The sequence below is a fragment of the Benincasa hispida genome, chromosome 9, assembly GCF_027475165.1.
Source record: "Benincasa hispida cultivar pf3 chromosome 9, pf3_genome.v1.1, whole genome shotgun sequence".
Classification (NCBI taxonomy): domain Eukaryota; kingdom Viridiplantae; phylum Streptophyta; class Magnoliopsida; order Cucurbitales; family Cucurbitaceae; genus Benincasa; species Benincasa hispida.
The window spans coordinates 75,637,518-75,709,606 of record NC_143486.1 but is presented as its reverse complement, the minus strand read 5'-3'; the positions used below and the strand labels follow the sequence as shown (position 1 = coordinate 75,709,606).

The 72,089-nt window shown below is 34.2% G+C and overlaps 1 protein-coding gene across 1 annotated transcript; it reads right to left on the bottom strand.

The window, feature by feature from the left end:
• Positions 1-52,689: 52,689 nt before the first annotated feature.
• Positions 52,690-59,293, bottom strand: LOC120086956 (oligopeptide transporter 2-like). The gene is made up of 6 exons (XM_039043771.2): positions 58,629-59,293; positions 58,408-58,505; positions 56,786-57,349; positions 55,451-55,703; positions 54,625-54,807; positions 52,690-53,497 (listed from the first exon to the last, which is right to left on the bottom strand). Exons 1-6 carry the CDS (start codon positions 59,136-59,138, stop codon positions 52,883-52,885), a joined length of 2,223 nt encoding a protein of 740 aa, XP_038899699.2. The 5' UTR covers positions 59,139-59,293; the 3' UTR covers positions 52,690-52,882.
• Between the last annotated feature and the right edge of the window lie 12,796 nt (positions 59,294-72,089).

Here is a 72,089-nt window from a genome sequence, read left to right as displayed (position 1 = left end):
GGTAAAATATGGATATGGGATGCCCTAGTTTATTGTATTTCTCTATAAAACTCAAAAACTCAGTCTTATATATCAGATGTATAAGTTACCACTGGAGTTTTAGTCCAAGTGGGAGTTTGTTGGGTTTTATGTCCTAAAACTCGTGGTATGTAAACAATGAAGCTTATTATAAAAATTCTATAAAGGTGCTATTGAATAGATCTATTGCTTGAATAGAAATCCAATAAACCTAAAAGTCCCTTGACTATTGGATGAGTACTTGAACTTTATGTGGAAACATAAAGGTGGATCAGGATCGAGTAAATAGTCAAAATGATATATAGTACATGGATAATGTTGGGTACCTTATTATGGTAACACTATTGGATACGACCTACTCTATAGTTGTTACAAGGAGTTATAAAGTGCTGTAAACGAAGTGATCCTAATTCGTTCATGTTGCACATGAGGAGTAGGGGTGTTCTTGTGCAAAAGAGTTTGTACAAGATCGGACTACGAAATGAGTCACTCTTACTTTATAACGTTGTTTACTGTTTAAGACTGGCTATTTCAAAGCGATGACCTAGGGAACTTGACCTTAATCCTAAGCTAACTATGAACTCCTGTTTATTCGAGATTGTCCTTAGATTTGCATAGGTGAGGATTGACTCAACAACGCTGGCTTAATATGATTGCTATTTCAGGGGTAAGACCGAATAGATAGCCGAGGACATAGGGTGCAAGAGGGAATTCACTCCTACCCACTTTAGGGATCTTAGAGAGGTTGTTCCCTTAAGTGCTGATTCTGGGGCTTGAACAAGGGATCCCACCCTCTCATTTGGCATGAGAGGGACTCGGTTTTGTGATTGGATCACAAAATAATTGTTCATTAGGGGATCAGTGGGACTTAAAGAACAAGAGGTAATTTCGGGGGTAAAACAGAGATTTGACCCGGCCATTATTACGAACAACCTGTGAAGGGTTAACTTACTAATCATGGTTATATCGAGTGGACATAATATGTCTACAGTGAGGGGAGTTCAAGGCTTTAGTGAAGTGACTCATTAGTTTACGAATAGGGTTAGATCGATCTAATGAGTTTAGCCGATTAATCTCGGATCGTTGGAGCCCATGATCTGTAGGTCCATGAGGTCTCCCTTCTAGCTCAGAAATGGATTAGCTCTAGAGTAGTGTGATAAGTTAATTTGAAACGTTCAAATTAGAATAAAATGGAATTGGAGAAAATATATTTAAATATGATTTAAATATATCAAGATGAATTTGTGTAAAAATTGATTTAATATTGGATACAAATTAATCAGAACTATTTAAATTATTTAAATAATTATATTAGAAAATTAATTTGTAAAATTAAAAAATTTTGTTTTTAGAAATAAAATATGATTTTAAAATCAAAATAGATTTTGGAAATTGGAAAACTACACAAAATTAAATATGGGTTTTTCATATTCATTTTCAACTAGCTTACAAGGAACCCACCACCTCTTCTTTTGGTTTAATCCAAGCATGAGCTGCATCCCATGCAACACATCTCTTTGCATGATAGTCTGCAATATATTGAAGAGATTGGAGTGAAGAATAGAGGATGAACCGATTGAATTTTTACTGAAAAATTCGGATGAAGAAGGTGTTCTTCAATAGGTTGGTTTAGTGAGCTTTCTCCATATTCCCTTTGATTCCAGCTTATTTTGGGTCCCACAACTCAATCTAGAGCACTAAGAGAAGAGTAGGGAAGATCTTGTAGTGGTCTACACAAGGATTCAGAGGATTTAGCAGCTGAAAATAGAAATTTCGATGGTTCGACCAAGGTATATTTTTGAAACCCATTATACTCTGTTTTTAGCACGTTTCTTTTCAACCAAAATTAATGAATTAGAGTACTTATGGATCCTGTTCACTTCCGCTGCGTGTTGGTGTTGATTCAACAGTTTAAGTCCTCTTAATTATGTGTTTAATTATTCTAGCATGTGTTTTAAATCTAGTGTGTAAGTAGTTATAATGGTTGTAGTAGTTGAAATATTATGGAAGTTATAATGAGTATGTGTGTGAGGTAGAGATAAGGAAAAATATTTTTAGGTCTTGAAATGGAGTACTCTCGAGTAATAAAGGGTAGCTAACACTTAGACAAAATTTGGGAAAGCTATGGCAGGTGAAGGTAAGCGCAATGACAGGTTGAAAGGGAAGTGGGAATTTTCCTAAGTGTTAGAAGTTGTGCTACCGGAAAAGATAATAAAGCTAACAATTAGAAGAGAATCAGAAACATAAAAGTGAGGAACACATAAGCATCTGTAGGCTTAAGAGCCTAATGGTGGAAATTGGCCAAGTGTAATAGAAGGTATAAGTCAACGGCCTTTAGAGGCCACTGAAGGCCTAGGATGGACAGTATGTGGACAGTTATGTTTGCCTAGGTGAACTCATGGTAGATACTGAGGCGTATTAGAAGTTAAGGGAGGTGTTTATGAGCAACAAGCCTAAGCACAAGTGTCTAAGATTAAATCCAGCATATGCATTGGTTAGTGATGCATGAGCAAGGGAATGTGACGTTAACTGGGGTATGCATTGGCCGAGAAGAAAGAGAAGATGGGACGCAAACCTGGGCATTGATGAAGGACTTAAGCATTCATCTTAATCACCCAATTAATGGGCTAAGTGGCATGTTTAGAAGCCATGATAATGAGGTAAAGTACCGGGTTAGCTGAGATTCATCATACTGATCGACGCAAGCTCTTTTTCTTTAGAAGCTGATGACATGCAGAAATGCATATCATCTTAGGCCTTTTACTTAAAATTATGAAGGTTGTTAGGCAAAATATGCGGCAATCATGTTAATAATTCACGAGAAAAAGAGCTTCCATCGATCAGTATGATGAATCTCAGCTAACCCGTTACTTTGCGTTAATTATGCGTTCAATATTCTATTTTTATAGCCAATGTAGGAAATGAACGCAAACGCGGAAACCGAACCACCGTATAGACGACCGCATGTAAAGAAACACTCAATCGCAAAGGAAAATGCATCGATCAACGCATGGATTTTGCGGTAATCAGCTGTATGCGTCCATCGCATAGGAGTTACGCCCCTCAAGCGATTGCGGTCATCATGTAGAGTTGCGGTATTAAGCGAATGTGGCCATTGAATGATTGTGGCTATGCGACAACGTAAACTAATGGGATCAACGCAAGGTAGGTGGAATGAACGTATCAACGCATCTACCTCGAGAAAATCCAAAAGATGATGTTGACATTTCACCTACCACGCCGTTAGTAGCAGAGATTCAGAAAAGGATTAAAGCACCGAATGTCAGACTCAGAGCAGTCCAATTAATGTTGTCGGTGACTCAAGCTCTATAAATAGAAGCTGATGAGCAGAAATTCAAGACATCCAAGGTTTTCGCCTGAGCTTCGCCTAGGGCGAATCCTTGCAATCCAGACAAACGCGTGAGATGATAGCTGAGAGTTCTTCACCTCCTTCATCCATTCCAAGTGACGACCGGAGCCTTCAACCAGAGCTAGATCTCGAGAGAGTCAGTTCCTCTGCCCATGCATGGCACCACCACCAGCCTTGACGCACATCCGCTGGGAACAAATCTTTGCTTCCAGCTGGTCATTTCCTTTTCCTTTCTTTTCTCATATTGTATTGTGTGACATTTTGGAATTAAGGAATTAATACAATTTGTTTTCAATGCATTTCTCTATTCCTTCGACTCCATCTCTATCTTCTTTGCTTAGCATCTTTATTTTCATTGCAAAACTTAGTGAGACTGCTAGAGTATCGCATACTTAGTCGTGTGGATTAGAGATATGAAACATGTAGTAACCCACTGAGAGGTGTGCATTGCGTGAGTGCATGAGAAAACCTTATTTTCTTAGTGTGAAACTGCGACAATGCCTGTCTATAGGCTAACGCAATGCTTTTCTGTGAGTAAAGTCAACAACAACCAACTACCTGGGAGGGTAAGTGGTTGGTCACATTAAGCAAATAGGAATAATCTTGTGTCAACTAAGTTCATGCGGCTACCTTGTCTTATGTATACACCCATCACACCTTTAGAGCTACTCGAGAGAGAGTCTAAAGAAAGACCTTAATGACTCGAGAGAGCTAGGTTAGAATTGATGCTCGAGAGGGCTAGATTAGGTTTGCATAAGCAAGAATGAAGACTTAGGAATGAGCTCTGTTTGTTATTACACAGCGTATGCACCCTGCGGAGAGGACAATGGCTGTGTCCAGGAAGTAGGATATGGTGGCGATATGCGGTCATCTTGACACTTATGCATACACACCGCATACGTCCTACATTTAGGCTTTTAGTGCGTATAGCATCATCACATGGCTTGCGTTGACTAAGGTTGCCCTTGCGGTCACTCTTAAGTATTGCAATGAAATCTTCTCCGCATTTTGTCTATTTTCTCACACATTTATTTTATGTCAAGATTTGTCGTATCTCTACCTTTCATGCATATTCTCATTGCGTTGCCTGTTAGATAGGAATAGGAGTAGGATTAACTTAGCAACATCCCTTCCATTCTTTTATTTAAACTACCGCCTGCACATTACCATAATCATATAGCTACAAGTCCCTGTGTTCGACCTCGGATTACCCAAGAAACTTGCGTTGGAATTATGCTTAGTTCCAGCATAAGAAAACTTGTGGCAGGACCCATGGTCATCGCATACATTCATTAATGCATTATCATTCCAACGCATGACCATCGACACATGACTATCAACGCATATCTTAGGAACATGCATCGCATACCACGTCCACGGGATTTTGGTTGTCGAGTAAAATTGACTTCTAATTTCCCGCCACCAAGTTTTTGGCGCCGTTGCAGGGGACTTGGCAGCTAAATATTTGTCAAGTTTTGTGTCTCTGCGAGCAAACTTTTTTATCTTGGAAGTATTGCTGCTTGTGCGACCAGGTTGCAAACAATATTGAAGTGTAGGCAATGCGCTGAAAGCCAATGTTGACCCCAAGGTAGAAGGGCAATCAGTCGCAAAAGAGCTGAAGGTAATTCTAAGCACATGACGGCCGCATGCGCCCAACAATTGCCGGAAGTTCCAATGGTCAGGGCAACTTGACCCAAGCAGTTGAGAGCTATCTCCTACATGGAAGACTCCTTGCGGTGACAACACTCTTATTTTTCTAGGGACGTCTTCTGCTCTATCTTTACTTTGCTTTCTTAGTATAGGTTAATTCTATCTTATTTTTATTGTTATTTTGGATATATGGCTGATTCCTTGGTTGTGGTACATTCGCTCTTGTAGGTGCACCAATAAGTCTCCTCGGTTCATAGTTCAACAGAAGAATTCCTTTCACCTTTCAACGCATGGCTTCAATCACGTGGATTCCAATGCATGAGCGCATGCATTGTTTCGTCTAAGGTATTTTCTTGTTATCTTGTATGCCTTATCCTTTTCAAATTCTCTTTTTCCCGATTGCGTTGTTTTGCGATGTTTCTGTGATGGTACGTATAGTTCATTGCATTTTCTAACTGATCAACACAAGGCATTCTTTACTTTCATTAGCTTCTTCAAATTTTGAAAGTTTTAAGTTTTATTTTGTGCAAACCTTTGTTCAAACATTTATTATCGCATTCTTGTAATTTTGTTTTTAGCTTTGCGGTGAGAACGCTGCCAACCTCTAAGTTTGTGGGTGGCAGCGGTCTTGGAGATTTGCGTTCATTATATTGCGATCATTTTAAAAAAAAAGTTAAAGTGAGATTTTGAGAATAATAACTCCACTGCCAATGCAATGGGGAAACTCATGTTGATAAAAGTTAAGCTGTGAAAGACACTTGCTTGTAGTTGGATGTCCGCATGACACACATGGGGGCAAGCCAAAACGAAGGCAAGTCATCAGGATCAGAACATAAATGCAATTCCTCTGTCCGGCGCAAGCCAAAACAAATGAGACAAGAGTTAAGTTGAATATGGAACACGACCGAAGTTGGATGCCCGCATGACACATGTGGGAGTAAGCCAAAACGAAGGGCGTAACCAGGTTCAACGCCGCAGTTGAATAAGCCATCGCAAAGTTTTGAAGTATTTTTGAATGAATGCATTCTTAAAAGCTAAACACAAAATTGCGATGAATGAATAAAAATTTTTTGAGCAAAGGCTTGCCGGATTTAACTTAGAAAAGATCTTTTTGAAAAAGCAGCAAAAGTGGAGGAGAGCATTGCGGTGATGGTCAAAGGTGTGTGTAAATTATATTCTAAGAAGCTGGTCATCGCTAAGGAAAGTATGAAGGTGAGTTAGAATTTCTTAAATATAACGCATGCTTGAGGACAAGTATGATTTTAAGTTTAGAAGTCTGCCTAGGTGAATGCATGGTAGATGCTGAGGCGTATTAGAAGTTAAAGGAGCTGTTTATGAGCAACAAGCCTAAGCACAAGTGTCTAAGAGTAAATCCAGCATATGCATTGGTTAGTGATGCATGAGCAAGGGAATATGATGTTAGTCGGGGTACGTGTTGGCCGAGAAGAAAGAGAAGATGGGACGCAAACCTGGGCGTTGATGAAGGACTTAAGCATTCATCTTAATCACCCAATTAATGGGCTAAGTGGCATGTTTAGAAGCCATGATAATGAGTTAGTTCATCAGTTGTCACCTTAAGGAAGCTTAGTGACCATGCAGCCTGAGTATATAAGGAAGTTTGAAGTGTAAAGCTTAGTTTGGGCATTTTAATCATGCTAAGAAAGAAGAGTTGCCACTGATTTGAAGCCTGAACTGTGAGGAAGCTAATTCAAGGCTGTTGGAAGAAGATTTCCCATGGAATTGAGCTGAAGGTTGAGGAAATTCTTCAATTTTTCAAGAATCTTAGGCTACATGGATGAGTCGAAAGATTTATAAATTTCAAACTCATGGAGAAAAATCAAAGGTTGGGATTCTAAAGTAAGCTAGTTAGACGTTTAGGAATGAGTTCCAAGAAGGAAATTTCATGAGATTGTGTCTAAAGTTTAAGTTATTCAAGCTGAAAGTGAAATATAAAATTTTGGTTGGATGAACAAGCAGGCAGCTGCAACCCACGCATAAGCAAGTAGCTGACCAGCGGAGGCTAAGTGTGGACAAGCACCCGTCGCAGAGGTGAAGCCAGCATGTTCTGACGCTTAGGAATATCTTGTGCGAGCTGCCACACACTAGTTAGACACGAGGTAATGTTGGAGTTAATGCCATAAATCTCATAGGGTCCTAGTTTGTAAACATTGTATGAACAAACTCTTTATGTGATTAATAAGATATATGATATATTCACTATGTCTATAAGATATGTGATATTTTAGTTTATTAACCACAAACATATAAACTAACATCCAAAGTTATCATTGTAACTTAAACATGTATATGGAGACATACAGGTGGATCATGTTTAAGTGATAACCTTAATGGTCTGTAGTATATGGATAAGGCTAGGTACTTTATCCTGGTGACACTATGAGTATGGTCCACTTTGTAGGTGTTACAAATGTTGTAAAGTGCTATAAATGATCTGATTCTGATCATTCATATATTAGACATGCGAGCGGGAATATTCTATACAAAAAAGTTTGTATAAGACCAGACACGAATTGTTTAGCTCATTATATTTCACCGCTCATAATTGAGACTTACATTTCACTAGGATGACCATAGGTAACATGACCTAAATTCTGAGTGAGTTATGAACTCCTGCCTATGAGGGCAGTCCTTTGATTTGTATGGGTGAGAGTGGCCAGATCGCCGACTCAACAAACTTACCATTTTGAGGATTCATCTTATTGGGAACTGGGAATACAGCTACACAAGATGGAATTCACTCTTTCCTCAAAGTAGGGATAAGTAGATAAATTACTCCCTTAAGGGCTGATTCCGGGTCTTGAACAATGTGGCATCACACCTTCTCCTTGCCCGAGAGGGGTTTAATCATAGTAGGACTATGATCTATTGTTCATTAGAGGGATCAATGGTATTTAAGGAGTTAGATATAACTACAGAGGCAAAACGATAATTTGGCCAAGCTGTACTTATGAGCAATTTGTAAAGGGTCATCGTACTGTTGATTGGTTATATCCAATGGACACAAAAATATATCTGTAGTGCGAAGAGTGCAGCTGTCGGTCTTTAGTGGAGTGTCCGACAGTTAACGGATGGTGAATAATGTAATTAAAGCGTTTAATTAATTATTCATGTACCGTTGGAGCTTCAAGCTACAGGTGTACTTACGAGTGTGAAATGTAATTTAAATTTTTCCTTCCCCTTTTTGTCTAAGTATAGTTTGGAACGCAAGTTTGTATTAAAAGTTTAAATTAAAGGTTTGTATTTCAATTATGAATCATATAAGCTTAGTTGCCTATTTGATTATTTAACTTTTAAAAGTCCATAGTTGATTATTCTTGAAAATTGTAGAAAGTGTTTAATTCGTTTATGAACTTTCAATTTTACATCTAATAAGTATTGATCTTATTAGATATTATGTCTAATGAAACTTTAAACTTTCAATTTTGTGGTGGATACATATGTAAATTATTTAAAATTGGAAATCCAAAATTTAAATTTGTATCATAAAAAGTGCATATATCAAATAGACACAATCTTAAAGTTGAAAGACTAAATTTGTAATTTAACTTTATTTTAGGATCAAATTCTCATATTTTTTTTTAATCATAGCTTGTATATTGAAACCCTGATGGTAGGGTTTGACCACAAATTATTAGGTTATATAATAATAACAAAAATTAAATCATCTTGTAAAGCCTTTTCAAAGTAAGCTTGGCCAATGCGAACATAGCCAAATGACATATGAATGTATTAGTGACCAAGAGATTTATGGTTTAAATCTGCCTATCTCTATTGTACTTAAAAAAAGTTTTGTTAATAACTTTTTTCGTATCCCCTTATATTTTAGCCCAATCTTATCAAATAGAACAAATTAACAACATATTCTTAATTAAACAATATTAAGTACTATTGTTGTACTTTAGTTTATTTGTTTTAGCCAACTGTCAATTTGTTATGAAGGGTAGTATATGTTGGGATTGGTGTCCTAATTCTCCCAGAGTCTCATAATTTGTAAACTGTACACATTGTTATGAATAAAATTAGAGTTATTTTATTTGGCTTTACTCATATCCAATAAACAAAGCTCCATTGTTATTGTATGTAAACTTAAGCATGTATACGAGATATACAAGTGGATCATGCTCTAAGTGAAAACCTAAAAAGGTATATAGTATAAGGATTAAGGAAGGATACCCGACCCTGGTGATACTACGGATACGAACCGCTTTGTAGAGGTTTGCAAGTGTTGTGAACTACTACGAATGGTAGATCCTGACCATTCATGTGGAGACATGCGAGCGAAGGTGTCCTATACAAAGAGTTTATATAAGACCGAACCACAAGATGATTCGTCTCTGTATATAATGTCGTTGATACTTGAGACTTACATCTCACCTAAACGACCATAGGTGACATGACCTCAATCTTGAGTGTTTTGGGAACTCTTGCCTTTGAGGGCATTCCTTGATTAGTGTGGGTGAGAGTGGCTAGATTTCCAACTCAACATGCCTACCTTTTTGGGGATTTGTCTGATTTGAGAGTTGGCAACTCAATTACACAAGATGAAATTCACTTCTTCCCTGAAGCAGGGGTAAGTAGATAGATTGCTCCCTTAAAGGCTGATTCCGGGTCTTGAACATAGTGGCCACAACTTCTCTTTGAAAGAGAGGACTTAGTTATAGTAGAACTATGACTTATGTTCATTAGAGGGATCAGTGATACTTAAGGAGTTAAATGTAACTACAAAGGCATAATGGTTATTGGCCCAACTGTACTTATGAGTGATTTGTGAAGGGATATCGTGTTGTTGATTGGTTGATATGGACACATAATATATCTATAGTAAGAAGAGTTCAACTGTCGATCTTTAGTGGAGTGATTGACAGTTAACAGATGGTGGATCCCATAACTAAAGAGTTTAGTTAGTTATTCATATACCGTTGGAGCATTGAGCTATAGGTTCATAAGGTTCCCATGGTAGCTCAATGAATTCAAGTTGAGAATCAGTTCTTGTTGTTGATTTGAAATGTTCAAATTGACAAGAGGTAATTCGATTATATATGATATGATCGGTGTGATGTATGAGATACATCAAATGGAGGATTAATGTAAATGAGATTTACATTAAGTACCATGAAATAGAAAAAAGCTATGGTTTATATGTTTCATGAGATGAAATATTAAAACTATAGGTTACAAATATACTATGGTAAGCTGGTTATCATATATATTTATAATAATATTAATTATTGGATAATTATCTCTTTTTCTCTAATAACCAATTGAGTGGGAGGTTATTGATAGTTTCATGGTAACCGTGAGATAAAAGGAAAAATGTTTTCCTAAATTAAGTAGACTTTGAGATTTTCTATTCTCGGAAGTTTTCACTGGCTGTCAAGTGAATAGGATTCACTAAACGATAGCTGAAGAGAGACTAAACGATCATGGAGTGACACTACATGAAGTTTGCTCAGCTGGCCATTAGCTAAACGATCGCAGAGCTTTTGCTAAACGATTGGGCATTCGTCTATGCGATAGACTTTGATCATCTCCCACTTGCTCAATCATTTACACGATTGTTATTCCTCCGGTCTCGTCCTCTAACCAAGTCCACATAAAGCTCACACTTTTGGATTCTCACACCGAGAATACCAAGGTAGCCTTGGTGGTGGTGTCGTACTCAACTCGACTAAGTTGAGGTTTTTGAAGGCCGTTCGTTGAATTCGCGTGTTCGTGTGGTGGTCACTGTGATCGTGTTGTATTGCGGTCACTGTGTTCGAGCGTTCATGAGTTGCAGTCTTGGAGATTGAACGAGCGTTCGTGATCGAGGGATTTTGAAGACGAGTCTTAGGTATGTATAATTCTTCCCTTGATATTTGTAAAGCATGTTGTAATTTTGTATTGTGCATGACTTGTATGTTTGCGTTTCTTGATTGTAATTGTGTATGTTCAAATACGAATGGAACTTGGAACGATCATTCCGTTGCTCATGGAAATCCTCATGTCCAATTTCCTACAGTATATATATTTAATTCAGGGTTTTATTCCTTACGTGTAATTTCAATAATATCATCACTTTTTTCCTCATTACTCGATTTATGCGTAATATGGTATAATAGAGGTGGTTGCTCGTCTTCTTCTACATTTTTTTGTTGAGTTCCTCTGATTTTCTTTTCCTTTTGCGATTTCTTCTTGAAATCTTTGTTCCTCATTGATCGATCATCATGACTGAGGGCACAAATTCTTCAACGATCTCTGTGACGGTTCCTCCAACCTCTTCATATCCAATTTCGTCTATTTCTATAGGGGTGTGCACAATTCGATTCTGTCCAATTTTGAATGTCTTTGAACAGACCAAAATTGAATCTTCTCGGTTTTGGTTTTTGAACCGAACTATCTTGATTAGGTTTAGGTCGGTTCAGTTCGAAACTCGTTTTTTTTAAAATAAATTTATCAAATAACAAACACATCCTCAAAGAAGTTATAACCCCTTAAAATCGTAAAAAATCTATACTTTGAATGTATATATTTTTTAATTAAGGTGGAGCGACAAAAACTCAAAAAATTAGATACCGTGATGGGCGATGGGAAGAAAGTGCACATGTATGGTGTTGTCATGGAGCTATGTGTGGTGCTGCGTAGCCATCAACTGCTGGCGATGGGTTTGGATAATGTGCTGTCAACGTAATAGGTGAAGGGTAGGATGATGGTTTTGGCTGGTTATTGGTTGTGTGAGGGCTGAGGATGAAACCTGATGGTTTTGTGTAAACTCCTAAAGCTATTTTACTAGTTAATCATGTTTAAGTCCTTTTAATTACGTGTTTAATTATTCTAGCATGTGTTTTAAATCTAGTGTGCAAGTAGTTATAATGGTTGTAGTAGTTGAAATATTATGGAAGTTATAATGAGTATGCATATAAGGTAGAGATAAGGAAAAATTTTCTAGGTCTTGAAATGGGGACTCTCGAGTAGTAAAGGACACCCAACACTTAGACAAAATTTAGGAAAGCTATGGTAGGTGAAGGTAGGCGTGATGTCAAGTTGAAAAGGAAGTAGGAATTTGCCTAAGTTCTAGAAATTATGCTATCGGGAAAGATAATAAAGCTAACATTTAGAAGAAAATTAGAAACGTAGAAGTGCAGAATGCATGAGTGTCTGTAGGCTTAAAAGCCTAATGGTGGAAATTGGCGAAATGTAATAGAAGGTATGCGTCAAGGGCCTTTAGACGCCACTCAAGGCCTAGGATGGAAAGTATGCGGGCAGTTAATTCTACCTAGGTGAACACATGGTAGACACTAAGGTGTATTAAAAGTTAAGGGAGGCATTTATGAGCAGTAGGCCTAAGCACAAGTGTCTAAGAGTAAATCTACCATATGCGTTGGTTAGTGATGCATGAGCAAGGGAATGTGACGTTAGCCGGGGTATGCATTGGCCGAGAAGAAACAGAAGATGGGACGTAAACCTGGATGTTGATGAAGGACTTAAGCATTCAGCTTAATCACCCAATTAGTGGGCTAAGTGGAGTGTTTAGAAGCCATAATAATGAGTTTGTGCATCAACTGTCACCTTAAGGAAGCTTAGTGAGCATGTAGGCTCAGTATATAAGGAAGTTTGAAGTGTAAAGCTTAGTTTGGCCATTTTAATCATGCTAAGAAAAAAAGAGTTGCCACTTATTTGAAGCTTGAGCTGTGAAGAAGCTAATTCAAGGCTACTAGAAGAAGATTTCCTATGGAATTGAGCTGAAGGTTGAGGAAATTCTTCAAGTTTTCAAGAATCTTAGGCTACACTGACGAGTTGAAAGGTTGATAAATTTCAAACTCGTGGAGAGGAATTAAATGTTGGGGTTTTAAGGTAAGCTAGTTAGATGTTTAGGAATGAGTTCTTAGAAGGAAATTTCATAAGATTGTGTCTGAAATTTAAGTTATTAAAGCTGAAAGTGAAATATGAAATTTTGGTTGGATGAACAAGCAGGCAGCTACAACCCACGCATAAGTAAGCAGCTGACTAGTAGAGGTTAAGTGTAGACAAGTGCCTGTCGCATAGATCAAGCCAGCGTGTTCTGATGCCTAGGAGTATCTTGTGCGAGCTACCACACACTAGTTAAACACAAGGTAATGTTGGAGTTAATGCCCTAAATCTCGTAGGGTCCATAGTTTGTAAACATTGTATGAACAAACTCTTTATGTGATTAATAAAATTTATGATATTTTATTCATTTTGTCTATAAAATATGTGATATTTTAGTTATATTAATCACAAACCAATAAACTAACATCCAAGGTTATCCTTGTAACTTAAACACGTATGTGGAGATATACGGGTGAATCCTGTTTAAGTGATAACCTAAATGGTCTGTAGTATATGGATAAGGCTGGGCACCTTATCCTAGTGACACTACGAGTATGGCCTGCTTTGTAGGTGTTACAAATGTTGTAAAGTGCTACAAATGATCTGATCCTGATCATTCGTGTATTAGATGCGAGTGGAGATATTCTATACAAAGGAGTTTGTATAAGATCGGACACGAAATGTTTAGTCTCATTATATAACACCGTTCATAATAGAGATTTACATTTCACTAGGATGACAATAGGTAACATGACCTGAATCCTGAGTGAGTTGTGAACTCCTGCCTATGAGGGCGGTCCTTTAATTTGTATAGGTGAGAGTGGCCAGATCGCCGACTCAACAAGCTTACTATTTTGGGGATTCGTCTGATTGGGGAGTTGGGATCACAGCTACACAAGATGAAATTCACTCCTTCCCTGAAGCAGGGGTAAATAGATAAATTGCTCCCTTAAGGGTTGATTCCGAGACTTGAACAATGTGGCGTCACACCCTTTTCTGGCTCAATAGGGGTTTAGTCATAGTAGAACTATGATCTATTGTTCATTAGAGGGATCAATGGTACTTAAAAAGTTAGATGTAACTACATGCACAAAATGGTAATTTGGCTCAACTGTACTTACGAGCAATTTATGAAGGGTCATCGTACTATTGATTGGTTATATCCAATGGACACATAAATATATCTGTAGTGCGAAGAGTGCAACTATCGGTCTTTAGTGGAGTCCTCGACGTTAAAAGATGGTGAATAATGTAATTAAAGAGTTTAATTAATTATTCATGTACTGTTAGAGCTTTAAGCTATAGGTGCCCCAGGTCCCCTTGGTACCTCAAAAGGATTTAGTTGAGAATTAGTTTTTGGATTAATTCGAATTGTTCAAATTAATAGAGGGATTTAATTATATGTGATATAATTGTCATAATGTATTTGATACATTATAGCTTAAATGGGAGGAAATAAATATTTGAATGAGATTCAAATATATTTTCTATGAATGTGATTCATAGTTGTTAAATTTAATATTATTGTGATTTATATTAAATTCCATAAAATAGATAAAAGAAACTATAATTTATATTGTATTGTTGAATTTTATGTCATAAAACTCGTAGTTTGTAATATCTTATTCTTGTTCAATAAAGCAGTTATTGAAAATCTTTAGTAAATTTAAATTCTATATTTATGAATCCAATAAACTAAGGTTCCGAGGCTATTAAGTTTAAGTTTGAACTTTATGTAGTGACATAAATGTGGATCAGGTTCAAATATATATAGCCAAAATGGTCTATAGTTTATGAATAAGGTTGAGCGCCTTATTCTGGGGACACTATGCATGCGGCCCATTTTGTAGTTAGTACAAACGATGTGATCCTAAACAATTCATGTGGAGACATGAAAATGGGGGCATACTATGTAAAGAGACTGAACCATGAAATAGTCACTCTTACATTCTAAATACCGTTTAATGTATAAAACTAACTATTTCGTTAATTGATGACCTAGGTAACTTAATCTTAAACCTGAGCTAACTATAAACTCCTGTTCACTCGAAATTATCCTTAGATCTGCATAGATGAGGGTAGCTCATTATCGCTAGCCCAATAATCCTACCATTTCAAGGGTAAGATCAGGTGGATAGTTGGGAACATAGGGTGCAAGACGGAATTCACTCCTACCCGTTATAGAGATAGTAGATAGGTTGTTCCCTTTAGTACTGAATCCAAGTCTTGAACAAGGGACCCCACCCTCTCATTGGCCCGAGAGGGGTTCGGTTTATAGGTTGGACCTTAAACCAATTATTCATTAGAGGATCAGTGGAACTTAAGGAATAAGATGTAGTCTCGGGAGTTAAACGGTTTTTATGACCCAGCTGAGATTACGAACAACCTGTGAAGGATTAACTTACTAATCATGGTTATATCAAATGGACATAAATATTTCTATAGTGAGGGGAGTGCAACTACGGGACTATAATAGAATGACCTGTTAGTTAACGAATGTTGATTAGCTCCGTCTAAGGAGTTTAGCCAGCTAATCTCGGATCGTTGGAGCCCATGATCTATAGGTCCATTAGGTTCCCCTACTAGCTCATATGGAATAAACTTAGAACAGTATGATAGAATAATTCGAATTGTTTGAATTAGTTGAAGAGAGAGAAACCGATAAGTATATGTGATATAGTGATCGGCTTTTTAGTTTAGAGATACAGTTTTAATATTTAAATTTGATTTAAATATCAAGAATATGAATACGTTTATATTCGGAAGCTCAGAAATAATGGAAATGGTCAAAGATGTAAAAAGTCAAAGAGTTGACTTTTGACTTTGAAAGGTCAAAATTTGACCGACCTTATATTCAATTGTGATTTGAATTTTGAGAAAATGAATGCGGATTCATGCCCGGGAGGTCAAAATTAGTCAACACGGAAAAAATCATAAAAAGTCAAAATGTTGACTTTTTGGTCAAAGTTTGACTTTGACCAAAGGACTATTTTGCCCTTTGACTAAAGTTAGTGGGAAAATCCAAACTTTTGTTGGATAATTTCACTAATAAAATAGTGGGCTAGGTGTTGGCTTATAGTGGAGACATTAAGCCCACTAAGATAGTGGATTCTAGGTGTTGGGATTTTATGAAATTATTTCATGCAATTTTGCATGGCCCTATTCTATAAATATGGGCTTGTGTTTTTGGATTAAATACTTTTAAAAATTTGCAAAATTATTTTTTAAAATTGGGCTGAAAAAAACCAAACCCAACCTAATTTCACTATACTATTTCCATCTCTTTTCTTTCTCTCTCTCGGGTTCTTCATCTATGGGGTCCCACAACCTGGTTTTGAGTCCAGAGGATAGTAGGTCAGTTCTAGTGGTTTTTCGGTTCGTGTTCGAGCGGAGATAGACGAGTTTCGGGAGCTTCAAAGGTATTATTTCAAAATAACCCTAATTAATTCTTTTGGGTTACATGTTTAATTTGGGCAATTAGAGTAAAATTGATTCTCATTTCCGCTGCGCATGCCGACTTTTCTATCATTTATGTGATACATATTAAAACTATAGGTTATATGTTATATTTGACATGATATATAATTTAATATAAATATAATATGATAAGTTTGTTATCATATTTATTTCTATTATATTATTATTTGAATAATAAAGAAGGGATTTACAACTCTCTTCCCCATCTTTTGTCTCCACCCACATTAGTGGGTGGTGGTTATTTTTGGAAAAAGTAGAAAAAGAAAAATGTTTTCTTCTTCTTGTTGCATTGAATGATCGAGAAAACAAAAGTGTTATGTCTTTTGAGTTTAGTGTGAAACCCTTCCACCTTAAGCTTTTCCCCTCAAACCAAAATTGTCAAACCCCACCACTCCTGGGTTCTCACTTGAGAATACCAAGGACTCTATTGTGGTTGTGTTCGGGTTTTGGTTCGAGAAAATCTTGAAGAAGGTCTTCAAGAAGTTGCTGATTCAGTTTGAGAGAAATGCGAAGAAAAGGTTCTTCAAAGGTAATATTTCTTGAAACCTTTTTTCTTATATAGCATGCTGTAATTTATCTTGAATGCATATCTTTTGTATGTTTACTGTAAACTCAGTATTCGATAATTAGTGGAATTTAGTTGATCTGCTTCCGCTTAAAGTTCTCCTCACAAGAGTTTCTTCAATTGGTATCAGAGCTAGGTTGTTGGTTTCTGATTCTAAACTCCCTTCTTGTATTCAATCGTTTACAATACTAGTGGGTTTTATTATCTGCATTCTGTTTATGTAATAAATGTTTGTGGATGAATTTTTTATGGATGTTTACGGGATAGAAATCTCAGTTTTAAGACTTTCTTTAAATTTACAAAGTTGATTTGTAAGGGCCCCTGTGTTTTTTGGCATTATATTGCAATTGAGTGTATAAATTTTTTAGTTTTGAGTTGCTCGTGAAGCTTTAAAAAAGGTTTGTAGATCGGAGTTTCGATGGAGAAGATGAAACAGAGGTTACCGCATCGTGTAGCTAGAGTTAAACAGTTGGATAGCTTTTGTTATGCGATCATGTAGCATTTGCTAAACGATCGTATAGTTAATGCTACGCGATCGTGTAGAGTTTTCTACATGATTATGTTGCATTGGCTATATGTTCACTTAGGCACTCGGCTGCTGAATGATCGCGTGGTTACTTAGATGCTCAACGCATGCTTACGTGCTACACGATCGCGTAGATTATCATGCTCATCGCATAGTCAGTAGCTATGCGATCACATAGTATTTGATACTCGATGCATGGATGCTTACTAAACGATCACGTAGATTATCATGCTTACTCATCGCATAGTCATTAGCTACACGATCGCATTGACTCTATGCATAACCGCTTGATGCATAAGCGTTTGCTACACGATCAGCTGCAAGGGTTATTTGAGGACCGGTTCGGGTCGAGTGGTTCAAAAACCGATTCACTTGTTTCGAACCGATGGACTCAAATTTTGTAATAGTTAACATTTTATTTTCTTGTTTAGAGAGGTTTTATCCCAGTCCATCAACTTTTAGTATAAATATACATGTGATGTATGTTTTTATTATATGTCATAATGTATACCATATAGTTTTAAAACCCACAATAGGTTATGCATATATTTTCATGCATCATTTTATATTATAAGTGTTATAATATACTAGTATGCATGATTTAAATTACATAAAGCATGCTCATGCATCATATAATATAAGAGCTATAGTATATGTATGCATACATTATAGCATATCTATGCATCATTTATATTATAAGTGTTATAATATAAGGTTAAATGGTTGTATGGAATGTATGCTATAGCAAGGTTCATTGCTGAGTTATATAAAAGTTATATATTAGTAATGAATGAACATTGCATAAAGCATGACATTACCTTAGGTTAATTTATAAATGTTATAATTAACTTATGTATGTCTATCATGTAATGGTTGGTTTTAATTGTTTCATTTATTTATAATTGTTATAATTAAATGAAATTAGAATTAAAATCAATAATAAAGAGTTGTATGCAAACCTTAGGCTATAATCATTTTTTAAAATTGTTTTAAAATATGATTAAGATAGACCTAAGATCACGTTTCTAATGAGATAGAAATCTAAGTTTAATCTTTTAAATCGGTTTAATAGGATTAAATTGATTCCTAATAAAAGATTAAATATGTAATAAATGTATCTATAAAAGACCTTTTGTCTGAGGTGGGTTCTGGCTAGACTGGAGTACTTAAGTCGATGGAAACATCATACCCCTACTTAGGAATCTACCTAGAAAGGTGAATTAGATAGATTTGTTACATGCATGCAAATTTGATGAAAGTCTATTAAAGAGTTTAATGAGACTTTAATCAAAAAATTTTAATCATCAAAGACGAGTTGTTTTTAAGAAAAATAAACAAACACTTAGATAAAATCAGTAGTCAGATTTTCTTAAGTTAATTAACCCTAGGTAGAACACCCAGTGGGAGGAAAATGGGGTATATGATACTTTGTTTTACTTCTACATGTTTCTCCCTAAAAGTTCACATCGTGAGATCTACTCTTGGCCTCAAGGCACCATGGGTGTCCCCCTAGGGTGGCATTTGGGTATGTCAATACCAAGGTGATGGAGAGAGTGCTTATAGTCAGTGGGAACGGGACGTGTGACAATATATCCCTCGATCTTTCTCATTAGGTTAGATAAAGTTTCATGCATCACCTCGAGGCATCGTGGGTTTCCCCCTAAAGGATGGCAGTATTACATGACGCTTTATTTGATCTCCAGAAATTGATAGGATTGCTTTAGTCTCTTATTCCAATTAGCTTTTCCTTAAGGTTGGCTCATTGGGGCGTGACTCTAGAATCTAAAATGAGGGGTTACATTTACACAGAATTGTTAAGGATGTTAACAAATTCTGGACCGAACAATGGTGACTATTAGTTACAGTTACAAGGAGTTGTTTCTGTCTAATGGTTGAGAATGTCTAATTTCAGTGAAGGGGCACTTGATCACCCTATGGTGTCTTTTGTCCTGCCTCAATGAAGAATCATTGCAAATAGATGCCACTTAGGGTATACTAGACTATTTTGCTAAAACTTGATTGGTTTTCTAAAAGTGGTTTAATGCAAGTAGACTAAAATAAGTTTGTTCTTTTTTAGCAATTTATAATGGCTACCGCTACTTTTAGTTTACTTACCGCCAATAAATTAACTGGCGAGAACTATGCTAGTTGGAAAAACACGATCAACACTAATCATTGATGATTTACATTTTGTCCTGATGGAGTAGTGTCCTCCCATTCCACCTTCTAATGCTCCTCGAACTGTTCGGGAAGCATATGAGTGTTGGACAAGGGCAAACGAGAAGGTCTGAACGTATATCTTGGCAAGCCTTAACGAAGTCTTGGCCAAAAAGCATGAGCCCATGCTTACTGCCTGTGAGATCATGGAGTCCCTGAGGGCAATGTTTGTACAACCTTCTATACAGCTCAGGCAAGACGCTCTCAAGTACATCTTCAATACTCGTATGCAAGAGGGGGCATCAGTTTGATAACATGTTCTCAACATGATGATCTACTTCAATGTGGCGGAGATGAATGAGTCAAGCAACGATGAGGCTAGCCAGGTTAGCATCTTACTGGAAACTTTACGTGAAAGTTTCCTACACTTTCGTAGTAATACTGTTTTGAACATGATTGACTACAATCTGACACTCCTGCTCAATGAGCTACAGACTTTCCAATCCTTGTTGAAAAGCAAGGAAAAGAAGGGTGAAGCAAATGTTGCTTCAGCTTCCAAAAAGTTTCACAAAGGTTCGACCTCTAGAACTAAGTCTATACCTTCTTGTTGGGATTGGTGTCCTAATTATCTCGGTGATCTCGTAGTTTATAAACTTGTTCTACACACATTGTTATTAATAAAATAAGTGTTATTTTATTTGCATTACTCAAATCCAATAAACTAAGATCCTTGGTTATTTCTTATAACTTAAACATGTATGTAAGACATACAAGTGGATCATGCCTTAAGTAATAACCTAAATGGTCTATAGTAGTAAGATACAGGAGGGATAACTTATCCTGGTGACACTACGGATATGGCCCGCTTTGTAGATATTTATAAGTGTTGTAAAGTGTTACAAATAGTTCGATCCTAACCATTCATGTTGAGACATGCGAGGGGGGGTGTCCTATACAAAGAGTTTGTATAAGACCGGACCATGAGATGATTAGTCTCTTTATATAATGTCGTTGATAATTGAGACTTACATTTCACTAAAATGACCATAAGTGACATGACTTCAATCCTGAATGAGTTGGGAACTCCTGCCTATAAGGGCGATCCTTTGATTAGTATGGGTGAGAGTGGCGAGATTACCAACTCAACAAGCTTACTTTTTTGAGGATTTATCTGATTGGGGAGCTGGAAACTCAGCTACACAATACGAAATTCACTCCTTCCCCGAAGTAGGGGTAAGTAGATAAATTGCTCCCTTAAGGACTTATTCTGGATCTTGAACATAGTGGCCACAACTTCTCTTTGGAAAAGAAGACTCAATCATAGTAGGACTATGACTTATTGTTCATTAGAAGAATCTGTGGTACTTAAGAAGTTAGATGTAACTACAGGGGTAAAACAGTAAATTGGCCCAGTTGTACTTACAAGCGATTTGTGAAGGGTTATTGTACTGTTGATTAGTTATATGGACACATATATCTGTAGTGAGAAGAGTGCAGTTGTCGGTCATTAGTGAAGTGACCAACAACTAACAGATGGTGGATCTCGTGACTAAAGACTAAAGAGTTTAGTTAGTTATTCACGTACCGTTGGAGCTTCAAGCTACAGGTACATGAGGTCTCTTTGGTAGCTCAATGGGTTCAAATTGAGAATCATATTTTAGGTTAGTTTGAAGTGGAAAAATTAACAAGAGGAAATTCAATTATATGTGATATAATTGATATGATGTATTAGATACATTAATTGGAGGAATTAATATAAATATGATTTATATTAAATACCATAAAATAGAAAAAGAACTATGGTTTATATGTTTCATATGAGGAAATATTAAAACTATAGGTTATAAATATAATATAATAAGTTGGTTATCATATTTATTTATAATATATTAATTATATGATAATTAATTCTTTTTCTCTAATAACTGATTGAGTGGAGGTTATTAGAAGTTTTATGGTAACCATGACATAAAAGAAAAATGGTTTTCAAAAATTAGAAGTTGATTCACTCGGTAGAATCTCACGAAAAGGCTATCAAGTAGAAAGAGTTTTTACTAAGCGATAGCATTGAGAGCATACACGATCAACTAAGAGTTGCTATATGATAGTTACTCATTGATTGTTGCTACACGATCGAGTAGCAAAAGTCTATACGATAGGCTTCATCTTCTAAACGATCAAGTACATCGTCTATATGATAGACAGTCTTCATATCTCCCGGTTACTCGATCGTCTACCTCTAGTCTTTTTCAATCCAAGATCATATAGAGCCCATAACTCCTTGATTCTCACACTGAGAATACCAAGGTAACACTTGTGGTAGTGTTCTAACTCAGTTCGTGGATCGAGTTGGACTCGATTGGGATCAAGGCTCATTCAGACGTTCGTAGAGGTCGTGTTTTGTTTGTTGCATTCGAGTGCTACTTTGGACGCATTGGAGACTGATTGAGGGATATTGGAAGAATAGTTCTTCAAAGGTACGTATACTCTATCCCTTGTATCCTCATGTAGCATGCTGTAATTTCTTTTTATGCATAATCTATTCGTTTCCGTTTAAGACTGTAATTGTTGTGTTCATTCTGAATGGAATTTGGAACGATCCACTTCCGTTGCTCATGGAGAGCGCTGTTTTAATTTACTTCACTTCTTCCTTCAACACCAAAAAGTGGAAGAAGAAGAAGAAGGGTGGAAAAGGGAAGGCTATTGTTAACCTAGGAGTTATTACTCCAAAGGGTAGACAACCTGTCAGGGTTGACAAGGGAAAATGTTTCCATTGTAACCAGGATGGGCACTGGAAGAGAAACTACCCCAAATATTTGGCAGAAAAGAAGAAGGCCAAACAAGGTAAATGTGATTTTCTTGTCTTCGAAACTTGTTTAGTGGAGAATGATGATTCTTCTTGGATTATTGACTCTAGGGTCACTAACCATGTTTTTTCTTCATTTTAGGGAATTAGTTCCTGGTGGCAACTTGATGCTGGTGAGATGACGATGCGAGTTGAAACCGGGCACGTCGTCTCAGTTGTGGCAGTGGGAAGTCTCCGGTTAACTTTGCAGAACAAATTTCTCATTTTGAATGTTGTATTTGTAGTTCCTGATTAAAAATGAACTTAGTTTCTGTAAAGTGTTTATTAGAACATAATTATCAGATCAACTTTTCTTTTAATAAAGTATTTATTACAAAGAATGGTGTTGATATATGTTCTGCAAAACTGGAAAACAATTTGTATGTGATAAGGCTGTTAGCAACAAATGCCCTTCATAACGTAGAGATGTTTAAAACTGCAGTAACTAAACATAACAAACTTAAGATTTCTCCGAAGGAAAATGCCCAAATTTGGCACCTAAGACTACGACACATCAATCTCAATAGGATTGAAAGGTTGGTGAATAATGGACTTTTAAGCGAGTTAGAAGAAAATTCTTTACCTGTGTGTGAGTCATGCCTTGAAAGAAAGATGACTAAATGACCTTTTACTGGAAAAGGTCATAGGGCAAAGGAACCTCTAGAGCTAGTACATTCAGACCTTGGTGGTCCGATGAATGTAAAAGTTAGGAGAGGTTATGAATATTTCATCACTTTTACTGATGATTATTCAAGATATGGGTACCTTTATTTAATACAACATAAGTCTAAATTTTTTGAAAAGTTCAAAGAATTCAAGGCTGAAGTTGAAAATGCATTAAATAGAACGATTAAAACATTTTGATCTGATCGAGGTGGAGAGTTTATGGTTTTAAGATTCCGGAACTATATGATAGAACATGGAATTGTATCCCAACTCTCAGCACCAGGTACACCTCAGCAAAATGGTGTATCAGAAAGGAGAAATCAACCTTGTTGGACATGGTTCGATCTATGATGAGTTACGCTTCCTCACTTGACTCGTTTTGGGGATATGTAGTAGAGACTGCAACGTATATCCTAAACTGCGTTCCCTCTAAGAGTGTTGCCAAAATACTTTTGGAGTTATGGAATGGTCGTAAAATTAGTTTACATCATTTCAGAATCTGGAGTTGCCTAGTACATGTGCTTGAGGCTAGTTCTAAGAAATTGGAACCACGTTCAAGGTTATGCCTATATATAGGCTACCCCAAGGGAACGAGAGGTGGTTATTTCTTTGATCCTAAAGAAAACAAAGTATTTGTATCGAAAAATGCTACTTTTCGTGAGGAAGACCACATAAGGGAGCACAAACCCAGAAGTAAAATTGTGTTGAATGAGATTTCAAAGAAACTACTTAATCTTCAACAAGAGTTGTTGAAGAGCCTAATACCTCAACAAGAGCTATTGAAGTAGGTTCATCTAGTAGGTCAAATCCACCTCAAGTGTTGAGAGAACCTCGACATAGTGGGAGGGTTACGAACCCACCTATTCGCTATATGGGTTTAACTGAAATCCAAACTAGGATAGTTGATAGCGAAGTTGAGGATCTATTGTCTTAAAGAAAACAATAGAGGATGTTGATAGAAATGAATGGATCAAAGCCATGGATCTCAAAATAGAGTCTATGTACTTCAATTCAGTATGGGATCTTGTAGATCAACCTAACGAGATTAAACCTATAGGTTGTAAATGGATCTACAAGAGAAAATGAGGTGCTGATGGGAAGGTGCAAATCTTCAAGGCTAGATTGGTGGCAAAGGGTTATATCCAGGTAGAGAGAATTGACTATGAGGAGACTTTTTCGTCTGTTGCCATGCTAAAGTCTATCTGGATCCTCTTATCCATTGCCTCATATTAAGATTATGATATTTGACAAATAGATGTCAAGACTGCTTTTCTGAATGGCAATCTTAAGGAGACCATTTATATGGTGCATCCCGAAGGATTTATAACCCAAGGCCAAGAGCAAAAGGTTTGGAAGCTTAATCGGTCCATTTATGGACTAAAACAAGCATCTCTATCTTGGAACATAAGGTTTTATACTGCGATAAAATCTTATGCCTTTGATCAAAACGTTGGTGAGCCTTGTGTATACAAGAAGATCATCTACAATTCAGTAGTTTTTCTAGTGTTGTATATAGATGATATTCTACTCATTGGAAATCATGTAGGTTTAGTGACTACAGTTAATAACTGGCTAATGATGGGTGGAAAATGGAGAGTAAATATGCGTGCATCTTATAATATGTGTTCGTTCTCCATGTGTTGATGGTCATGCGTTGGACTAAGAAATATGTAAGATGCAATTAAGAATATATGCGATCACCATGCGTTCCTGCCACAAGTTTTCTTGCTCTCTCGCCAAGTATAATGAGATTCCAAGTTTCTCGAGGTGATCCGTGGTCGAATTCAGGGACTTGTAACTAAATGTTGCGAAATAATGTGTTTGCGGCGAAGAATAAAAGAATAATGAAGTTAAAGGTCTATGCGTTACTCCTACTCCTAACTAAACAGATTAAGCAATGGAAGTATGACTATGAGAATTGGTAGAGATGTGGCAACTGTTAATGCATAATAAGATGCATAGAAAAATAGATAAAATGGTGGAGGGGATAGCTTTACCGCATCATTAAGCATGATTGCAAGGGTAATCCCAACCAGCACAAGTTATGCGATCATGTTATACACAAATATACGCAAGCAATGCATATGCAAGAATGTCGGTAGCTTATGTCTAAGTCTCAATTCTTGCTTATGCGATCTAACACACATAAGACAAGGTGACCGCATACCACCATATCCTATTTCTAGGACGTATGCGATGTGTAAATAGTAGATAGAACTTATTCCTAAGTTTTTACTCTTGTTTATGCGATCCAATCTAACTTTCCCAAGCCTAGATTTTGTCTTTAGACTACTCTCCCAAGTATGTTCAAATGATGAATGATGCACTCATAAGACAAGATGATCACATAAAGCATGGTTGAACATAAGATTATTCCTATCTCTAGGAACACTACTTACTTTGCTTAGTGAGTTCCACTATTTACCCTCTCTGGCAATTAGTCGCCGCTGATCAACTCATAGACAAGCGTTGCTACAGCCTCACACTAAGTAAAAAAAAATTACTCACTATACTCGCGCAACGCACACCTCTCGGTGGTTTACTATATGCTTCATATGTCTATGCCGCATGATTGATTATGTGATACTCTTGCAGTCTTACTTAGTTCGTTACAATGAAAGTAAGTGATGATAAAGAAGAAGTTAATGAAGATGGAGTCAAAGGAAAAGAGATGCATTTATTACAAAATGTATTAATGTCTTAAGCCAAAATGTAATACAATACAGAGATAGAAGAGAGATGGAGAGCTAGATATAGGCAATCTCTTGCTTCCATCAGATGTGTGTTAAGACTGTCGGTGGGCCCATGGAAGGGCGATGGAGTAGTCTCTCTAGAGATCTATCTCCGGCAAAGCTTCGGTCGTCACTCGGAATGGGTGAAGGAATGAAGAACTCTCTAAGAATGTCTTCTCATGCTCTCATCTGTGATCACAAGGATCTGCCTTAAAGTAGAAGCTCAGATACTTTGAATTTGGTCTCTAAGGCTCTGTTTATCGAGCTTAATCACCTACAACATTAATAGTCCTGCTCTGAATCTCTGCCACTAACAGCGTGATGATCCAGCTCTGAACCTCTGCCATTAACAGTGCGGTAGGTGAAATGTCAACATTATCTTTTTGGTACTTCTAGATATGCGTTCATGTTCGGTTTTGCCGAGGTATTGTCGCATTTCACCAAACTTGTGATCACCCTTCTATCATGGTTATTACTTTGTAGCCGTAACAACCATGCGATGAACGCATGCGATCAATAGTCGCAACATCCATGCGATAAACATACGTGATCACCCTTGCAATGGTCTGGGATTCACCGCATGCGATCGATTCCTGCGATAGCTACAAAAATAGACATTTTAATGCAGAATAACGCATAATATTGGGTTACCGGAGATTTCCTATACTGATCGACGCAAGCTCACTTTTCACATGAACTCTTAGTATAATCACCGCATATTCTACTTGTTAGCCCTCATAATTCTAAATAAGAGGCTACAATAACTTGTATTTCTACCAGTTATCACACCCCCAAACTTGGAATCATGCTTGTCCTTAAGCATGCCTTATACTTAGGAAATTCAAAATTCATCCTCTAGCTTTCCATTTACGATGACCAGCTTTTCAAAACATAATTCACCCATACCTCTAACCTTGGCGGCAACACTCCCCTAAACTTTGGCTACTTCTTCAAAGAGATATTTTCTAAGTTTAAATTTGGTAAGCCTCTACTCAAAAAAACTTTTTACCCATTTCTGGAAACTTTGTGTTTATCTTTTTACAATGCGTTCATTTAAAACAATTCAAAGCTTTGCGATACATTATTAAAGTGGGGCTCTAAACCTGGCTATGCTCTTCATTTTGGCTTGCCCCCATGGGTGTATGTGGACATCCAACTTTGGTTGCGATCCATATTCAACTCAACTCTAGCCTTAGCTTAATTTGGGCTTATGCCAGACAGAGGAGTTGTTCTTATGCATTGATCTTGGCCACTTACTTTTGTTTTGGCTTACCTGCACGAGTGTCATGCGAAGTATCCAACTACAGGTAAGTGCCTTGCACAACTTTAACTCTTATCAGCATGGGTTTCCCCTTTGCATTGACAGTGGAGTTTTTATTACCATTTTCTTTAAAGCATCGCAATGTGGTGGACGCATTTTCCCGGACCACTTCCACCCCTAAACTTAGATAGTGGCAGCGCTCTTGCCGAAAAGCTAAAAACAAACTCATCAAGAATGCGGTAACAAATGTTTGAACAGAAGTTTACACATGATAAAACTTAGATTGTCAAACCTTGAAGAAGCTATTAAAGTGAGGCGAGTCTTACGATGTCTAGTTAGCGAATGTAGTGAATTATAAGTATCATCATAGATGCTAATTTATCAACGCAAAGGTAGGCAAGCTGACAAAAGAGAATTTCAAAAGGATAATGCATAAAAGATAACAAGAAAAGAACCTTCGAGTAGAATAACATTTGAACCATACTTTAGAATTCATGCGGTCATAGCCATGCGTTGAATGATTAAGAGGATTCTTCCATTGAAACTGCGCACCGAGGAGAATTATTATCGCACCTATAAGGAACGAATGCACACCACATCCAAGAAAGCAACTGCAAATCCAAAGTAACAATAATAAAATAAATAAACTAAACTAGGAAAATAAGGTAAAGATAGAGTAGAAGACGTCCCGGGAGAAATTGGAGTGAAGCCACCGCAAGGAGTCTTTTATACAGGAGATTGATCTCAACTGCTTAAGTCAAGAGACTCGTCCTGACCATTGGAACTTCCGGCAATTGTTGGTCGCATATTGGTTGACACGCACCTATAACTGCTTTTAGCTCATGCAACAGATAGCCTTTCTATCTCGGGGTCAATACTGGTTTTGGCGCATCGCCTACACTTCAAATATTATTTGCAACTTGGTCGCACAAGCTACAATACGCCCAAGATAAAAAGGGTGCCTGCAAAATACAAAACTTAACAAACTATTAGCTACCAAGTCCCCAGCAACGGCGCCAAAAACTTGATGGGTGGAAAATGGAGAGTAAATATGCGTGTATCTTATGATATGCATTCGTTCTCCATGTGTCAATGGTCATGCATTGGACTAAGAAATATGCAAGATGCGCTTAAGAATATATGCGATGACCATGCGTTCCTGTCACAAGTTTTCTTGCTCTCTCGCCAAGTATAATAAGATCGCAAGTTTCTCGGGGTGACTGAGGTCGAACTTAAGGACTTGTAACTAAATGTTGCGAAGTAATGTGTTTCCGGTGAAGAATAAAAGAATAATGAAATTAAAGGACTATGCGCTACTCCTACTCCTAACTAAACAGATTAAGCAATGGAAGTATGACTATGAGAATTGGTAGAGACACGACAACTATTAACGTGTAATAAGATGCATGAAAAAATAGATAAAATGGTGGAGGGGATAGCTTCACTACATCATTAAGCTTGATCGCAAGGGTAATCCCAGCCAGCATAAGTTATGTGATCATGCTATACACAAATATGCACAAGCGATGCATATGCAAGAATGTCAATAGAGTTTATGTCTAAGTCTCTATTCTTGCTTATGTGATCTAACACACATAAGAAAATGTGACCGCATACCACCATATCCTATTTCTAGGATACATGCGATGTGTAAATAGCAGATAGAACTTATTTCTAAGTTTCTACTCTTGCTTATGCGATCGAATCTTACTCTCCCAAGCCTAGATTTGGTTTTTAAACTACTCTCTCAAGTATGTCCAAATGATGAATGATGCACTCATAAGACAAGATGATCACATAAAGAATGGTTGAACATAAAATTATTCCTATCTCTAGGAACACTACTTACTTTGCTTAGTGAATTCCACTACTTGCCCTCTCTGGCAGTTAGTCGTTGCTGATCAGCTCATAGACAAGCGTTGCTACAGCCTCACACTAAACAAAGAGGATTTACTCACTATATTCGCGCAAAGCACACCTCTCGGTGGTTTGCTACATGCTTCATATGTTTATGCCACATGATTGAGTATGTGATACTCTTGCAGTCTTACTTAGTTCGTTGTAATGAAAGTAAGCGATGATAAAGAAGAAGTTAATGAAGATGGAGTCAAAGGAAAAGAGATGCATTGATTACAAAATGTATTAATGTCTTAAGCCAAAATGTAATACAATACAGAGATAGAAGAGAGATAAAGGGCTAGATGTAGGCAATATCTTACTTCCATCAGATGTGTGTCAAGGCAGCCGGTGGTGCCATGTAAGGGTGGTGGAGTAGTCTCACTTGAGATCTATCTCCGACAAAGCTTCGGTCGTCACTCGAAATGAGTGAAGGAATGAAGGACTCTCAAAGAATGTCTTTTCGTGCTCTCATTTGTGATGACAAGGATCTTCCTTAAGGCAGAAGCTTGAATACTTTGAATTTGGGTTCTAAGGCTCTATTTATAGAGCTCAATCGCCAACAGTATTAATGGTCCCGCTCTGAATCTCTACCACTAACGGCGTGATGGTCCAGCTCTAAACCTCTACCACCAATGGCATGGTAGGTGAAATGTCAACATCATCTTTTCGGTACTCCAAGGTATGCGTTCATGCTTGTTTTTGCTGAGGTACCATCGCATTCCACCAACCTTATGATCACCCTTCTATCATGGTTATTACTTTGTAGCTGCAACATCCATGCGATGAATGCATGCGATTAATAGCCATAACATCCATGTAATGAACGTACACGATCACCCTTGTGATGGTCTGAGATTCACCGCATGCGATCGATTCCTGCGATTGCTACAAAAATAGACATCTCGACGCAGAATAACGCATAATATTGGGTTAGCTGAGATTTCCTAACTTGATCAATGCAAGGTCACTTTTCACATGAATTCTTAATATAATCACCGTATATTCTATTTGTTAGCTCTCATAATTCTAAATAAGAGGCTACAATAACTTGTATATCTATCAATTATCACCTAACAACCTAATTCCAAATGAAAGATTTAGGAGAGACTTAGTTTGTTCTGGGTATTCAGATCTTTCGAGATTGAAAGAACAATATGCTAGCACTGTCTCAGGCGTCGTATATTAACAAGATGTTTATCAAGTATTTGATACAGAACTTCAAGAGGGGATTTTTGCCTTTCAGGCATAAAGTTACATTGTCTAAGGAACAGATTCCTAAGACACCTCAAGAGGTTGAGGAGATGAGACAGATCCCCTATGCATCTGCTGTAGGCAGTTTGATGTATAAGATGTTATTTACTAGACCTGACATCTTCTATGCAATAGGAATCGTCAGTAGATATCAATCTAATCCAGGATTAGATCACTGAACAGCCGTTAAAAACATCCTCAAGTATCTAAGGAGAAGGAAGGTTACATGCTTGTGTATAGTTCTAATGATTTGATCCTTACGGGATACAGAGACTCAGATTTTCAGACTGATAAGAATTCTAGGAAATCCACATCAGGATCAGTGTTCACTCTTAACAGATGGCCAGTAGTATGGCGAAGCACCAAGCAAGAGTGTATCGCTGACTCGACCATGGAGGCTGAGTATGTAACAGCTTGTGAAATTGCTAAGGAAGTCGTTTGGCTCAGGAAATTCTTGACTGATCTAGAAGTTTTTCTAGACATATCAAAGCTCATCACACTTTATTGTGATAATAATGGCGCTGTGGCTAATACCCGATAGCCTAGGAGCCATAAGTGCAGCAAGCACATAGAGCGAAAGTATCATCTCATCCAAGAGATTGTGCATTGAGGGGACGTGATTGTCACACAGATAGCTTCGGAGCACAACGTTGCTGATTCATTTACAAAGGCTCTCACGGCTACAGTGTTTGAGGATCACTTGCAGAGTATGGGTCTATGAGACAGACCACGTCTGGACTAGGCAAGTGGGAGATATTGTACTGGGTGTGTTATGGCCTAGTTTATTATTTTTATACTTTGTATTTTTATTATATTGTACACCCCACTAGATTTAGATCAAGTGGGAGATTGTTAGGGTTGATGCCCTAAATCTCATAGGGTCCTATAGTTTGTAAAAATTGTTGAACAAACTCTTTATGTGATTAATAAAATATATGATATTTTATTCATTTTGTCTATAAAATATGTGATATTTATGTTGCATTAACCACAAACCAATAAACTAACATTCAAGGTTATCTTTGTAACTTAAACATGTATGTGGAGACATACGGGTGGATCATGTTTAAGTGATAACCTAAATGGTTTGTAGTAGATGGATAAGGCTGAGTACCTTATCCTGGTGACGCTACGAATATGACCTGCTTTGTAGGTGTTACAGTTGTTGTAAAGTGCTATAAATGATCTGATCTTGATCATTCATGTATTAGACATGCGAATGAGGATATTCTATACAAAGGAGTTTATATAAGGCCGGACCATGAAATGCGTAGTCTCATTATATAACGTCGTTCATAGTAGAGACTTACATTTCACCAGGATGACCATAAGTAACATGACTTGAATCCTAAGTGAGTTGTGAACTCCTGCCTATAAGGGCGGTCATTTGATTTGTATGGGTGAGAGTGGCCAGATCGTTGACTCAACAAGCCTACCATTTTGGGGATTTGTCTGATTGGGGAGCTGGGAACTATTGGGTTTTATGTCCTAAAACTCACAGTTTGTAAAGGTTAAACATATTCTATTATCAATAAAAAGATGTTATTTAATATTTCTTCAATAAAGGAATTGAATCTATTAATTACATTGATAGAGTCTAAATCAAATAAACTAAGATCCATAACTATTACATGAATACTTGAACTTTATGTGGAGATATAAAGATCGATCAAGTTCGAATAAATAGCCAAAATAGTATATAGTACATGATTAATGTTGGGTATCTTATTCTGGTAACACTATTGGATGCGACCTACTCTGTAGCTCTTACAAGTTGTTGTAAAAATACTATAAATGAAGTGATCCTGATTCGTTCATGTAATGACATGAGAAGTAGGGGCATCCTATGCAATGAGTTTGCGTAAGATCGGACCAAGAAATAAGTCATTCTTACCTTTTAATGCTATTTATTGTTTAAGACTGACTATTTCGCTTACATGACCTAGGTAACTCGATCTTAATCCTAATCTAACTATGAACTCCTATTTATTCGGGATTATCCTTAGATTTGCATATGTGAGGGTTGGCTCAACAGTGCCGGCTCAATGAGCCTTCTATTTCAAGGGTAAGACTGGGTAGATAGTTGGGGACATAAAGTGTAAGACGGAATTCACGCCTACCTGATTTAGGGAGGAGAAAGGTTGTTATCTATATACTGAATCCAGGTCTTGAACAAGAGCCCTACCCTCTCAGCTCGAGAGGGATCCGGTTTAGTGATTGGATCATAAACCAATTGTTCATTAGAGGATCAGTTGGAACTTAAGGAATAAGACATAATATCGAGGGTAAAATAGCACATTAACCCAGTCGATATTACGAACAACCTGTGAAGGGTCGACTTAGTAGTTATGGTTATATTGTGTGGACAAAAATATATCTACAGTGAGAAGAGTGCAACTATCGAGCTATAGTGGTATGACTTGATAGTTAACGAATACTGATTAATTCGGTCTAAAGAGTTTAACCAATTAATCTTAATCGTTGGAGCTCATGATCTATAGGTCCATAAGGTCCTTCTACTAGCTCGTAAAACATGAACACCTTGAATTATTAAATTGAGTGAATTTGGAATGATATCAATTTGAATTGTTCAAATTGAATTTCAATTTGAAAATGTTCAAATTGAAAATAGGGTTTTTTAGTTTAAATTAGTTCAAATTCAAATTAGGGTTTGCATAATTATATTTGATATAATTAAAGTTTAATTCGTTGAAATTAAACAAAATTGGAAAGTGTATAATATTTAAATGTTGATTTAAAAATTAATTACATGAATTAGATTCATGTTTAAAATTTGGTGCATGATTAATTTAATATTTAATATTAAATTAATTAATTAATTATAAATTCAAATTAATTCCAATTTTTAATTCAATTTAAGAAATTGAATTTTGATTTAATTAAATTATGAATTAATTAAATTAGGATTTGAATTAATTTGAAATTAATTAAAATTATAATTAAAAATAGGAAATTTGGAAATATGAAGAGAAAGTTGGTTTTTCCCACAAAACCTATAAGCATGAGCTGTTTCTCATGCATGAACACACAAATTCCACTTTGAATCCCAAGTAGCTGCTAGCCAAAGCTTTTGCTGAAGGAGTCTGCATGCTGAAGAGGGATAAAACACTTCCAATTTTGCTGAGACAAGTGTGATTGACTGAGTTTTTGGATGTTGAAAGTTAGTTTCTGCACTTCATCTTCTTCTCTCTTCAAACCCATAAAACACTCAACAAATTCACTCAAAATCTGAGTTCCACCACTCAAATTCAAGATCGAGGATAGTAGAGAAGACTTCTTGGTAGTTCACGAATTGATTTGGAGCTGAATTAGAGTAAAGAACAACTTGGATTTGAAGATTTTATCACAAAAGGTATGTAACTTGAAATCCACTTGAATATGCATGCTTTAGAACTCAAATTAAATGTAATTAGAGTTCTTATTGATTCTGTTTGCTTCCGTTGCATGCTTGTGTATCCCTTAAGGAACACAACTAGACAAGATGGAATTCACTTCTTCCATGAAGCAAGGGTAAGTAGATAAATTGCTCCCTTAAGGGCTGATTCCGGGTCTTGAACAATGTGGCGCCATACCCTCTCCTGGCCTGAGAGGGGGTTAGTCATAGTAGGACTACGATCTATTGTTCATTAGAGGGATCAGTGGTATTTAAGAAGTTAGATGTAACTACAGGGGCAAAACGATAATTTGGCCTAGTCGTACTTACGAGCAATTTGTGAAGGATCATCGTATTGTTGATTGGTTATATCCAATGGACATAGAAATATATCTATAATGCGAAGAGTGCAGCTGTCGGTCTTTAATAGAGCGTCCGAAAGTTAATGGATGATGAATAATTATTCATGTACCGTTGGAGCTTCAATCTACAGATCCATGAGGTCCCCTTGGTAGCTCAAAAGGATTTAGTTGAGAACCAATTTTTGAATTAATTTGAATTGTTCAAATCAATAGAGAAATTTAGTTATATATGGTATAATTAAATTGTTTCAATTATATATGATATAATTATCATAATGTATTTGATACATTATAGCTTAATGAGAAGAAATAAATATTTGAATGAGAATTTAATATAGTTTCTATGAATGAGATTCATAGTTGTTAAATTTAATATAAATATGATTTATTAAATGCCATAAAATAGAGAAAAGAAACTACCGTTTATATTGTATGTAATACAATATTAAAACTATAGGTTATATATTATGTTTGATATAACATATAATTTAATATAAATATAATATGATAAGTTAGTTATCATATTTATTTATATTATATTATTATTATTTGAATAATAAGGAAGGGAGTTACAACCCCCAGTTTTTTAGGCTGATTCGTACCCAAGACTTGAAAATACCAAATTCATAAGTGACTTAACACCAACAAGTCAATCATCAAGTTTGATTATTATAACGAAACATTAAATAAAAATAGCAAATGAAAACAAATTTGAAATTAATTATTTTTTTAGTCCACAAATTTGCACAATTTTTAGAAACATTTCTTAAAAGTTTGAAATAAGAAACGATAATAGTTTTAAACAAGTTTATTTCTCATAAAATGAGAAATGTGAACAATATCAGACGAGTTAATAGTTTTTTTTTTCTTTTTATAGAACTTTAAGAGTATGATGTTTATTATAAATAAATTTGAAAAAATGGCATAGATGGCCCAAAATGAAGGGCATAAATTGGAATATTTGTTTATTTGTGTACCATAACATTTGTTACAAAATCAAACGAAGAAGAATGGTTTGGTTTAGCTGGTCGCTGCTTTTACGAAAGTATCCTTGATAGGTATAGAAAAGAAAATAGACCGTACACATGCTTGAAAAGGACAAGAAAAAGGACAATAAGGTGGTCAGTAGCTATAAATGATAAAAGCTACCACTGATAGCATGTTATTGGTGATAGAAGCTATCACTGATAGCATGTTATCGGTGATAGAAGCAAACAATGATAGTACGTTATCGATGATAGAAGCTACCACACTAATAGCATGTTTGACGTTATTGATGATAGAAGCAACCATTGATAGCATGTTGTCGGTGATAGAGAGCTATTACTGATAGTATGATATTGGTGAGATCGTTGATAGCATCTTACTAGTGATGCTATCAGTGAAAGAAGCTATCACTGATAACCATGATATGAGTGATAGTTATATCGGTGATAGAAGTTAGGTGAAATCTATATATCGAGTTTCTTTGAAAGTTCATAACTAGTTATAGAAGTCTATTATTGTTAGCCTTAAGTGTTAATATTTCAAGGTTGATTCTAATTGATGAAAGTCTATCAGTGATAGCGACTGATAGCTGCTATCAATGATAACCACGATAGAAGATTATTAATGATAACTAATGTGTTAAGCTTTCAAAGTTGATAGTTATTTATGAAAGTCTATCAGTGATAGCTATTAATAGTTTTCCATCACTAGTACAACTCAATCTTTCCAAGCTGTTGGTTTTCTTTCAATGTTGATAACTACTTATAAAAGTCTATAATTGACTTTTATCATTGATAGTCACTGATAGCCTTAACTACTAGTATTTCAAAGTTGTTTCCAATGGATGAAAGTGTACAATGATAGCCACTGATAACTGATAACAAATTAAAAAATTAATATTTCAAGATTGTATTAATATTTCACAAATTGAAAGCTACCACTGATAGCAACTATCAATATTAGCAGCTGATAGCAACTATCAGCGATAACTTTCAATTTGAGAAAATTAGGAAGAAACGAGAAAAATGGTGGCTAGGCTACCATTTTTTAATTCTATATATGTAATTATTTTATCATCCTACTATATATTATATTATTTTGGGTTTGAATTTCATTTATGCAACTAGCCCTAAATTAAATATATTTGATAATATATATATTTAAATCATAAAACTAATTGTAGTTACACGCTAAATATTAGGTTAACTATAAACTATTATTAACTATTTTACAAACATGTTTTTCGTTAAATAATTTTGTATAAATATTATTTTGTAATATTATATACTATATAAATTATAGAATACATATTTTAATTTGAGAAATTATCAATTTATGTCCCTAAACTTCAGGGGTTGTATCAATTTAAACTTTGAATTAAACCTTTAATTTTTTGAAGTTATCACATTATACTCTCCACTATATTCTGATGAGAAAACCTCGTGTGAAACTTATAATTATATCAATTAAACTTCTAAACTTTAAAAAAAACAATCAATTTAGACTCTTAATCAAATTTTCATTTGAGATTTGTTCACACATTTACTCTAATCATCCATTTTGTAAACTCAACCATTGAAGAATTCTTTACACATTTGAGAATCAATATCTAGATGATTTTCAAATGTAATCATGACGAAAAGTCTAAATTTTGATTGACTTACGAAAATTTTGGAGTACAATTAAGTCAAATCATAAGTCTCGAGAACAAAATTTAAAAGATGGTGTAAATTAATAGACTTACGAAGAATTTAAAGTTTAAGTTATATAATGATTAGTTCACGATTTCAATTTATAGAAACCAAGTTTAGGGATATAAATTGAGATTTTCCCTTTTAATTTTAAAATAAGATGTGCTCATAACATGACATATATTTCTAAAAGTTTTTTTAATCTTTTTTTAATATAATTTTACAGTTTAAAATATTAAAATTCAAAGTATGAATGCATTGAGAACATGAAAACATTATTTTCATAGAGAGGTAGGGATTTTATTTTCTTCTTTAGAACACAGGATATGAAGGAATAGCTCTCTCGACAATTTTTACTCTTAAGTAAAATCAATTCCTTTCTTCCCTTCCAAACATTATTACCTGAAGCCCACATACTCTCAAATATTCTCTATCCTTCGAGAATAACGAGGTTTTCGAGTGGTGGTATCCTGTTTTGGATTGCTGTGATGGTGAGTTCATGGAGAAGGAACTGTGCGTGAATTGGAGAGAAATGTGAAGAGATTTGGTCTTCAATCGTGAGTATTCTTCATCCCTTATTTCCTCTTCAAATTCTCTACTAATAGCATGCTTAATTAGATTGTAAAAATCCTTGTTTACGTTACCTGCATAATTGTGTGATTTGTAATGTCGAAATTAGGACTTCGACCGCGATAAGTATTTACGTACTCTTTCACAAACTTCATCAAGCCCCAAAAGAACATGAGATATCAAGGATCTTCCATTCAAGAATTAACTTTTCTAATTGTTTGAAAGATTTGACAAAGGTAGTCTACTTCAGCTCTTAACTAAACTCCAAAACAGATCTTGTGGGCTTCCCATAATTCTTTTGCTTTGTCAAATCTCATCAACTGCACTGCTAGTTTTGGCATCACAGAATTGTAGAGCCAGCCAAGTAGTAACAAATATATTGTGACCCACTGCTCAAACTTTGGACTGACACTCCGTGCTCTAACGAAGCTTGAGGATGCTATTGTTTCTACGGAAATTTCACCACCAGATTCACTTTTCTCTCCAGCGGACTGCACTATAAACTTTGGAGGATAGGGTTCTTCTCCGGTATAACGACCCTCAAGTTTATAGCTCTTGAGGATAGGAAGAGCTAGGGTTTTCCACAGTAAGTAGTTTCCTCAATGGAGTTTTATTGTGGTGATTTGATTTAGCAACTGATTCAGCGGAAGATTGCTGAAATTTGTGGAAGAAACTCAGATGAGGGTGGCGTCGACCATTTTCACCTTGATACCAAGACAAGAATGGAAGATTTGCAATAATTTTAGGAGAGATTTTCTTTGTATCCAATGTCTTGAATGATGATGGGTGAGATGCCATTTTTATACAGAATAGTTCCCCTTAATTTGGCAAGAAAATAATAAAAGAATTCACAAAATATTACATAAATTTTACAGATGGCACGAAAGGAGTGGATGAATGGAGATTCTTTTGAACCAACTTCAACCGATTGAAGTTTCTGGAATTGTATGAGATGGACTTTTGGATTGCTAATTTGTTGACACCATGGTAGCCTTCTCTGACGTGGCTATGGTATCCACTTGATTTCTCCCTAACAAATGCCGATTGAAGTTATTCATGTTTGGTGTGCATGTAAGTCCACATCCTACTTTTAGTGACATTTGGTGGATAAGAACACGTCTACAAGGGTGAGAATTTCACTTCTACCAATTTCTATATTATCCAATTTCATGATTTTGGTTATTTTATGTTATAGTTATTTTATTTTATATTTTTAGTTTTTATTTATTTATTTATTTATTATTATATAAAAATATTATTATATTATATTTTTCATATCCGTGTTCCCGCTGTGCTCCTCAATGTTTATTGTTATCAGCACGAGCTCCTGTCGTTGTCCCGACTAAAGGTAGATCCTAAAAGTATGTCGATTTTTTCCTCATTGTCATAATTAATAAATTTAATGTTATTTTGCATATTCAATATCTATTAAATTTCTAACATAAGTACAATATTTTATGATAGTGCTGCCATGACAAATCTCACAAAATTAGAATTTGCCGCCCTTGATATTAACGACAATAATTATTTGTCATTGGTACTTGATGTCGAAATCCACCTGGATGCTATGAACTTGGGAGAAACAATTAAAAAATGAAATACGACATCCAGTCAAGACAAAACAAAATCTATAATTTTTCTTCATCATCATATCCACGAGGGATTGAAAATAGAATATCTTACAATAAAAGATTCTCATATCTTGTGAAAAAATTTAAAAGAGAGGTATGATCATAAAAAAAACAGTTATTCTTCTAAAGCTCGTTATGAGTGGATGCACTTGAGGTTACAAGATATCAAATCAGTAAGTGATTAAAACTCCGCATTATTTAAAATCAATTCAAAATTGTTATTATGCGGAGAGAAAATTACTGATGCTGATATGTTATAGAAGACATTTTCTACATTTCATGTCTCAAATATGCTCCTACAACAGCAATATCGAGAGAAATATTTTAAACAATATTCTAAATTAATTTCATCTCTTCTCGTGGCCGAACAAAATAACGAGTTATTGATGAAAAATCATGAATCTCGACCAACCGGAACAACACCATTCCCTGAAGTGAATGTTGTGAATTTTAATAATAATCGTGGTCGAGGTCGTGACCATGACCAAGGAAGAAATAATTATTATTTTCGTTGTGGCTGTTCTAATCATTTAAATTTCAAAAGAACCACACAAAATAATGATCACAAAGAAAAAGCTCCACAAGATAAAAGTTCAAAGAGTGTCGAAAATAAATACTTTCAATGCGGAATGACTGGGCATTGGTCACGTACCTGTCGTACGTTAAAACACTTAGTTGATCTCTATCAAGCCTCCTTGAAGGAAAAAGAGAAAAGTTTGAAAACAAATTTTGCATACTAGGATAATGATATATTTGACCCATTCTATATGAAAAATTTAGATGTGGCGGACTTCTTTGAATCTCCTGAAGAGAAGATTGGCACAGTTGGTGGCGCATCAAGTGTTTATTTTGACTTTGAGAATATCTAGACTTAATGTTGTTGTTTTCTTTTATCTATCTTCATGTTTTTTTAGTAACTTTTATATATTTTAAGTGTTGTTTTTCTTATTGTAATTATTTTCTTTTTAATGAAGAAATATTGATCACTTTCATATGTTGAGTGTTTAAAAAATGAGCAAAGAAGATCTATGTCTAGCAGACAGTGCAACTACACATACAATACTTACAAATAAAAAAGTACATTTCCAAATTGGCAATGCTGAAAGCAAAAGTAAACACAATATCAGGTTCTGCGAACTTGATCGAAGGTTTTGGAAAAGCAAATATTATTTTGCCTAGAGGAACAAAATTTACAATTGACAATGCATTGTTCTCTTATCAATCAAAGAGAAACCTTCTAAGTTTTAAAGATATACGTTGCAATGGTTATCATATTGAAACTGATAGTAAGAATAATGTGGAATATCTATATATCATGCCTACTGTCTTGAAAAACGTATATTGGAAGAGTTGTCTGTTTTATTTTCTGGATGAATTATCATGCGATGCTTGCTCTCAAGAAAAATTGATAATTAGACCATCACCAAAGTGGGGACTAAATCACCCCATTTTTAGAATGAATTCATGGTGATATATATGAACCTATTAACCCACCAAGTGGTCCATTTAGATATTTTATGGTAATAATAGATACATCCAATAGATCGTCACATGTATGCTTATTATCAATTCAAAATCTTGCATTTGCAAGATTACTTGCCTAAATAATTAAGTTAAGAGCAAAATTTTCTGATTATACAATTAAGACCATTCGTCATGATAATGCTAGTGAATTTACATCCCAAGCTTCTGATAATTATTGTATGTCAATTGGGATAAGTGTTGAATATCTTGTAGCTCATGTTCATACACAATGGTTTAGCAAAATCATTTATGAAACGTTTACAATTTATTGCAAGATCATTACTTATGAGAGCTAAGCTTCCTTCATCTGTTGAGGACATGTTATTTTGCATGCAGTATCACTTGTACGCATTAGGCCAGTAGCTTATCGTAAGTACTCACCATTACAATTAGCTTATGGTTATGAGCCAAATATTTTCCATATGAGAATTTTTGGATGTGCAGTATATGTTCCAATTGCTCTGCCACAACACACTAAGATTGGTCCTCAAAGGAGGTTAGGAATATATGTTGGATATGATTTCCCATCAATTATTAAATATCTTGAGCCCCTGATGGGTGATGTATCTACTGCACGATTTGATGATTGTCAAATGAGACAAAATTTCCAACATTAAGGGGGAGAAATTAAAAAATTGGAAAAAGAAATTACATGGAATGCATCGTTATTGTCTCATCTAGATCTCCATACAGATTAATGTGAACTTGAAGTTTAGAAAATAATTCATTTGAAAAATATAGCAAATCAATAACCAGACACATTTATAGATGCAAAGAAAGTAACTAAGTCACACATACCAGTTGCAAATGTTCCATAAAAAATTGATATCCCAATACAACAATTTGTCACTAATGAGTCTGAAATATGGCAGAAGCATGGTAGACCAGTGGGTTCCAATGATAAAAATCCTCGAAAACGAAAAATAATTAATAATGAAAAAGACTTGGTTGATGATGTAAATACCCATAAAAAAATCCTCGACATGACTAGTAAGGAAAGTGAAATACCTAAAGATAATAATGAGATTTCAATAAACTATATCATGACAGGAAATAGATGGAATCAAATTAATGTAAATATTAACAACATTTTTGCGTATAATGTTGCTCTTGATATTATATCTAAAAGTGAGGATCCTAAACCAAAATCTATTGAAAAATGTTGACATAGAAAAATTGGCTTCAATGGAAAGAAGCAATCGGGGTAGAATTAAACTCACTTTCAAAACGTCAAGTTTTGGACCTGTAGTCCGAACACCAAAAGGTGTTAAACCTGTGGAATAAAAATCGGTATTTGTGAAGAAAAGAAATGAAAATAGTGAGGTCACAAGATATAAAGGAAGACTAGTTGCACAAGGTTTTTCACAAAGACCTGGTATTGATTTTGGGGAGACGTATTCTCCGGTGGTGGATGCAATTACATTAAAATATTATTGGCTTGACTGTGTATAAAAGTCAGGATACACATCTTATAGATGCAGCCACAACATATTTATATAGATCTCTTGATAATGATATTTATATGAGAATCCCAGAAGGATTTAAGGTACCTGAAACATATACATCAAATTCCTGGGAATAGTATTCAATAAAATTACAGACACCATTGTATGGATTAAAACAATCAAGACGGATGTGGTACAATTACCGGAGTGGATATTCATTGAAAGAAGGATATCAATATAATCCAATATGTTCGTATGTTTTTATAAAGAAATCACAATTAGGATTTACTATTATAACTGTATATGTTGATGATTTGAATATAATTAGAACTCTTGAAGAGCTTTCAAAGGCAATAGAATATCTTAAGAAAGAATTTGAGATGAAAGATCTCGGAAAAACAAAATTTTGCCTTGGTTTGCAAATTGCGCATTTAGCAGGTATTTCATCAGTCAACTTATATAGGAAAAAATTGAAAAGATTTTATATGGACAAAGCACATCCATTTAGGGTTGGCAAAATTTTCCGCGGGATCGGGGCCCTCCCAGACGGGACAGAGAATCCCCGGTTTGACCGGGGATGGGGTCGAACCGGAGAATTTTTTCGGGGCTCCATACGGAGATAGGGCGGGGACGGGTATGGTATCCCCGCCTCGACCTTGACCCCAATTAATCCCCGACCTCGATTTTATATATTTATATTTTTAATATTTTATAAATATATATTTATAATATATAAAATAACTTATTTATATGTATGTTTATAATGTATACTATAGACTTATAATGTTGTGAGCCCAATATTGAATATATAAATTCTAAATTTAAGCCCAAAAGTGTGAAACCTGGATTTCTATTTTCCTTACTTAAGCAAGTGATAAAAGGAATTAACTAAGTGAAAGTTAAATTCTAAGTTAAGGGGAGGGAAATTTCTAAGTGTTAAGTAGATTTTCGTTGAATAATTTAAGTTGAGCTTTAATTGGTAAAATTGTAATGAAATTTGTATAATAAGTAGTTTGATGAGAAAGCTAGTGTGAAATGGTGAAGAAGGAATGGGGATTTGAAAAAGAAAAATATGGAAATTGAGTTTGGGAAATTTCGGCTAAGTATAGGGAAGTTATGTGAAATGCGTTATGGATGAAGAAAGGATTGAAGAACTGAGAAAAATATGGGAAATTATTTTGGGGAAAATCTGGAAAAAAATGTGTAGAAGTTGCACGGAGACAAACGACTCGCAGTAGCTAAGAGCGAGATCGTTGAGAGTGAGATCAGCGAGATCGTTGAAAGTGAGATCATTGAGATCGAGACCAGCGAGATTGGAGAAAAAATGGTAGAGAGCGAGATTGGATAGAAGATGGGAGAGAGCGAGACCAGCGAGAAAGTGGGAGAGAGCGAGAGTAGAAAGAGCGAGATTTTGAGCTAGAAAGTTGCAGAGAGCGAGATTTTGAGCGAGAAAGTGGGAGAGAGCGAGACCAGCGAGAAAGTGGGAGAGAGTGAGAGCAGCCTGTGCGTTAGCCACGCCTTGTCCGGTGCTGCATTCGAACGTCACGCCTATGCCTCGCCTATGCATCGAACGGCCGGGCAAGTGTATATGCATTGAATTTGGCTGCGTTCTTGTAGATTATACATTGGAGACCCTAGTTTGAATACAAACAAAGCTTGAAGACATAAGGGCAAACGTCAATTAAAATTTAGGTGTCCAATTAAGAGAAATTCTTAAACCCTAAGAAATTGTGTTGGATGTGTTTGGGAAGAACACATTGAACTAAGGTGAAGTCAGCTTACGTTGATAAAGGGAGGATTAAACATTTGGCCATGCAGCCAAGTAGGTGCTATCAATCCCATGAACAATTTGAATTCCTATAAATAAGGAGTTGGGATTTCATTTTCAAATCACACAAAAATCATAAATTTCTTAGAGAAAGTAGAGGGCAGTGAGGGTTCAGAGGAATGTGTCAATTTTAGACGAGGAGATCTTCCAATCTACTCGTGCGTTTGGAGTGATTCCAAAGCCATCTGAAATCTCTGAAAGTCTAGTTTTCAAGTAGGGCTACCAGAGGAAAAGACTCAAAGGAACTGGGCCGGAGGTTGAGAATAAGTTAGAAGGGTTAGACTGTCGGATTAGCCTGAACTAGTCTTGAAGATTTTGAGATTCCGGCCAAACCACGAGAAATTCTGAGCTGAAAGTTTAGGGTAAGATTCTTAAGACATTTTAAAATAAGTTTGTAGAAGTAAGTATTTCCAAATAAGGTTTGGAACTATAAGTAATCTAAGTTGTAAGTTGAATCTGGATTCTAGGGGTGAAAAAGGGACCCGAGGAGCTACTAGAGTGAAAAGTTCCTAAGAATTCGAGGTGAGTGGCTAAAATGTTTTTAAACTGTTTTGATTACAAACGTTTTACAGAAAACATGTTTGCGAAAATAATTCTCATGCCTACTAGTTTTATAAAGTGGTTTCCAAGCAAGATCTGAATTGTGTTGTGAACGCTTGCATATTGTTGAAAAACTATTTACATATGTTGATTTTATTCAGCATGCGTTATCATCTTTAAAGCCATGTTGTATATGTGTTATACTGTACATGCTTTAAAGAGAAAAGTTGTTTATAAATAGTTTTGGTAAAATGCAATGTCGAAGTACAAGGAGAAGGCCCACCCAACTAGATACTGAAGTACAAGGAGAAGGTATCTATTGGTATTGAAGTACATTTGAGAAGGTACCAAGCCAACGGGATACTGAAGTATAAGGAGAAAGTATCTGAGCAGTAGTACCTAATGTGGCCATAGGTGAATAAAGTCAGTGATTGAGTAAAAGGGTTCTCTCTAAAGACAGCTCAGTATCTACTCTGCCACTAAAGGACCAAAAGACTTGTAACCGTTTGCTAGGTGGTTACTGTTAATATTATACACATGTTACTATTGTTCATATAGGGACTAGGGTTTGTGGGTTTTGGGACTTGTAAATCTAATGTTGTAAATACTCTAAACATATTAAGTTTCTAAGTTAATAAATTGTGGGCCTATAGCCGTCCCATTGTATATAATTTGTATTTGGTATCAGATTTATTCTGCAAGAGTTTTTAGGCAGTAAGTGTCAGCCTAAGGGTTGATAACTGCTGCAGTCACGCCTTCTCTAAGCTAAGAGGGTAGTCTGGGCCGGGATGTGACAAAAAGTCAAACCCAAACTTAAAAAATTAAAAGAAAAAAAATGAGGAATCCCCACAGGGATCTAATAGGGGATTTTCCATGGGGAATTAGTAGGGGAATCCCCGTGGGAAAATGGGAATAGGGCCCTGCGAGGACCCCATTTCCCCGACGAGGAATCCCCGACCTCGTCCCCACCTTCAAATGGCGGGGATGGGGGCGGGGATGGGGTGAATTTCCCCTACGGGGCCGGGGACAGGGGATCCTCCCCCGCCCCACCCCGGCGCCATTGCCAACCCTACATCCATTATATATTCCAATGGAAGTTCGTTCATTAGATATAAAGAAATATATATTTTTACCTCGATAAGATAATGGAGAACTTCTTGGTCCTGAAGTACCATATCTTAGTGCAATTGGTGCACTTATGTATCATGCTAATAATACAAGACCAGATATTACATTTTCGTAAATTTATTAGCTAGATATAGTTCTTCTCCTACAAAAAGACACTGGAACAGAATTAAGCATATAGTCCGTTATCTCTGAAGAACAATCAATATAGGTTTTTTTTATTCAAATAAATCAATTTTTGATCTAATTGGTTATGCAGATTCTGGATATTTATCTAATCCACACAAAGCTAGATCTCAAACAGGTTATCTGTTCACGTGTGGAGGAACTGATATATCATGGCGATCAGTGAAACAAACTAAAATGGCCACTTCCTCAAATCATGCTGAAATTCTTGCAATTCACGAGGCTAGTCGAGAATGTGTATGGCTAAGGTCAATGACTCAGCATATTCGTGAAACATGGGACTTGTCTTCTAATAAAAACCTTCTAACAATACTATACGAAGACAATACAGCTTGCATAGCCCAAATCAAAGGAGGATATATTAAAAGAGATAGAACAAAGCGTATTTCACCGAAACTTTTCTACACTCTTGAAGGAAATGATGACATCACTGTACAACAAATTTGTTTGAAGGATAACCTGACAAACTTATTTACAAAGGCATTACCAACCGCAACTTTTGAAACATTGGTGCACAATATTGGAATGCGGTGACTTAGAGATCTTAAGTAATGTTTTCATGAGGGGGAGTAAATATATTGTATTTTTTAGGAGTATGTATTATATGAAATATATACACTTTTCCTTCACTAGGGTTTTTCCTAGTAAGGTTTTAACGAGACATATTTTATTTATATATATGGGCATCTAAGGGGAAGTATTATGAATATTATAATAGAAAATAGATGCTTATTGCTTAGTGTCCCAAAGGCCATATGTCATCATTCATGTTGTTCATGTGTCATGTAATTATTCATGCTTGGTGTCCATGTAAGTCCACATCCTACTTGTCACTTTACCTATAAATAGTTGCATTTGGTGGATCTTAAGAACACACCTACATTGGTGACAATTCTCCCAATTTCCATATTATCCAATTTCATGGTTTTGGTTATTTTATGTTTTAGTTATTTTATTTTATAGTTTTAATTTTTATTTATTTATTATTATTATATTATATTTTTCATATTCGTGTTCCTGTTGTGCTCCTCAATTTTCATAACACTATCGAAGTTTTTTAGCAAGATATGTTGTTCCTTCCAAATCGCCAGCTTAGAAGTTAGTATAATATAGAAGGATTTTCATAATTTCGCATATATGTATATATTTCTTTTTAAAAAAATTGAAATATAATAGATGTGCTTCTATTTATTATAGTACTTGAATATGGTAATGATAAATATAACGTATATAAGGAATTACAGAGAGTAGGGGTGTGCATAGATTGGGTTGAAATTTGGATTGGTTGGGTTGGCAACCCAAGATATCCAATCCAACCCAATTCAATCCAAATTTTAAGGATTAAATTGGGTTGAAAAATTCGGATTGGTTGGGTTGGCAACTCAAGATATCCAAATAACTCCAATCCAACCCAACCTAATCATTAAAATTTGGATTGAGTTGGGTTGGATTGTCGGTTATAACTTTTTTTTCTTTTTAATTAAAAACATGTAAATTTATCTACAACACAAGACTAATAACTAAAATCTCATTCAAATGTTAAATACCAAATATCTATAATATTTACTACAAGCTTTAAACAAAAACAAATATCATAACAATTTAAAAATATATATATTAAAAAGTCATAAATCAATCCAACTTTAAACAATATATATATATATATATATATATATATATATATATATATATAAATTCGAGTTAGGTTGGGTCAACTTAATTTTTTTTTTTATTCAATCCGCGACCCAACCAACCCCAAAAAAATAGAAAAAACTTAACTTAACTTAACAAAAATAAAAGTTATCTAACCCAATCTTTATATTTTAGGTTTGATAGTCCGAATTGTTTAAGTTGTCGAGTCAATTGAACTCCTTGAGGTAAATTTGTTGAAGAAAGAAAAATCATTTATAGTGTGAAAAATAGAAACTCATATTTAGTGAGATTATGGGCGGCCTAATTGAACCCTCTCAGACACTCGGAGAAAGAGAGCACCCTTGGGCTAGCACAATTCAATAAACAAAGCCAATTGCCTTTATCGAATTCGACTCAACTACCATTTTTCGGATATTGACTTAAGCTCGTAAAAGAGCTTTCAAAAACATTGTAAAATTTTGATAATGAGGAATATGAAAAAATTCAGAGTAAATAGACTTAGTTAATTAGTTTTTAAAATTAAAAGTCAAAAGTTAAATAATTATAAACAAGATTTTGGTTTAAAAGTTAAATAGTTATAAACAAGATTTTGGTTTCTTCGTTTTTCATTTTTTATAATTTTATTTTCTTTCAATTCCTTAATATTGTTCTTTATCTATCTTAAGTAAAAGAGTTGAATTCTAAGTCGAATTTCTGTTTTTTTAGTTCTCAAACCGTTTTTAAAAAACATTGATAAAGAGTTGATAATAAATTTAAAAATTTGAAGGTGAGATTGAAATTTATAGGCTTAATTTTTTAAGTAACAAAGACGAAATAACTATCCTATGGGGACCAAATAATTTTGCCAAATTGCATAGCAAAGTTTTGTCTTAAAAATCCCCCACAAGATTGAAAAAATTGTTGAACCAAAATCTTTCTTTTGAGAAATTATTCGAAGAAGCAATGAAATAAATCTTACAATTTGGAGAACATACAAAATTTCAAAAGAAGTGACTTAATTAAAAATTAAAAAAATATTTACATACATCTTTAACTACACTTATTTTTTTCAGCCCAACTTAGTGATTCAACTATTATGCTCTTAAAGGGTTTGGGCCATCAAATTCAAGTGGATGGAGTGAGTTATTATAGCAAAAGTGTATATTGGGGCTCCAATTATAATACTTAGGGGGTGTTTGACAACCAAGGAGAGTTGGGTTGAGTTGGTATTTTTTACCAACTCAATATTTGATAACCAACTTTAAATGTTGGTGGGGTTGAGTTGGTTATTTTACCAACTTACCCCAACTCTCCTCAATTCTCTCTCCCTCCAATGTTTTTAATGGTTCCACCCATCGATTCTTGATAGCGATTACCGCTACCACACTCCGACAACCACCTTGGTTAAGAAAAACTCTGACTTCCACATTTGCATGAAGACAAAGAACTCTGGGCTCCACCAACCACCTCTGAGGACAAACTAACTCCAACAACTACCTTCACATAAGCAACTTTGGCGACATACTCTACCTATCACCTTTGTGTGCCCAACTTCGGCGACCACTGATAAAAATAAAATAGTGGGTTTAATTAACCATCATTTTATCACTCTCACTCTCACCCGTTTTCCTACGCGTTTTGTTACTGTCCCAATTCCCTCAATTACTTTGTTGTTTCTCTCTCTCATGCTCTCTTCACATTTATTCCCCTTCTCTCATCTTCTCTTTTCTTTCATTGTTTGGTTCGTCTTTCTCATTTTCTCTCTTCTTTGTTTGTCTGGCTCGTATGAGCTTTATTTTCCTTTTTCTTTCTCAAGTCCTCCTTTTTCTTTTTTGATTTTCTTTCTATGGCTATTCTTTTACATCTAATTATTCTTCTTCTATTTCATTTTTTCGTAGATCTAAAAAATATTACATACGATATTCTATTATTGTTTCACTAAACAAAAGTTAAACGATATGTTTTAAACAACCTATCCCTTGATGTTTTCAAATATTACATAATTCTAATGAAATAGTGGAATTTAAAATTATGGATCAAGTTTTTTTTTAAAAAAAAAACAGATAGTTTGTACACTGATGCAACATAATAGTAGAACAACTATATATCAATATTTCTAAAATCATTTCACTGGTTTTAGAAAAAGGTAAATCCATATTCCACAAATTGGTCAAAAAAGATTATTAGTTGGTTTTATGATTTAAATTATAAAATTTTGATTTTTTTAAGATTAACATTCTTCTATCTAAAACAATGTCATTCATTTGATGGCATTAATCATTTCAGTTTTTTTTTATTATTTTTACGGTAATTAATGATTAAGTTGGGCTTTTGAATGGAATAATCACTTCTACTTGAGTGTTTAAAAAATTAAATTCAAAATATGTGTATAGTTGAAAATCAACAATAGAAGGAAAAAAAAAAGACAAAATCAATTTCATTTACATAAACAGCACCATATGCCCCAACTCAACTCTGCATCCAAACACAGACAATAATTGCTCAACTCAACTCTGTACACCAAGACAATATAACTCTCCAGATAATAATTACCAACTCACCTCAAGTCTCTGCTTTTATCACGCATCAAACGCCCCCTTAGTGTTTCTAATTATTATTAGAGAAATTGTAAGAAATGTCTAAAATGGGGAGGTGAATTTAAAATATGTCTAAATTTAGTTTGCAATGTAAAAATGTCTAATCGACTTTGAGGGGTATAATGTATTTACTTTGAGCTCGTTTGATAATATGTCCTACCCCTGTTTCCTATTTCCTATTTCTTGTTTCTTCTTTTTTTAGAACAAGAAATATGAATATGTTTGATAATTATTCTTGTTTCCTGTTTCTTAAAAAAAAAAAAGAAAGATACAGACACAGAAATTTGTTGGATAACTATTTTTTGTTTTTTGTTTTTTTCTCTTGTACTTTTTCTTTTTTTTTAATAATATAATATAAACAGAGAAGGCATGTCATACATGAAACCTCGAAAAAGATATTATAAAAAGTTTATGTCATCTAATACAAGTAAGTCCCATGAAAACTAAATATAATAACAAATTGTATCATATTCTTCACATGTTGTCCAAATCTGATCGACACTTTCATCTCTAACTAAGTCATTTATCTTAAATGATGTCAAGAAAAATTCAACTTAATTACATTATTATGTAAAAGTCATGGTTGTAAAATATTAAAGTTAAGCTAAATGAATGTCTTAGTCGGCAAAATTTATATATATTGTAAAAATCTACTCAAGTTTAGATATATTAAAATATTAAAATGAAGATAATATATAAATATACATATTGCAAAATTTAATAATCAAAAGTTGTAATATAAAAAAAATAGTATACACATTGAAAATTAAAGTAATATATAAATCTAAATATTGAAGAATTTTATAATTCAAAATTAAAATAAAATATAAATATATCAAAAAAAAATTTGTAAATAGCAAAATTATAAATAAAATATAAAAGATGGAAATAAATATAAACAATAATAATAAATAAAAGTACAGAGTTGAAATTTGAAATATAAAATAATTTAACATATATATTGAAAATCTAAATAATATATAAATATAAATATTGAAGAATTTTACAACTAAAATAAAATATAAATTTAGCAGATTTTTTTTGTAGATTAAAATTAATAAATAAAATATGAAAGATGGAAATAAATATAAAAGAAAACAAAACAAAATAAAAGTGTCCATCTTAGAACTTGAACACATGGAAGAAAATTGTGGACATGGAAAACTACCAATAGGCTAAGATTCCATTTTGTTAAAAAAAAAAAATTAATATAAGAAAGAAATGAAACAAGGAGAGATTACTTTTGTAGTTTATCAAAATTTACCCATATTTTATCAACGTTCCTCAAATTTTAGAAACAAGAAACGAGAGCGGTTACCAAATAATTCATTTCTTGAAAAATGAAAAACACAAAAACAGAAAACAGGAAACGAGAACGTTATCAAATGAGCTTTTTATTTTTAGATTTGCCTTCTAATCATCATAGTCATCACCTTCTTTGTAGGGGTTTCAAAAATTTATTTTTGATTGATTTTATTACTTATTCTAGTGTATTTTATATCTATTGTTTTGAAATCTTGGAAATAAATATCTTTTTAATTAGATAAAATATTTTTGTTGTATTTATGCCTAATTTTTAGATATGGTATGTTTGAGGGACTAGATCTTGTTCTACTTCTTTTCTAGATTTTTTTATCACTATTCAATCAATCAAAGGGAGATTCACATGGAGGGTCAAAAAGGCCAATGCGAAAATTTCATCTTCAACTTTTCTTCAATAGTGTCAATTATTTTAGAGAGCCTACAACTACATTGTCTATTCATGGTAAGAACAAGTAGTGGACATCTAAAGGTACAAAATATATGTATATTTATAGACAATGATACAAGTTTATGTTTTTTCTTCGAATGTTTGTAATTCTTGTCTGCCCCATACTATCTAATATGATATTAGAGTCCATAATAAAGCCCAAACATGAGGGGGCATGTTGAGAATCCCACATTGGAAAAATAAGGGGATTCACTCTTTATAGGATAGATGGATTACTCATAAGGTAATAAGGTTTAATAAACACTTATTCAGGGTAGAAATTATTATTTAATTTGATTCTTATTAGGTTTTATATTGTCACCATTAAATCTCCTCGTGGACATACCCCAATATTTGTGTTACAAATTTCCTTTTTAAAATTCAATTTTAGAAACTTACCAAAAAAATTTACATACCAAGTATTTGTGTTACAAATTTCCTTTTGAAAATTTCATTTTAGAAAAACAGTGCATTTTTTTTAGTTTCTATATTGTAGAGATTTGATTGAAATAATATATTTAATTTGTTTTAACTAATTTGGTTATTTTAAGCCGGTTTGATAACCATTTTGTTTTTTGTTTTTGAAAATTAAGTCTTAACACTACTTTCGCCTCCAAATTTTTTCTTATCTACTTTTCATCAATGGTTTAAAAAATCAAATCAAATTTTGAGAACAAAAAAATATAGCTTTCAAAAAATTGGCTAAGCATTCAACCATAAGATACAATTATTTGTAAATATACTTAATTTTCAAAAACAAAAAAACTAAATAGTTACCAAATAGAGCCTTAATTAGATTCTATCTTAAATACTTCATAGTTATAGGATTCCATTTTAAATATTTTATTGTAATTTGATTTTGTTAATCGATTAAAGAATAATATTTAGGAGAGGTAGATTGATCCTTTTAAAATTAGATAAATTAAAGAATTTAGACATTTAGACATTCTTTAAATGAAAAATAGGATTAAATATTTTCAAAAATATATTTTTAATTTAGACATTTGTCCTGTTATCCATTATTATTTCAAATCCTTTTTGTATTTACTATTTATTATCGTGTCTACTATTTTCTATTCATCATCACTCTTCTTTTTTTTATATTGTTTATTATTTACTATCTAAACTAAAATTAATTTGCGGAACTCAAACACAACTATTATAATCCACAATGATCTTTCTTCCAATTGATGATTCACAAATAATCTAACTTCTGACTGCACTAGAAAGTTGAACATAAAAGAAAAGGAAAAAAAAAAAAAACAAACTTCACATGTAGACAACATTAGCTAGCATCAATTAGCACAACACTAAAATGGAAAAAAAAAAATGTAATGTAAAGAAATGGAAGAATATCAGAAAACAGGACAACCATCGACAACAATACCTTTAGCGGTGGGACAACTAGCCAATTCACAATGCTCGCCATCAGATCCCCACCATGACAAGCTTCTATCCTCCATAGTCAAAGTGAAATACAGAAACACTCCCATGAAAGCCAATCCAGCATCCAACGCCGCCGACAGCACATAATTATACCTCTGCCACCATTCTTTCCGGTATCTGAAAATGAAGAAATTGAAGATTGTGCCAACGATAATCCAGCAATTGAAGTTCACAGCGGTGGCCGGCGGCATGATGGCGGTGGAGCCGAGAAGGACGGGGAGGTTAATGAGGGAAATCCACTTGTGATTAGGAAAAGCTTTTTGAAGAAGCCAAACCAAGAGAGGGCCAATTGCGCCGCCGATGAAGAACCAGTTAAGGGCGGCGTAGTTACCGAGAGAGCCAAAGATTCGTTTGGGGCCAACGAGACCCCAAATTACTGAAGCGTCGAAGAAAACTCGGTCACCCGGGCAGGTCCACGGGTTGTTGGGAGGGAGGAGTTGGTCTTGACAGATGTTTTCTATGGAAGTTAGAAGCCACCAGGCTACTCCCATGTTCACTGTTCCGGCTATGAGAGTTCCTACGCACTTGAGGGTTGAGAAACAGAGCATAAATCATATACCAGAATAATTTTGATAACAGAATTATAAAATATGGTCAAACTATATATTATACGTTATTTAACTATATGTAGTTGATGCAATTCCAACGAAAATTGTTAATAGGTGACAACTTTTAATTAATTACACAACGTATGATTCAAAGTATATAAATTAAATTACAACTTTACTCTTTTTTTTCCCTTCTCTTTTTTAGATTTGGTCCACTCTCAAGTGCGTATGTATTCTTCGCTATTAGTCTAACATGAAGTATTTTTCAATAAATAAATATAGATAGATAGATATATTAGGAAATTATTAAACACAAAAATAAAGTTAAGGATTTACTAGGTATTTATAAAAGTTATGAACCAAATAGATCCAAAATTAAAAATTATGAGATTTTATCAAACACAATTGAAAATAGATACAAGATTAAAAATTAAGAAAATTTATTAAACACAACTGAAAATTTAAAGACCTATTATCCTCACGGGGTACTTGAGTGTTGAATATAAGGTAAAAATTAATATGAAAATAATTTGGAGGAGAATTATAAAACATGGCTAAATATTACCTTTTTTAAAATTATTATTACAATAAATGGAGTAGGGATGATTCCAACTTCTAATCTTCATAAAAATAATATATGTCAATGATCTATTTGGTTAAATATTACTCGTGGACGTTTAACTAGTACTTGAGTTCCATTAATTCTTCCCACACTGTTTAGTGTTTCCAAGTATTTGTTAAAAAGAAGTAATTTGGTGACAATTTTTGTCGTAATTGAAAATTTTAAGACGCCAGAGGTAAAAAAATTAAAACAAAAAACACAGATTAATGACAAAAGTGAAAGTGTGTAACCATATAGATAATAAAATATACAATAGTATATGAGTTAGGTAATTTCCATTTTGCTCTTAATTAACATTTTCAAAGCTAATGAAGAGTTGAAATAATAATGCTCAGGGTAAAATTAAAACTGAAACCAGCCAAATCAGGCAACCAGGCAAACACATTTTATATAGTTTAGCTATAAAAAATTGAGAAAAATACGTCGTTGTGTTCAAGGGCAATAATCAATGAAAATGATTGAAGATGGAAATGTGGTTTACCTGAACGATGAACATGGAAATTGGGGGTATCTTCATGTAATGGCCGAGCTTGAAATCATTGAGAAATGAGACAGCCTGGGTCATGCTTATATATCCATAGGTCTTAAAGCAGACATTGGATATTGGTCTTCCTGGCAATATAATACCCATCAGGTACTCTGTGATAATGTTGAGCCCTGGGGACTGGCAGAGGAAGAAAAAGAAAATTCCTGTTATGTTCATCAAGCCAACATTTGATAAAGTAATATCTCATTTGATAATAATTTTATTTATAAGTTTTCGTCCTATTATGATCTTCATTTGGACTCTCAATCAAATTTTAACAATTAAATAAAACATTGGTAAAAAGTAGATTATAGAAAACGTATCACACACAAAGAATTAATGATTATAAGATTAATTTTCAAAAACCCAATAGAGATATCAAAAGACACCTAAGTCAAAAAGAGTAATCATATAATTGTTTTCTTGATAATATACATTTTATCTGTAATTCTAATATTAATTTACAAACACTATCATAAATAATTGAATTCCAAAATGCCAACTTTATTATCATGATCAATGACTATCATTTTAGATAACATAGAGAACCAAATGACATTGAAAGTAATGGTTAATATATTTTATAAATATTGTGAAGTCTCTGATTTTTCGAATGTGGATCTTTAACATATTCTTTCGAAATGATGTCTCTTTGTGAGCCAAATCTTAGTTTAGATTTTATGAACTCTAATACCATATTAGGATATTTGAAATTTCATTTCAAAATCAATTGACAATATCGATCTTATTCAATAAGGATGAAAGCTCAAAGTTGATGTACCTGATTTGTAGTCGCAGTTATGATACTGATCGGAAGGGTAAAAGTCAAAGCAAGAACAGCAGCAAAGATGAGTCCCCACCACGGCATTTGAATTTGATCTTTCATGAAAATGCACATTGCAAGAGACAAAATAATAGACAAAAGAAGAAGCAAGTGGAACCACCAGCCGGGTATATCCTTGTACTTCTTCATTAATTTTGTATGTATATCTTCTTTACCGCTATAAGAAGCTCGGAACTGTTGATATATCTCCCTGAAAAACGTTGTCGCTTAGTGCATGTTAACGTGTCTAGTATATATATTAATTATATAAATTTTAGATGTGACCTATCATCAATAAAATTGACTCATTAAACACTTGTTATAATTAAAACTTATCAAATACACCAATGAAATTAGGTTTAAAAATCTAGTAACTATTTATTAAAAAGTTTTTATTTTTGCAAATGAAGTACACTGCTGAACTTAAGTTTTAAAAACTACTAAATTTTAACTAAAAAGACTATTATGGAAAATGAAATTTATAAATACTATTTTCACTCATTATATCCTATCGATATTTTAAACATTCAAGTGAAGTTTTGAAAACTAAGGATTTGTTTGATTTAACTTTTTAAGTGTTTATATATGAAAAAAAATCACTTTAAAAAAAAGTTGAGTACTTGATAACCACTTAAAATAACATTTGAAAAAAAGAATGTGAAATAAGTTAGTTGAAAAAAATACTTAAATATAATCAACTTAAAAAAAAAAAACTTTTAGCATTAATATAAGTACTTTAATTATATAAGAAAATAAATAAATTTATATATAAAACACTTTTAAGAAGATGTAACCAAACATATAATATTTTTATTTCTAAATAGATTTTATAAAAAGTATTTAAATGAAAATGATTTTTTGAAAAAAATACTATCTAAGACCCGTCTCCTAACCATAGATTTTTCATTTTGAAAAGTTATATTTGTTTTTTTACCCATCTTTGTCTTGATTTTTCGGACTAATATTTGGATTTTTAGTCAAATATAAAAAGTAAAAACATGTTTTTTTAAAGACTCTTGTTTTAGTTTTAAAAACTATGTTTGGTTTTTGAAAATACCAATAAAAAATAGATAACAAAAAGTGGATAATGTTTTTAGATTAATTTTCAAAAATTAAAAAATAAAAATCAAATACTTACAGAATGTAACTTTAAAAAATAGTTTTTAAAACAACTTTTTGTTTTCAAGGTTAGCCAAAAATTAAAAACAAAATCATTATAAATGGAAGGGGAGAAAAAAAAACCAAACTTAATAGCTAAAGCGGAAGGATATTAGTTTACCAATTAGCACTCACTTTCCGTTGAACAGCGCAACATGAGAGAGGGTAGAAATGATAGCAGCAAACCCAATGCCATAGGAGAGTGAAAAAAATACACTGAGATTTATCCTCCCTTGCTTCTCGTATGCGTCCATATCGATCTCAAACTTCTCATTGACAATGGCAGAAACGTTATAAATCTGACCTTTGGCATCGTAAAGATGAGATGAAAAGATGGGGAAGTTTTTGGCATTGTAGAGATTGGCGTTCCAGTATGCAATTGGGAGCATAATATACATAACAACAATGTAGCCAACAGCAACATTGATGATGGCAAAGAAGGGGCTGATAAGAGGGCTGTAGAGGTAGGAGGCGATGACAGACCAGTCGAGAGAGAAGGAGCCGAGGCCGAGGCCGTGCATGCCAGACCCCAGTTGCTGGGCTGTGACTGAGCGTGGATAAATCCAGCAAACCCATGAGATGGTCGACAGAGTTGGGAATAGATAACCAGGGATTACGTACCATGAGAAGCTACATATAAGGGCAATCAAGAAAAATTTCCCTCTTGACATTCGACTTTCGTCTTTCTCGTGCATGGCTCTGTCAATCACGACACAATGACTAACTTTTAATCAATTTGTACTTCAAATTAACTAACACATTTGTATGTAGTTTTAATTTGATGCAAGTTTAATATATTGAATAATATAATATTAAGGTAAGAAACGTATGGCCAAACAAATACAAGTTTGGAGTACTTTATTGTTTAAAAGAACGTTCTTTAAAGTCTTTCAAGGGAACAAAAACGTTCGTGAACCTAATAAAAATTCAATTACTTTGTGTACATGCATTTATTTATTATATACAATTTATTTAAAATTGATCCCAGGGTATATAATTTGAATTTCCTTTTTAAAACACATCCGTTGAAGCTCTTTTGATGTTTCCTTTTATTAATAATAATAATAATAATAATGAGTTTCTTTACATAAATTTTTTGTCCAGTAAATATATATAAATATATATGCAAGTATGCACTACATTGAAATTATTTAAATGACAAACTAATTTAAATATTTTGATTCATTTTTCTATATTTAAAAATATTTATTTACCATCCACTTCAAGAACACCATACAAGAAAAACCAATCAAATGTTTCTTTTTTAGTTTACAATCCACTCCAAGTACACAAAACAGAAAAATCAACCAAATGTTTTGTTTTTTGAAAAAAGAAAAGAAAATTTCTTTTTACTTTTTTAATTAAGAAAAAGGAAAAATGCATTGCAACCCACGAAATTGTCCAATTATAATTTGATACGTAATAAATTCTTCTATTTTTTTAATATATATTTTTTTAGCAAGTGATGAGAGAGGTTACATAGAAAAAGACCAATTCCAAGTATTACTAAAAGAAAATTTTACTTTACTCAGAGGCATCTTAGGCTACACTATTTTTGGTATCAAATCTAATGATTCATTCAATCACAATTATTTTTTTTAATAAATATATTTTTGATGTAGTTAGAGCGCAATGAAAAAAATCATCTCTAGGGTTTGTTTTTAAATTTAGAAAAACAGATTATAGCATAACCATATTGAGATATTTCGAGATATTCCAGCCAAGTCAATGAGAAAACGAAATCATTTGTTTCAAACCTGAACAAAGAGACCTGCACAAGACTACTCGGCCACCACATTTCTGCAGGATCCACAACGTATTTCCTCAGTATACCCGCCCAACCATATCCCATAACCTACTCCAACATCAAATAAATAAATAAATAAATAATTAGCACCAAAATGAGTTGACTCATCCAATCACCAGAGTCGTAACTCGTAAGGGGCAAAAATGGTAAAGAAAATCCATCAAATAATACCTGCGTCGTAATAACCAGAATCCAACCAGCTAAGAACGAGATTTTCCGATGATAAAACGCCATCACAATATCCACAATTCCAATTGCATAAGCAGCTCCATTACCAAAAGCAGAACCAGCATTAGCAAAGATCGAAATCAACACATGTTCTTTTATATTAAACGGCCCTGGATTGAGCGAGAATTCTCGATCTCCAAATCCAGGGATCCGAAACGTCTTCGTAGGAAGGACGTTCGCCATGAACCGTCCGATCGGCAATGTAGCGACCTGAACGGAGATCATTGAAATGACGAGCGGTTCCGTTCGGTAGCCGAAGAAGGTGTTGAGAAAGGAAAGGATAATACAGGAAAGTAATCCGAGAAACCACATTCGAAAGGTCCAGACGGGAATGGAAGGATCGTCTTCATTGGAGACGGTGAGACGAACTTGTTCGATTGGGGAAATTTCGTCGTCGGCGATTGGTTTGCGAGTAGTACTGTCTGTTTCAGACTCGATTTCGAAAGAAGCCATGGCGGCGGAGGAGGAGAGTGAAGGGGGGAATTATTATTGTTTGGATCAGAGAGAGAGGAGTTTTGAAATGGCCGTGTGTTTATGGAATGTGGAAGGGAATCTGAATCTGTACAGAGTGAGAGAGAGAGAGAGAGAGATTGAAGGAAACCGTTACGTTGGTGGTTTGATTGAGTGAGTAAATAAATTGATATTTCCACGTCTGTAACTTATGGCAATTACGTAGCTGGCTGGGAATTTCACTTCTTAATTTGTTTATTTTGCGGCTTTTTTTGCTAATTTATATTCTTTCCTGAAATGGCTAAATCGCCAGCACGGATCAGTCTATTATATGTATAGTGATGACGATGCCAAGGCAGCCCATTAAGTAATGAAGATCATCTTTTTTTCCTTTGTAAAGGCCACGATGACTGAGTGTCTAGGATTACTAGTGGTTTTAAAATTTTGAAATATAGTATCATATCTATGATAAATTTGAAAAATATTAAATAGGTTAAAATATCATTTTCGACATGGTGAATGTGATAACATATAACCCATAGTTTAATGTTGTATTCAGTACAATATAACATATGATTTAATTCAACAATGACATTTAATATAATCTCATTTATATTAAATTTAATTATATGAATCCAATTCACATAATTAATATTTGTATCATATTCAATATTTAAATTCTCTCAAATAAATATTTAATGTTATAATGTATCAAATACATTATAGTAATTATATCATATATATAATTAAAATTTAATTAATTTAATCATATATAATTAATACTCTTAATGTGAATTCAAATTAATCCAAAAACTGATTCTCATTAAATCCCGTTGAGCTACCGAGGAGACCTCATGGACCTATAGTTTGAAGCTCTAACAGTACGTGAATAATTAATTAAACTCTTTAATTAAATTATTCTCCATTCGTTAATTATCGGACACTCCACTAAATACCGAAAGTTGCACTCTTCGCATTACAGATATATTTTTGTGTTCATTGGATATAACCAATCAACAGTATAATGACCCTTCACAAATTGCTTGTAAGTATAGCTGGGCCAAAATTACCGTTTTGCCCCTGTAGTTACATCTAAATCCTTATGTACCACTGATTCCTCTAATGAACAATAAATCATAGTCCAACTATGATTAAGCCATTTTTGGACCAGGAGAGGATGTGGCGCCACACTGTTGAAGCCCCGGAATTAGCCCTTAAGGGAGCAATTTATCTACTTGCCTCGACATTAAGGAATGAGTGAATTCCTTTTTGTGTAGTTGTATTCTCAACTCCTTAATCAGACGAATCCCCAAAATGGTAGGCTTGTTGAGTCAGCGATCTGGCAACTCTCACCCATACAAGTCAAAGGACCGCCTTCATAGGGAAGAGTTCACAACTCACTCAGGATTCAGATCATGTTATCTATGGTCATCCTGGTGAAATGTAAGTCTCTATTATGAATGGCGTTAAACATTTCGTGGTCCGATTTTATACAAACTCCTTTGTATAGAATGTCCCCACTCACATGTCTCCACATGAATGATCAAGATCAATCATTTGTAACACTTTACAACAATTGTAACATCTACAAAGCGGGTCATACTTGTAATGTCACCAGGATAAGGTATCCAGCCTTATCCATTTACTACAAACCATTTAGATTATCACTTAAACATGACCCACCCGTATGTCTCTACATACATGTTTAAGCTACAAGATAACCTTAGATGTTAATTTATTGGTTTGTGGTTAATGCAACTAATTCTGAAATAAAACATCATATATTTTATGACATAAATAAAATGTTTGTACAATACAATTACAAACTATAAGACCCTACGAGATTTAGGGCATCAACCACAATATGTTTTATATTAGTCAGTAGACCTACATCATTCCCAGTGAGTAGGATGTTGGCTACGTACAACACTAAGAAAGCTACTGAACTGTTGATGATTTTCTTCTAAACATAAGGCTCATCAACATTTTAATCAAAACCATAATATTTGATCGCAGTATCAAACGTATATTCCAAGATTGAAAAGCTTTTTTTAGTCCATAAATGAACAAATTAAGTTTGCAAACATTTTTCTCTTGACCTTAGGTTATAAATCCCTCTGATTGTTACATATACATGGTCTTCTTAAGATTTTCATTTAGAAAGACAGTTTTGATGTCCATTTGCCAAATTTTATAGTCATAATATGCGACAATGAGCTGGAGTATTCAAATAGACTTTAACATGGTATTAGGTGAGAAAGTCTTCTCATAATCAACTCCCTCAACTTGGGTATAACTCTTTGTTACTAGTCTAGCCTTAAAGGTTTGTACCCTACCATCTGCATCCCTTTTTCTCTTGTAGTTCCATTTGGAACCTATAGGTTTCACCTTATCAGGTTGATCTTTCGAGATCTATAGCTTTGATCTATTCATCTTTGTCTACATCCTCCATTGCCTATTTATAGGACAATAGATCCTCAACGTCGCCATCAGATATGATGGTTAGGGTTTATGTTAAATTCATATAACAAATAGGTAAGTTCGCAACCTTCCTACTATGTCGAGACTCCCTCAATGGTTGAGATGGATGTGACCTACTAGTTGAACCAACATCAACAAGAGGTACTTGGATCTTCAACAACTCTTGTTAAAGGTTCAATAGTTTCGCTGGAAATCTCATTTAATACTCAATAGTTTCGCTGGAAATCTCATTTAATACTATCTTACTGCATGGTTTTTGTTGCCTAATATAGTCCTCTTCTAAAAATGTAGTGTTTGTAGATAAACACTTTATTATCTTTAGGATCATAGAAGTAACCACTTCTTGTTCCTTTAAGGTAGCCTACAAATAGGCATAATTTTGAACGAGGTTCCAATTTCTTAGGATTAGCCTCAAGCACATGCACAGAGCAGCCTCAGATCCTGAAATGTCGTAAACTACATTTATGTCGATTCCATAATTCTAAAGGTGTTTTAGAAATACTCTTGAATGGAACACAATTCAAAGTATAAGCTGCAGCCTGTACTGCATAACCCCAGAACTAGTCAGGTAAGGGAGCGTAACTCATCATAGACCGAATCATATCTAACAAGGTTCGATTTCTCCTTTCTGACACACCATTCTGCTGAGGTATTCAGGTGTTAATAGTTGGGATACAATTCCATTTCTATCAAATAGTATTTGAATTTTAAATCCATATACTCTCCACCTCGATTAGATAGAAGTGTTTTAATTGTTTTATGTAATGCATTTTCAACTTTAACCTTGTACTCGAACTTTTCAAGGGCATGAAACTTATATTGCATTAAGTAAACATGCCCATACTTTGAATAATCATATGTGAAGGTGATGAAATATTCAAACCTTCCTCTTGCCTTAACATTCATACGGCCACAAAGGTTCGAATGTACAAGTTCTAAGGGTTCTTTGGCTCTGTGATTTTTTCCAGTAAAAGTCTTATAGTCATTTTACCTTCAAGGCATGACTGATATACTAGTAAAGAATTTTATTCTAACTCACATAGAAGCATTTTTAACCAGCCTTTCAATCCTATTGAGATTTATATGACCTAATCTTAGGTGCAAAAGTTGGGCATTTTCTTTAGAAGAAACTTTTTATCTTTCGTTTTGAGTTACAACAGTTCTGAACAATTCGGTATTAAGAATGGCCTTTGATACTAACAGCCTTAGCACATAAAGGTTGCTCTCTAAGATTGTTCTAATAAGCAATTTACAGAAATCAAGTTCTTTTTAAATTAGGAACTATATAAATATTGTCTAACATAAGATATAATTTTTGTAAACATAAACAAAGTCTTCCCACTACCACAACTTAGACAACGTGCCCAGTTCCAACTAGTATCGTCATTTCACCAATTTCCAACTTCCATCGGGATCTTAATTCCCTAAAATGAAGATCAAACATGGTTAGTAGTGTCTGAATCAATTATCCAAACAGAATCATCATTCTCCACTAAACAAGTTTTTAACACAAGCAAATCATTTTTACTTTGCTTGGCCTTCTTCTTTTTTACCAAAACTTGGGACAATTCCTCTTCCAATGTCCCTCTTGGTTGAATCGAAACAAATTCCCTTTGTAGTCTTAGCTTTCTTGCCCTTTTGGGCAGCAGCGGGGTTAACTTTCTCTTGACCTCCCTTCTTCTTCTTCCACTTTTTGATGCCAGAAGAAGAAGAAGGTGCAGACTTCATTTCAGAGGTCAAACCTCTATAGAACTTCTTAGAGGATGACGCAACATTTGCCTCTTTCTTGTATTCCTTAACTTTCATCAATGACTAGTATGTCTGTAGCTTGTTGAGTAGGGTGGTCAGGTTATAGTCAAGCTTGTTCATAACAACGTTACTACAAAATTGTAGGAAACCTTTAGGTAAAGTTTTCAGAATGAAGCTAACTTGACTTTCGATGTCAGACCTGTTCATCTCTACTACGTTAAAGTGGATCATCATGTTCAAAACATGTTGATGAATAGATGTCTCTTCTTTCATCCGGACATTGAAGATGTACTTTAGAGCATCATACTTGAGTTATGTGGATGGTTGTCCAAACATTCCTCTCAGGATTCCATGATCCCATGGGTTGTGAGCATAAGCTCATGCTTCTTGGCCAAAACTTCAGACAAGCTGACCAAGATGTATGGTCGGGTCTTTTCATTCGCCTTGACCCATCACCCATATGCCTCCTAAATATTTCAGGCTACATTGACTGGTGGGACTTGAGGACACTTCTCAACCAGGACGAATCGCAAGTCATCAATAATGAGTACAATATTAATAGTATTTTTCCAACTCGTATAATTATTGTCGTTTAATCATTAGCAGAAAGCAAATTTAGTGTAATGCTTGTCATAATGACTTTGCTGAAACCATACAATTTAATTATATTAGTTATATATGCATTACCCAATTAAACAACCAATCAATTTAGCAAAAATTTAATGTACCCTATATGACATCTATTTTGCAATGATGCTTCAATGGGGCTGGGTAAAAGCCACCATAAAGTGATTAGTTATCCCTTCACTGAAGTGAGACAATCTCAAATAATAATTACACCAGAATAACTTTCCTATAATTATTAGTCACCATTGCTTGGTCCAAAACTTGTTAACTTACTTAACATTTTCTTGTAAGTATAACTCCTCATTTTAGATTCGAAAGTTCCACCCCAATGAGCTAACCATAGAGAAAAACCGATTAGAGCAAAAACTAAAGCAATCCTATCCATTTCTGGAGTTTGAGTAAAAATTCATGCAAACACCATCCGTAGGGAGCTAGAAGCAAAGGTGTCTTGAGGCAGAGCATGAAAGTTTACTACAAACTAATGAAGAAGGCCATGGGATGCGTTGACACAAGTCCCTCTCCCACTTACTATGAATACTCTCTCTATTCACCTTGTTATTGACCTATGCAAATACCACCCGTAGGGAGACACAAGTTAAGGTGTCTCGAGGCCGAGCATGGATCTCACGATGTAAACTATATAGGAGAAATGTAAAAGAAAACTGAAGTATCATATACAACATTTTCCTCCCACTGGGTATTCTACCTAGGGTTGATTAACTTAGAAAAATTTCGGCTAATAATTTTTACTAAGTGTTTGTTAATTTTGTCCCATGGAACATTTACATTGGATAGTTTGACAATGTTGATTATTGTCCATTAAACACTTTAAAAAACTTTAATCATTCATTATATGCTTGTAACACATCTATCTAATTCACCTTCCAAGTTAGTTCCCAAGTATGGTATTCCATTTACGTCAGTGATACCCCAGCTTAGACGGAATTATCCTAAGACAAAGGTCCTTTATAGATACATTTGTTACAAATTTAATCTTTTATGAAAATCCAATTTAATCCTATTAAACCAAATTAAAAATATTAAACCTATTTCTAATCATATTAAAAATATTGCGAATATAGGTCTATCGGTGTAATCAATTTTAAACTATTTAAAATTAATTTAACCTATGTTTGCATGCAATTCTTTATTACAGATTCTAATTCTAATTTTATTTAACTTATAACTATTATAAAGTTTAATGAAATAATTAAAATCTATACATTCATCTAATGACATACTTTATATAATTATAACAATTATAAATCACTAAAGTGGTGTCAATGCATCATGCAATCCCTTTTTTCGTTTCATTACATACATAACAATTATATAATAAGATAATGAAAAAATAAACAACATCCATTGATACATCTAAACTATATATTATAACATTTATGATATAAATGATGCATGAAAATGTTATTTATGCATGTAATCATACGTTATAATATTTACACTGTTGGGAATGTCCTAGAACTCGCAGTTCGTGTAAAGCATTCTATTTATCAATAATAATAAATCGTTGATTTTATATTCTATTATGAAAATTCAATAAACATATCCATGGCTATATTCTGAATAATGTAATTTTATGTAGTGACATAAACAGTATCAAGTTAATAGTATATAGCCTAAATGGTCTAATAAGTATATGGATGAAATTGGGTATCTCAGCCTGGTAACACTATTGGATGTGGCCCACTTTGTAGTTGTTACAAGAAGTTGTAAAGTGCTACAAACGATGTGATCCACAGACCGTTCATGTTGAGACATGTGAGTGGGGGCATCCTATGCAGTGCGTTTGCATATAAACTGGACCACAAAAATAGTCACTTTTGTTTATAACGACCGTTTATTCTTAAAACTAACCATTTCATTTATTAAATAACCTAGTTTAACTCGATCTTAATCCTGAGCTAGCTATAAACTCCTGTTTATTTGGGATTATATCCTTTGATCTGCAAACAGTGAGAGTAGTCCAACAGCCCCACTCAATAAGCCTCCCATTTTAGGGATAATACCAGATAAATAACTAGGGACATAGTCCTGCAAGATGGAATTCACTCCTACCTGATTTAGGGTTAGTAGATAGGTTGTTCTCTTAAAGTACCGATTCCAGGTCTTGAACAATCGAGGCCCCGCCTTCTCATGATAGAGAAAAAACTTGATTCATAGGTGTTATGAATCAAAATTGTTTATCAGACCGTCATTGGAAACTTAAGGAACAAGATATATTCACAAGGATAAAATGGTTATCTTGACCCAGCTGTGATTACGAACAACCTGTGAATGATCGACTTACTGATTATGGTTATATAAAGTGGACATAATATATCTACATTGAGGGGAGTTCAACTATGGGCTATAGTAGAGTGACCTATTAGTTAACGAATGGAGGTTAATTCGGCCTAATGAGTTTAGCCGATTAATCTCAAATCGTTGGAGCCCATGATCTGTAGGTCTGCGAGGTCCCCTTACTAGCTCATAAATGGAGAAGCTTCAAAGTAGCTTGATAAGTTAATTTGAAACGTTCAAATTAGAATTAAACGGAATAGGAGAATTTATATTTAAATATGATTTAAATATATGAGATGGATTTGTGTAAAAATTAATTTAATATTTGATATTAAATTAGAATTATTTAAATAATTATTTATTAATTTTATTAGAAAATTAATTTATGAAATTAATTTTATAAAATTAATAATGTTTTCCGTTTTAAAATCAAAATTGATTTTGAAATCTTATTTGATTTTTGGAAAAATTGAAACGTTACAAAATATTCACAAAATGGAAAAATGACTTTTTCCATTACGCATCTACATGCTCACACAAACACCACTTCCCTTCTTCACATTTACTCCAAGCATGAGTTGAAACTCATATATTGATCTTTTTTGCATGTTCACCTGCAATAAATAAAGAAGATTGAAGTGAATTTGAGGCATGCATTCAAAAGAAATTTTAGAGAAAATTTCGTGTGGAAGAAAGGGTTCTTCAAACAAGCTGGTGCAGTGAGCTTCTCCTTGTTTTTCCGTTGGTTTAAGTTGTTCTTGAGTCTCACAACTCATTCTAAAGCTCTAAGAGGATAGTGGGGAAGATCTTGAGGTGTTTCACGGTGACTTTTGAAGAAGACAACTACCGTTGATCAAGATCTTAAAGAGTTCTACAAAGGTATAATGAGCATATTTTAGTTTCTGCCAAAATTAATGAATTTGAATGCTTATTGATCCTTGTTGCTTCCGCTGCATGTTGATACACTCTTACATACACAATATGATGCATGAACAAATGTATATCCTATGGTGGAATTTTTTTATATGACATACATTATGGCATATATAATAATAAAAATAATCGTACATCACATGCATAATTAAAAGCAACAATTTAGATCAGAATTGGCTTCATAAAACATTAATTAAATTAATATAACAATTATATTAATTTAATTAATAAAAAATAATATATATAATTATTGCAAATAATAATTAAAAAAAAAAGAACCTAAGCTTGAACCACTGGAAGCCACGAACCGTCAGTCCGAACCATGTCCAACAGGGTTTGATTTCTCCTTTCTGATGCACCATTTTGTTGAGGTGTACCAGATACTAAGAGTTGAGATACAATTTCATGTTCTATCAAATAATCTTATAATTTCAAATCCATATACTCTCCACCTCGATCATATCAAAATGTTTATTTGTTTTATTTAATGCATTTTCAACTTCAGCTTTTTACTCCTTGAACTTTTCAAGGATTTCAGACTTTTGTTGCATTAAATAAATATATCCATATCTTGAATAATCATCAGTAAAAGTGATGAAACATTCAAACTCTCCTATTGCCTTAACATTCATTGGACCACAGAGGTTTGGAAATACATGTTCTAAGGGTTCTTTAGCTCTGTGACATTTTCTAGTAAAAGATCTTTTAGTCATTTTGTCTTCATTGACTCACATACAAATAAATAATTTTCTTCTAACTCGCTTAGAAGTCCATTTTTAACCAGTCTCTCAATCCTATTGAGATTTATGTGTCCTAATCTTAGGTGCCAAAGATGGGCATTTTCTTTAGGGAAAAAAATTCTATCTTTTATTCTAAGTTTCCTAGTTTTAAAAAATTTAGTATTTAGGAGAGCTTTAGTTGCTAACGGGCTTAATACATAAAAATTATCTTTCAGCTTAGCATAACAAAGTTTTATAGCATTCTTAAAAATAAACACTTTATTCAAAGAAAAATGTACACAGTAGAGTTGTTCAATAAGACACTTTACAAAAATTAAGTTCCTCTTTAAGTTATGAATTATATATACATTTTTCAACAAAATATAATTTCTCTATGAATTAAGTCAGAGTCCTCCCACTGACTTCACAGGGACAACCTTCTCAGTTCCTACATGGATCGTCATCTCTCAAGTGCCAGTTGCTGCTAGGAATTAATTCCCTGAAATGAAGAACAAACGTGGTTAGTGGCATTTAAATCTATTATCCTGGCCGAATCATCATTCTTCACTAAGCAAGTCTCCAAATACAAGTAAATCACATTTACCTTACTTGGTCTTCTTCTGTTCCGCCAAGTATTTGGGACAATTGATTTCCAATGTCCTTCCTGGTTGCAATGGAAACATATTCCCATTGCAGTTTTGGCCTTCTTGCCTTTTTAGGCAGTAGCTGGTGAGTTAGCCTTCCCCTTTCCATCTTTCTTCTTCTTCCATTTTTTGGTGCCGAGAGAGGAAGGCACAGACCTAATTTCAGAGGTAGAACGTTTGTCGAACTTTTTAAAGGAAGAGGCAACATTTATCTCACCCTTTTGTTCCTTGACTTTCATTAAAGATTGGAAATTCTGTAGCTCGTTGAGTAAGGTGGTCAGGTTGTAGTCAATTCTGTTTATAACAGTATTGCTATGAAACTGAAGGAAACTTTTAGGTAAAGTTTCCAAGATGAAGCTAACCTGACTAGCCTCATTAAAGTGAACCATCATGTTCTCACGTGTTCTCAAACAGAGGCCCCCTCTTATGTATGGGCATTGAAGATGAATTTAAGAGCGTTCATACCTGACCTAAGTGAATGGTTGTTTGAACATTCCCCATAAGGACTTTATGATCTCACGGGCATTGAGCATGTACTCATGCTTCTTGGCCAAGACTTCAGAAAAAGTTTGCCAAGATATACGCTCGGGTCTTTTCATTTGCCCGTACCCAGCGTTCGTATGTCTCCTGAACGTTTCAAACAACATTTGGAGCTGGGACTGAAGAAAATTCTTCCACTAGGACAAATCGTAAGTCATCGATGATCAGAACTACATTGATTGTATTTTTCCATGTGATATAATTATCGCCAGTTAATTTGTCAGTGGTGAGCATATTTAGAGTCGTAGAAGTTATATTGAAAAATTGTTAAAACATACAATTTATTTATATTACTAATCCATGCATTATCTATTTTGAAAAATCAATCAAATTTAGCAAAATAATTTAATGCACCCTATATGACTATCTATTTTGCAATGATATTTTAGTGAGGTAGGGTAAAAACCATCATAGGGAGATCAGGTACCCCTTCACTGAAATGAGATCATCTCAACCAATATACAGAACAACTCTTTGTTTTTTTAAATATTAGTCACCATTGTTTGGTCTAGCAATTGTTAACTAGCTTAACATTTTCTTGTAAGTCTAACCCCTCATTTTAGATTCTAGAGTTCCACCCCAATGAGCCAACAATAGGAAAGAACCGATTGGGGCAAAAATTAAAGCAACCCTATCCATTTCAGGAGTTTGAGTAAATAGCATACAACATCCATAGAGGGACACATCCAAAGGTGCCTCGAGGCCGAGCATGAAAATTTACTACAAACAAATGAGAGAGACAGTGGGATGTGTTGACACACGTCCCACTCCCATTTACTATAAACACTTTCTCCATTCATCTTGGTATTGACCTATACAAATGCCACCCATAGAGGGATACAAGCAAAGGTACCTCGAGGCCGAGTATAGGTCTCACAGTGTGAACTATGAGAGAGAAACGTGAAAAGAACAATGAAGTATCATATACCTCATTTTCCTCTTATTGGGTATTTTACCTATGGTTAATTTAACTTAGGAAAAAAAAAAGGCTACTTATTTTTACTAAGTGATTGTTTAAGTTTGCCCAAAAGTAACACTTGCCTTGGATAGTTAAACAATTTTTATTAATATTCATTAAACATTTTAATAAACTTTAATCAACGATTGTATGCTTGTAACAAATCTATCTAATTCACCTTCCATGTCAATTCCTAAATAGGGGTATTCCGTTTTTGTCAGCTTAAATACCTTAGCCTAGAAAAAACTAGCCTTAGACAAAGGTCCCTTATGTTGGATTGTATGTCCTAAAACTCGCAGTTTGTAAAATTAAACATATTCTATTTCCAATAAATAAGATATTGAAGTTTATTCAATAGAACTATGATTGAATATTTAAATTGCTCGTGTAAAACTAAATCCAATAAACTAAGATCCATGTCGATTACATGAGTACTTGGACTTTATGTGGAGATAAAAGAGCGGATCAAATTTGAGTAGATAGCCAAAACGGTCTATAGTATACGGATAAGCTGGGTACCTTATTCTGAAAACACTATCGGATGCGACCCACTTTGTATTTAGTACAAACGATGTGATCTTGAATCATTCATGTTGAAACATGCAAGTTGGAGTGTCTTATACAAAGAGTTTGTATAAGATCGAACAAAAAAATAAGTCACTTTTACTTTATAATGTTGTTTACCGTTTAAGACTGACTATTTCAAAGCGATGACCTAGATAACTTGACCTTAATCTTGAGCTAACTATGAACTTCTATTTATTCTGGATTATCCTTAGATTTGTATGGGTGAGGGTTGGCTCAACAGCGCCGGCTAAAAAAGTCTCCCATTTCAGAGGTAAGATCGGCTAGATAGCTAGGGACATAGGGTGTAAAATAAATAGTAGAGAGGTTGTTTTCTTAAGTACTGACTTTGTATCTTGAACAAAAGGCTCCACCCTTTCATTGGCCCGAGAGGGACTCAGTTTGGTGATTGAATCACAAATCAATTATTCATTAGAGGATCAAAGAAACTTAAGGAGTAAGATGTAGTCTCAGGGGTAAAACAGTTTTTTACCCAACCGTTATTACGAACAACCCTTGAAGGGTTAACTTACTGATTATGGTTAAATCGAGTGGACAAAAATATATCTCTAGTGAGGGGGTGCAACTACTAGGCTTTAATAGAATGACCCGGTAGTTAATGAATGTTGGTTAATTAGGTTAAAGAGTTTAACCGGCTAATCTCAAATCATTGGAGCCCATGATTTATAAGTCCATTAGGTTCTCCTACTAGCTCATATAAACCTTATAATAGCGTGATGAGAAGTTTTGAAATGTTCAAGTTCAAATTAAGGGAAGTATTAATTATATGAGATATGATTAAACATTTAAATTATCAAATTAAACGAATTTGAGGAGTTATATATTTAAATATTAATTACATGAATAGGGATTCATATTAGGAATTGGTGTTTTATTAATTTAATACTTGATATTCAATTAATTTAATTAATTATTTAAAATTAATTATTGAATTAATATAGGTTTATTCTTTAAATTTGTATTTTCAATTTTTCAATTGATTTTAATGTAAAATCAATTTAGAAAATTGAAAAAACAAGTTACTGGCTTTTTCCAAACTTGACCAACTCACTTTCCACTCAAATTGCATGTCTTCTTGGTTTTAATTTCTCGAGAAATGATCTTGCATGTTGTTGTTTATTAAAAGAAACAAGATTTAGTGGAATTTGCTGAGTTTTTGGACATGCAATTTTTCAGAAAATTGAGGGAGAGAAGAATTCTCTCTTGTTCTTCAAAACACTCATAATACTCTCTAAAAATCACTTGAATTCCTACTCATTTAGTCCAATCTAAGATCTTAGAGAATAGTATAGAAGATCAAGTGGTAGTCTTTAAGCATTGGAGTGAAGATTTCAACTGGAATTATAGCTGGAGGAGGATTCTACAAAGGTATAATACTGAAACCCTATTTTTCTCAAATGTTATGAACTTGCATATTTGT

Bases quoted from the DNA above. Each gene is read 5' to 3' on its own strand.
- LOC120086956 (XM_039043771.2), bottom strand. From the start codon at position 59,138: ATGGCTTCTTTCGAAATCGAGTCTGAAACAGACAGTACTACTCGCAAA. The intron at 58,506-58,628 runs GTATTATTTGAT...ATGTTGGAGTAG, and splicing joins TTCTGGTTATTACGACGCAG to GTTATGGGATATGGTTGGGC. The intron at 53,498-54,624 runs GTAAACCACATT...TCAACCCTCAAG, and splicing joins TTTCCATGTTCATCGTTCAG to TGCGTAGGAACTCTCATAGC.